The 72,089-nt window shown below is 36.3% G+C and overlaps 1 protein-coding gene and 2 pseudogenes across 4 annotated transcripts; 2 read left to right on the top strand and 1 right to left on the bottom strand.

Moving 5' to 3' along the window:
- Positions 1-25,382: 25,382 nt before the first annotated feature.
- LOC133822615 (small glutamine-rich tetratricopeptide repeat-containing protein 2) lies at positions 25,383-38,210 on the bottom strand. 4 transcript variants are annotated; one of them, XR_009887957.1, is made up of 6 exons: positions 37,577-38,210; positions 36,985-37,034; positions 36,597-36,684; positions 34,363-34,479; positions 33,077-33,213; positions 25,383-25,423 (listed from the first exon to the last, which is right to left on the bottom strand). XR_009887957.1 is itself a non-coding variant. In XM_062255009.1 (5 exons), exons 1-5 carry the CDS (start codon positions 38,024-38,026, stop codon positions 33,163-33,165), a joined length of 756 nt encoding a protein of 251 aa, XP_062110993.1. In that variant the 5' UTR covers positions 38,027-38,210; the 3' UTR covers positions 32,954-33,162. The 4 variants fall into 4 exon arrangements, 1 of the variants encoding a protein (XP_062110993.1); XR_009887956.1 differs by having other exon boundaries at positions 25,383-25,528; positions 37,577-38,209; XR_009887958.1 differs by lacking the exon at positions 25,383-25,423 and adding an exon at positions 31,164-32,147.
- LOC133821088 (uncharacterized) lies at positions 27,814-28,970 on the top strand (annotated as a pseudogene).
- Positions 38,211-42,654: 4,444 nt separating the features above from the next.
- LOC133821089 (uncharacterized) lies at positions 42,655-44,081 on the top strand (annotated as a pseudogene).
- Positions 44,082-72,089: the final 28,008 nt, after the last annotated feature.

Genomic DNA, 72,089 nt, shown 5'->3' on the forward strand with positions numbered 1-72,089 from the left:
TGCCATAATCCGCTACCGACCGGAAGAAGGGATGTAGTGGGATAGTCGCTCCTGCGTATATATGGTGCCTAGACCAGGCACAGTAAGGTCCGCCAGGCCTGTTAGCTCTCTGATGAGGGCGCGGACATATCACATTCACCCCGCTCAAGCCCAAGGCTCGGATGTGTTTGTCAAACATCCCAGGGTTAAGTTTTGTTGGCTTGGCGGTAAACCAAGAAGGTGTTTCTTCTCCTTCTTTCCTTGGTTTTTGGACAGCCAAACGCTGGATCTCGGTAGCGAATTTCTGGGTAATTTTTCTCCGAGGCTTATTTGGTTTTGGCGTCTGGCGGGGTGGTCTCGAAGAAGCCGCAGTTCGAACCTCACTGCGTTCCACCACTTTCTGTACCGCTCTACGGGCTACTTGAGGATCCTGGTCCTGCGGGAGTCTGTTGGACTTCTTTACCCTCATTGTCGACTATTCAGCTTGATGGAGGAACTGCTCTTCGTGAAGAAAATATAAAGCTGAACGGGGGAGGATCTTCTTAAAGTGGCGGAGGCGATCCTCAGGAGTGCGACTGTCAGGAGACTTTGACGAGGAGTCGCTGCTTTGAGGAGTGTCGCTCGATTGCGGGACGGACGTGTCAGAATTCATGTGGTTGTCACCTCCCCTATAGTCAAAGCGATTCATCTACAAAAAATAAAAATGGGGAGGTGAGTAACCATCCAAATATAATTCAACAGAGCAGTGTTTATTTTTCTACTTAGAAAAAATTTATCTAAGTAGTAAAAATATAGCATGCATGAGGAAAAAATAATTTTAGTGCTTAAAAGTGCCTAAGAGTGCCTAAAGTGCTATAGGTGATTAGAGTGCCAAGGAGATGACTGATCGGGTACATAGCGGCTACGGTGTGTCCGAGTGGCCCACGCTGTGTCCGGGCGGATGCCTTGGGGTGGTCGAGCGGATCCCGAGGCGTCCGAGGGCCTAATGCGCGCGTCCAAGGGGCTATGTCGAGGCATCTGAGTTGTTGGTGCTAAGACACCCGAGGAGCCATGAGGCATCCGAGCGAGTGCGTGCGTGGGGTGTCCGAGGAGCTGAGGCGAGGTGTCCGAGCGGAGGTGCCGAGTGTACGAGCGGATGCTAAGGTATCCGAGGGGCTACGCCAAGACGTCCGACCAGCTAGCGCGCGTCTGAGGCCCAGCACCGAGGCATCCGACCAGATGTGGGCTTGTCTGAGAGGCATCATCAGGCGTCCGAGGGGCCAGCGCATAGGCACCCGATCGGATGAGTTTTGGGTCCAAGTGGCTGTTGTAGGGTCCGATCGGACTAACGTTTTCAAAGTGTAAAGAGTAGTGGCCAGTTGGCCATACCCCAAACATACCCCAAAGATACCCGAACCTTAACCATAAACACATTCCAAAAAACCCTAAATCCCTAGGACATAAACACTATTTCTCATCCAAAACACACAACCACAAGATCAAAATGGGGAATTTGTAAAGTTTCAAATGTTCTAGAGACCATATTCATATCATTTATTGCCCATAAAACCATATATGTGATTTAGGTTGAAAAACTCATTTTTCTTTAAATTTCTATGAAATTGAAGGTAAAATTAAGTTACCCATAACCTAAATAACATCAAAACAGCCACAAAATACATTTCATTTCCAAAGATTCACACATAGATTCAAGGGGAAAATTTTCCAAGAGGGTTTCGGCCAACACCCATATTTTCATGAAGTTTTTGAAAAAAAAATAACAACACAAGTGAAGATGAAGGAGAAGACTTACCCAATCTTGAAGAGCCCTTGGATTTGCTTGGAGAAAGCTTGAAGAAGTAAGAGCTCCTCCTTGAAGATCCTTGCACTTTCAGCCAAGAGAAGAGAAGTTGTGGGTTTTGGCCAAAGGAAGGGAAAAGAGAAGATAAGAATTTTTTTTTTCTTGTGTGTGTGGAAATGTGGGAGTGTAAGGGTCTATTTAAAGGAAAAAAGTGGGAATTGCCACTTATTTTTGGACCCTTGGAATTCCTTAGATATTTTTTCTCCCCACGACTATGAGCAGTTAATTGCAGTGATCGTGGTCTGCTATAGAGTCGTGGTCTGTTGCATGGACGAGAAGATGAACAGTTGGATTTTTTTTTTTAATTATGCCGTCAGCTGTGGAGAAAAAAGTTTATTATGTGAGAGCATCATATAATAAACTTGGGGGGCAAATGTTATCCCCAAAATTTGAAAACAATGACGTGGCAATAGAAATGACAAATGGCAAGGAATGGTTGGGTGATCAAGCTTAGGAGTGACCCGGTAGACCAGTGAAGAATTTTGACTGGCCAGTCAAGTGTCATGACCGACCAGACATGACCTTGTCCGATCAGTCAAATGTTTGTCTGCCCAGGCATGGCCTTGTCCGATCAGTCACATGTTTATCTGCCCAGGCATGACCTTGGCCGACCGGTCATGACCATGTCCAACCAGTCATGACCATGTCCGACCAGCCAAGTGCATGTCCGACCTGCCAAGTGCATGTCTGCCCAGTCAGGTGCGTGTCCGCCCAGTGAAGGTTTGGCTGACCAGCCTGAATGTGATATGGATCGACTAGACAGAGCAGGGCTAAACAAGAGATCTCGGAAACGGCTTCAACAAGAATCGGTCTTGGCTTGTGCGAGAATCTCTCAAATTACCCCATAAATATAGTGTATCGTTATATTTTGAATATTATTGTAAATTCAATATAGTGAGAATAACAAAATATCCCGATTATGAGGAACATCATCTGTTACGATCCTGAGCCTATAAATACAAGGCTCATGGCATCATAAGGAGGAATTTTGGATTCGAATTCTAATTTTCTAGAGAGAGAGTACTTGTATCTTGAGAGAATTCTTGTATTCTGGGAATCTGCACTGAAGAAACTCAGTTGACTCAGGTTCATCTGATCTTGAGTGTAGATCTATAATCACAACTCTAAATGGATTAGGCTATTACCAATACATTGGGGCTGAACCACTATAAAAATCATCTGTGTCGTTTATTTCTCTTGAAGGTTTTTGTCGTTTTGACATCTACACGTCGTTGGCCAAAAACGCGGTCAACAAATTGCAAAAAGAAAATCATAATATAGAAATTAAAAAAATCATATTAAACTAAATCAAATACTTACTTGAAAAAGGATAATCACATTTAATAAAAATAAAAATAATTAGTATCAATCAAAACCTAACATATCAATAAAAAAAACTATGAACACTTGTCCTTTCCTCGTATTCTTTTTCTTCTTATTCATCTTCTTCAGATTTGGTCGAACTGGTGGGCGATCGACGACCTAAGCTTGCTCGGATCTGCAGGGGCACCACCATCTTGCTCAGATTTACAGGGGTGATGGGCGATATGCGACCTAGGGTTGCTTGAATCTACATATTGCTCAATCCATATTGCTCGGATCTGTTGGATCGAAGACGTTGGTTTGCTCGGATCTACTGATCGCCACCAAATTGAAGACATGGGCTTTCTCAGATTTGCAAGGGTGTGGCCGACATCGGAGAAGGCAAACGGAGGGCAACAAGTGTTTGGATCTGGGCTCGGTGCATGGGCTTTTTCTTAAGGTATTCTTCATATTTTTGTGTTTTGTATCAATTTTTTTATGGATTTTGTTCAGGTGTAAATTTGTGTATGAAATTCAATATGGATAAACTTTTGTTAGGAATTTCATATATGTTGATGAAGTTTTTTATCTTAAATTTGGATTCATCATGGATGAACTTAGGAACAAAATCCTAATTTTTTATATATTTAATTTGGGATATTTGAGATTAATTTGGTTAATGTTTTAAGTTTATGAATTAAATTTAGATTTTAATTTGATTTTTAATTAATCAAAATGTGTTTTTGTTATTGTGTAATTTTTTTTTATTTATATCAAATTATTTTTTGAATTTAAATATTTAATTAAGTAGTATAATTTTTAAATATTTTTTCATTTTAAAATTAATTTAAATTATCTTCTATTTCAAAATTATTTTAATTATTTAGCAAATTCATTAATTCAAAATCTTGGGGGCATTATGGTCATATTAAAAAGATGAAATTACATTTTATATGGAATTTTTAAAAGTGTGCAAAAATATGGCTTTTATTTAAAAAAAAAAAAAAAAAGTAATCTATGGCTTTTTTTTAAGAATTTTCACTTTTATGAGTTTATTTTCCCATATTTTTGTATAAAAGTTGGTTTATGCCATAGTTTTATTGTTTTATTATTTTGGAAGGGTATGTTTGTAATTTGATTATTATTTTTTTAGCTTATTTGTTTTTTATATTAATTTTTTTGTTGTTTTGATTTCTTTTTTATTTTTTTTAATATGAATTGTGTTTAAAATTATTTTTTATTTATTATAAACACTCTTTTTTTATTATTTTATGTTTCTTTTTTCAAATACTGGGTAAGGTAATCAGTTACTTGATTGACAGCTATGTAAAAAAAAATCCTAGACCTAGGTTAAATAACATGTACCAGGAGGGGTAACCAGTTATCCTGAGAGGAGTAACTTTCTGTCATAAGATGGGTAACTAGTTACTATAAGAGGGGTGACGGGTTACTCATATTAAACATGAAAAGAAACATCAAATTTGAAGGAAAAAGAGGAAGAATATTTCATTAAAAAACGAGAAGAAGTAACTATGGTTTTAGTAACATAGGTAAACAGTTACCATAAATAACACAAAAGTATACACACACATCAGAACGTGAAGGTAACCAGTTACACCCAGAAATATACACACAAAGAACGTGAAGGTAACTAGTTACTCCCAGAAATATACACACAAAGAACGGGAACGTAACCCGTTACCACAGATCTGAAGATAAAAAAAAAAAAAAAAACAGATCCACCCCCTTTCCCTTCTCTCCCATCTTCTTCATATAATTTTTTCTAGATTTGAATGTTCCCAGAGTAACTGTTACCCATTCACGTTTTCATATTTTTATTAGGTTTTTTTTTCAAATTTTGGTGTTCATATAAGGGTTACAGTAAAAAGAAAATGTTGAAAAAATTGATTTGAATTTTTTTACATATAGTATAAAAACTATAAAAAAAAATTACAATAATAAAAGATAATAAAAAAATAGTAAAATATGTGTGAAAAAAGGAAAAAAAAATTGAATTAAAAAATAATAAGTACAAAAAATGAAGAAAAATAAAGGAACAAAACTGAGGAAAAAAAACTAAAAAGATATGAAAAAAAAAACAAAAGAAATGATGAAGGAAAAAAACAGATAAATGAATAAAAATGAAAAGAAAAATAATAGGAAAATGGAAAGAAAAAAATATAAATGAAAAAATTGGTAGAAAAAATTAAAAAAAAAAGGGCGGGGGGGGGGGGGGGGGGGGGATGGAAGAAGAAAGAAAGAAAGAAAGAAAGCTCATATGTGTGAAAAAAGAAAAAAAAAATAGTAGGAGATAATGATAAATACAAAAATGAAGAAAAAATAGAAGGAAAAAAATGAAAAAAAAAAAGGAAAGAAAACTGAAAAAATATGAAAAAAAACAATACAAATGAAATGAAAAATAGATAAATGAATAAAAATGAAATGAAGAAAAAGAAGAATGGAAAGAAAAAAAAAAAAAGGAAAAAATTGGTAGAAAAAAAGAAGAAAAAGGAAAAGGAAAAAATGGAAGGAAAAATAAGTAAGGAAAAAAAGAAAGAAAAAATAATTAAAAAAATTGAAAAAAATAAAAAATTGAAAAAATAAAATAAAATTACCTTCAAAATCAAAGAAAACATAAATGTGATAGAAAGTGTAGCATTTTCATATTTTAGTTAGCTACTAATTGCGTTTTCATTACTTTAATTTTTTCTTTAATAAATTTTATCATACAAATTAAGAAAAATATAATTCCCATATTTTTGCACATTGATTGTATAAAATCCATATTTTTTAAAAATTCCAAATTAAAAATTAATTCGACCAAAATCGACTTTAGGGTACTATTTTTTTTTATCAATTTTACAAAACAAGGGGTCTGAATTGTCATTTAACAAAACATAGATGCCGATAGTGTACTCGGGAAAAACACAAGGGTCAAACTAGTATTTTATCATTTTAATATTACATATTTTTTTTATCATTCATTATCATTTTATTTTCTATTTTTTTATTGTACTTTTTTTTAAAAGTAAAAAAAATTTCAATTCAATTTTTTTTAGCGTTTTCTTTATGTGTTTCCTTTTTTCTTTTTCTTTTTCTTTTAGAACATGTTTTTTTTTTATGTTAGGTTAATTAACTGTGATATATTGCCTTTCACATTTTTTTTATATTATTTTTTCTAATTTTGGATATTCCCACCCGGGTAACCTGTTACCATATTATGGGTAATCAGTTGCATATAATATAAGTAGCTGGTTACCATGAGGATAACTTGTTCAAATTTTAGGGGTAATCACTTACTTATACTATAAATAGCCAATTACTCTTAGGATAACTTGTTATCATCTTAGGGGTAATCAGTTCCCTACATAATAAGTAACATGTTACTATCAAGGTAACTTGTTACTATCTTAAGAGTAACCAATTACCTATATTATCGTAGTCGGTTACTTCATACTTATATATGCTAGCTAGGGGTGTTCGCTGTGCAGACGATGCATTTTTTTGCTAATTTTTTGGACTGCACTGCATATGTGGTTTGAGCGATTTTTCAAACCGCAAACCACACTGCATAGATCTCAAACTGCATAAACCGCGCGATGTAGTGCGGTGCGATGTGAACGGTTTATACCTATCGCCAAATAATTTAACAATTAAACATTATAATTAATAAATATTAATAAGAAAGCTCATAACTAAAGAATGTTAAACAAAATAATAAGTATACAGCAAACTAATAAACTTTTAGCAAAACAATAAAATACAACAAATAAAAAATGTGATATAGAAATAAAAATTTTGATTAAGGAGGAATATATTTATGTTGAAGTAGAATATGTGTTAGCATCCTATGAAACATAATAATTTTTTTAGATATTGTGTATATTATACTATATATGTGTATTTAAGTTTAAATGTAGTAAAATTGAAAAAAAAAATATATAAAATAAAATATATAACAATATGGTGCGGTGCGCTTTGAACCATATTTATAAAATTCAAAACTGCACCGCACACATGGTTTGACAAAAGTATAAATCGCAACTGCATCGCGAAAGGTACAAAACCGCAAATTGTGGTGCAGTGTGGGCGATTTGATGAACACCCCTAATGCTAGCTATATAGCTAGATAACATCTCACAGGCTCATGCATGTTGTTAGCTAAGAACTCATCAACCGATCTCTCAACTTGAATGATATTGCACATATGCTAATAAAAACTCAAAATTTAACTCCTCAACAGAACATTCAAAAGAGTTCATTACATAATGCATAAATTGAATTATCATCGAGAGACCTCGGTATAATATTTTGATCAATTTGTGTATGTTTTATTTTAAGGTGTTATGCTTTATGAAAGGCTGATGATATTTAACTTTTTTCTCTTGCAAAAATTTTAACCGCCATTAGTTGGGAATTCAAGCAAGGCCCATAAGAAGCAATTTTGCTAAGCCCATTTTAGAATACAACGAAAAGGGTCTTTAGGGGCAACGAATGTCGCCCATAATAATACTCAAAGTCGTCGCTGATAGTCATTAGGGGTGACATGTCGTCGCTAACCTGTTGCTGCTAATATTTCGACGAGAATGTTGATTATTAGCGGCGACAAAGTAGTCGTCCCTAATAATAAATATTAGCACGACAGTTTTACTCCTAATAAATTGAACGTCACCCTTAATAATTGTGATTGCTGGATAAAATTTCGCCTCTAGTAATATAATATTAGCGGCAATTGATTAGTGGTGAAAAATACACATTTATTGATTTTAAATGTCTAAATAAATTAAGCTTTAATTATTATTTTCATTGAATTAATTTGATTTATTTATATATGAAAATATTTTATTATGATTTAATTTATTGTTATTTAGTAGGAATTAATTGGTATTTTGGGCACTAGCAAAAAGAAAGAGAAAAGAAAACAATTAAATCTGAAAATAAGATTGAAAAATGACAAAAGTAAAATCAAGAGGCCCAAGAGAAGCCCGCCTGCCTCTCTCCCTCTCTCCTATCACCTGCACCTGCCAGGTGTCGGCCCCTCAACGCGCCACGTATCCTCTAGTAGCCCGCGACCTGACTCGCTCCGCGCCGCACCTGCCTACCCGCGCCCAACCCCGCGTGCGACCCACCTCTGCGACCCGGACTCAAACCCGCGACCAACAACTACCCAGCACACTTCCTTCCTTCCCTTTGGCCCAACAACCCAGCCCACACGCCTAGGCCTCATTCTATTTCCTCTACAACCTAGCCCACCTGCCAGTCAAGTCAAATGACTTATTCTGCTCTTTTTTTATTGTCAAATTGAAATCCCACTATCTCTAATGCCCCAATTTTCTCATTCAACCTTCATGCACAACAAAGGCCAAATAGAACAATTATCACTAGAGTAAAAAATAATACTATTAATAATAAATATGACTTTAATATCATATTTTATTATTATTATTATTATTATTATTATTATTATTATATTTTGTAACCCCAAACTTTTCTTTATTTATTTTTAGTCATTTTCAAGCTCTATAAATATGAGCTATTTTTATTAGTTTGGGATGTAATTCTTAGAGTAAAGAAACTATAGCAAATGTTCCTCTCACTTTTCTTCTCATATTTCTTTATAGAATTTTTGTGAGAATGATGTGCATGATGGCCTAATCTTCCTTGGAAGGTTAGGGATGATCCTATATGCAAAGTGATGTTATTTATATTTTTGATTCAATATATATGTCTTTAAAGTTTATACATTTGGATAATTTATGTTCGTCTATCATCTTCTTCATCTTTATTTATTGTTGCTAATATTATATATAGAATTAGTCATATATTTTTTCTATGTATTTAAAGTTAGTATAAATAACATTGATGCTTAGTTTTATGTCAAATCTTTTATTGCATTATGGCCTAATGGTGTAGTGTCATTCTTAGATTTTTCATAAGATTAACATATTGCTTCCAAAGTAAGAACATATTTGCTCAAATATTTTTTTGTGAAACATGCATGCACTTTAATGTTAAATCCTTCAAATAAGTAGTTGGGATGTGAACTATTTGTTTGTGTAAATTTTATGAATCAAATATCTAAATAACTAAACAATGCACATGGGTGACTCTTGATGTCTTTCTATTCTCTAATCTTGGATTACATCTTATTTTTATTTGCTTTATTTTACAATCAAATTCTCAAACCAAAAATCATAAATCTATTTCCTTTTCATTATCTTTCACTAATTTTTTGTGTTTATTTTCCACTAATATCTTTTGCTCTTAGTTACCTTCTTGTGGAATCGACCGCCCGATCTTTACTACAACCACCGCTTAGTGGATGCACGTTTTGGGCGTTAAACAACGACTTTGATATTATTAGCGGCGAAAAATGTCGTCCCTAATATTTTTATATAATTAAATAAAATATTAAAATAAAATATTTAAAGAATATTTTTTAATTCATAATATCATAATTAAATATGCATAAAATTAATAATTTATTCAAATTACACAACTAACATAATATTATTCAAAATAAATATGCATACAATAATATATTAATTAAAAGTTATTGTTTAATACAATAATGTTACACCTAGATTTCGAGATAAGAAGTTATGACCCCGAAAACTGGGCTCGTCAGGTGTGAGCTCGAAATACATGCGGTCATCATATGGTCAAACCGTCGAACCTCTTTAAAGTAAACAACAACCTCGATGATGTGTAGCTTCAAGTATTCTCTGAGCTCGCAATGGCATGACACTTGAATATATTTTTCGCCGATTGCCTTCAGGAGAGATAGCTTGAGCTTGGGAAGTGCAAGCTCGGATGCGACAGCCTCGTCAGCATCTACTTGTCCCGAGCGTAGCACGAAGCTGGGTGGCGAGGTCGTGATTGACTCGTAGTCTCGACAGACTCAATGCCAATTCCTGATCTCGAAGATTTGATGAATCATCTTGGATAACCCATTACTTGTGAACATGTTTATTGTTGTGCAAATCCCAATATTTTAGGGATATCATTTAATCTGTTATCCGTTCCCGATCTTCATGGGACGTTTTTGTGTATGTAGGAGATAATGCATTAAGTATCATTATTTCAATTGATTTACAGAATATCTTCCCGAAATATGTGGGAATGAATTCTGCAACCTTCTCTATAAATAGAGAAGGAATCACCATTTGTAAGGGACCGGTTTTTTATTTCTTGAGGGAAAACTCTGGGCAACTCTTCTCTGAAAAATTTCCAGAAAACTCCCAAGTCTTAATAATATAGACTCATGGACTAGACAGAGTTAACTGCTGAACCATGTAAAAATCCTCTTGTTTTCCTCTTTATTCATTTGCTCCAGTATTTTATTGTTCAATTACTCTACTATTTAAGTTGCCGAAAAGCGGCGTCAATAGTTTGGTGCTTTCATTGAAAGCCATTAAACAGTACGTGCATGAGTCTGTTCAGTCAAAGAACCTCCCGAATCAACAATGGCAGCAAATGATCCCAATGTTCCTGAGGAGGAAATTTTAGATGAAGCTGACTACCCCCGATGCCCTGGAAAGCAACCCATGGTGAACTCGGACCCTGGTGAGAGGAATGGTTCTTCTGACTCTCGAGGACCACTAGCCCCCAGGGACGATGAGGACATGTACTACAATCCTAAGCGATATGTCCCGATAGTGGAGCTCGAAAATTGTAAACTGCGAAAGCAGTTGGCAGAGGCCAAGAAGCGCAATGAAGAGCTAGCCAGTCTAGTTGCGGAGGCGCAGGCGGCTCAGGCCCCACCTCTGCTAGAGGCCCAGGCTCCGCCTCCGCGGGATGTTCATGTTCCACCACGTAGGCCTCGAGGGCGGCCGCGCAAAAATGCTGCCACACGAAGAACGGAGCAACCTCTGCCTCCAGCAGAACAGCTTGCTCCGCCGAGGCCCCGAAGAAGTAACCGGGCTGGAGGTCCTGCCAACCCAACTACGGAGGCACCAACCAGAGTAGGGAATAACCGAGCCCCCACGAAGGCTCGGACCCAAAATCTTAGTAACGTGCAGAATGTTCCAGAGCCAGATTGAGCAAACTCAGGGCCTTCTAGTCCCCGTAATGGATGGCTACCACCATCACCAATACGGCGCCCACCATCGCCAATAAGGTATCCCTTACCAACTCGGAGGAACACACAACTGACCCATGGTGATAAGGAAAGGCAAGCTGGGCGAAGGCATGGAAATGGGGAGACTGCTAGGGAGCATAGGGGTCCCCAACCTACGAGAAGCCAAATGTCTCGGTCTCACACTATTGAGACGAGGCAACCGACAAGAAACTCATCTCGAAACAACCATGCAACAAGCCATGTCAGTGAAGGCTCGGGTGACACTAGATCAGTTAGTATATATGACCGGAACGTAGAAACACTGGGAATCAAAGAAATCACCCAGATTTACGAGAACATCTGAACCATAATCGCGGGAATGACAATCCCCCGAATTTGGACCTGAGAGACCATCTCAACGAGTGCAAGCACCCCGCGCTGAGGCAGGGAACTGGAGTTGTAATCAACAATAACCAGTTCTCGCTGCTCCAAGTCAGACCCCCTATAGATCCAGTCCAAGAAAGGATTGAACGGTTGGAAAGAGCATTCAAGCACTTACAAAATGAATGAGGTCGAGAATGGGACGAAGAGTTCGATGAAGAGCTCGAGCCCTTCGCCTCGCATATTTCTAGCACCCCGTTTCCTCAGGGATTCAGAATTCCTCATGTCCCACCATTTGATGGGAATTCAGATCCGTACAATCATTTAAGCACGTTCAACACAATCATGCGAGCTAGTAATGTGGGCTACAAGCTCAGATGCATGCTGTTCCCAGCCTTGCTCACGGGACCAGCAAAGAACTGGTTTGAGAAGTATAAGAGACATTCGATTGCTTCTTGGGATCAATTATCAAGAGATTTCAAGAAATAATTAAAGGCCATTGTCAGCATTAGGCCCGAGGCATCTGCCTTAACTAATGTCCGACAACAGCCGAATGAAACACTGAAAAGTTACCTCACGAGGTTTAATTTGGAAGTTGCCCGAGCTCGTGATGTCGATGACAGTGGCCATTTAATGGTTGTCCGAGCTGGAGTAATGCCTGGAAGTCCTCTCTGGGAGGATATGCAGAGGAAGCCCGTAAGGTCCTTAACCGAGTTCAATCGACGAGCTCAAAGGTTTGTTAATGTAGAAGAGGCGAGGTCAGCATTGAATATGACCTCTCAGCCCATAACTACAACAACAAACGTAAACTCTGCCTCGACTTCGGCGGATCCTACGACCTCAAAACCCCCTGGGGACAACCCTTCTAAAAGGAAGAAGAACGAAGGAAGAAATCTGGAGGCGGAAGGGGGAAAGAAGAAGAAAGGAGAAGGATATTTCTCTGTATACAAAGTGTATACCGAGCTCAACGAGTCTGGGGAGAATATCTTCCTGGCTAATGAAAACTAGGTCCCTTTCAGACGACCCGACCCCATGAGGAACCAAAAGACAAAAAGAGACTCCAACAAGTACTGCAGATTCCATAGAGATATCAGACATACAACCAATGAATGTAGGCAATTAAAAGATGAGATTGAAGGCTTGATCTCGAGAGGATATTTCAGGCAATATGTTAGGAACCAAAACCCCAATCAGGCTTCCACCAGCCATAGGACAGCAGCACCACCACCTGCCCAGAATAACAACTCCCGAGCAAGGGAGGACGAACGACCCCCTCTGATTGATGGAGAAGATGTCATAACCATTTTGGGGGGACCACATATTACAGGATCGGGCAGGAACACCCAGAAACGATATGTGAATGAGCTGAAAACTGGTGACGGGTCTCCCTACGAACCCGAACCCAGAGCTCCAAAACAGCAAAGGGTTGAATCTCAACCCATAACTTTTACTGAGGACGATGCGTCTCATGTAAAATTTCCTCACAATGACCCGCTGGTCATCACCCTTCAGCTCGCGAACAAGAGGGTACACCGAGTCCTAGTTGATAATGGGAGCTTAGTAAATATCCTCTATAAGGCCACCTTAGAAAAGATGGGACTCGCGCGTCGCGACCTAAAGGCCTGTGCAACGATGTTGTATGAACTTTTAGGAGAAGGGATTGCCTGTAGGGGATCCATTGATCTCCCCGTAACCTTAGGAGACTTCCCAGTCTCGACAACCAAGATGATGGAGTTTGTAGTAGTGGATCTTCCATCGGCCTACAACGTGCTGCTCGGGAGACCTACCCTAGTAGGGCTGGGGGCAGTTTCATCTGTAAGGCATCTGGCCATCAAGTTCCCGACTTCTAGTGGCATCAGGACTCTGAAAGGGGACCAGCTCACAGGACAGGAATGTTATAGAATTTCCATTAGAGGAAAGAAGCAGACAAGTGCCCAAGCACTTGTCGTAATTCAGAATAAGGATGGGACAGTCTTCGAAATAGACGAAGAGATCAATCCAAGAGTAAAAGAAAGGGCCAATCTCGAGCCGCTAGAAGAGCTCGAAGAAATCAAGCTCGAAGAGGTCGATCCCCCGAAAACTGTGAAGGTAGGGAAAAACCTGTCAGAAGAAACAAAGTAGCAATTAATCTGCTTCCTGAGGAAGAACCAGGATGTCTTCGCATGGTCACATTCAGAAATGGTGGGGATAAGCTCGGATGTGATAAGCCATGTCCTTAACATTGACAAGAGCTTCCCCCTGAAGCAGTAAAAATGAAGACTCCTGGACGACGACAGAAAGAAAGCCCTGAAGGAGGAGGTCGATAGGTTAAAGGCGAATCAATTCATACGAGACGCCTTCTACCCTGATTGGGTCGCCAACCTAGTGCTAGTTCCAAAACCTAATGGAACATCGTGGACTTGTATCGATTACTCGGACCTCAATAAAGCATGTCCTAAGGACTGCTTTCCCCTACCTCGGATCGACCAGCTCGTAGATGCCACAGCCGGGCATGGACTTATGTCATTCATGGATGCTTATTCTGGATATAACCAGATTTCCATGCATGCCCTGGAGCAAGAGCATACGAGTTTTGTGACAGATAAAGGACTGTACTGCTACAATGTCATGTCGTTCGGGCTCAAGAATGCTGGAGCCACATACCAACGGCTCGTAAACATGATGTTCTCCGAACATATAGGTAATAACATGGAAGTTTATGTTGATGATATGTTAGTTAAATCTAAACATAACAATAACCATGTGGACGACCTTGAAGAATGCTTCGCCGTGCGACGAAAGTACAACATGAAGCTCAACCCCCAGTAATGCTCTTTTGGAGTATCGTCGGGGAAGTTCCTGGGTTTCATTGTGAACGCACAGGGAATAGAGGCTAATCCTGACAAGATCCAAGCGTTAATTGACATGCCCTCACCTCGAAAGCATAAAGATGTCCAGAGTTTGACTAGAAGGATGGCGGCATTAAGTAGGTTTATCTCAAAATCTACAGACCGATGTCTTCCATTTTTCAACCTTTTGAGAGGGGGCAAAAAATTCGAGTGGACAGAGCAATGTGAGCTAGCATTTTAGGAGCTCAAGAAGCACCTCGCGGAGCCTCCTATCTTGTCGAAACCTATCACAAGAGAAATTTTGTACCTATATCTCGCTAAAACTGAGCACGCCATTAGCGCTGTGCTCGTCCGAGAAGACCAGAAGGTGCAAAAGCCAGTATACTATGTCAGCAAAAGGCTACTGGGGGCAGAATCAAGGTACTCCTTAATGGAGAAATTGGCTCTTAGCCTAATTCACTCGTCCCGAAAGCTCCGACCTTACTTTCAAGCACACCCCATCCATGTGCTGACTGACCAACCACTACGGCAAGTCTTATCAAAACCAGAAGCCTCGGGCCGATTATTAAAATGGGTTGTTGAGCTCGGACAATTTGAGATCACTTATCATCCAAGGACAACCATAAGAGGACAGGCCCTGGTAGACTTCATAGTGGAATGTACTGAAATGAGTGACGATGAAGTTTCAACCCTAGCCCGCGAGCTGTGGAAACTTTATGTCGATGGGTCTTCCAACGAAAATGGAACGGGGGCAGGAATCATATTGATCACACCAACTGGAAGCCGATTTCACTTCGCCTTGAGATTTGACTTCAAAGCATCTAACAACGAGGCTGAATACGAAGCTCTACTGGTAGGACTTCGAATATCCAAGGAACTCAAAGCTAAGGCGATTCATTGCTACAGTGACTCGCAGTTGGTGGTCAACTAAATTTTAGGGGAATACCAGGTTCGTGGGACAAAAATGGCTGTATATTTAGAAAAATCAAAAGTAGCTCTCGAACATTTCGAGTTCTACACAATAGAGCAGGTTCCCTGAGAACAAAATTCGAATGCAGACACCCTAGCTAGGCTCGCCACATCCACCGAGGTCAACAAGCTGAATGTTGTACCAATCGAGCATCTGTTGACACCCAGTATAAGCGAACCTGAACAGGGAGATGTCTGCATGATTAACTCCGAGCAAGCCTGGATGACCCCAATAGTTGAGTACCTTGAAACTGGCATTCTCCTGGCAAAATGGAACAAGGCTTGAAAACTGATGTATCAGATCGCCAGATACACTATTGTGGAAGGAAGGCTATATCGGAGAGGATACTCTATGCCACTACTCCGATGTGTGACTTCACCCAAGGCCAAGAAGATCCTAGAAGAGATACGTGAAGGATTATGTGGGGACCACACTGGGGGGCATAGCTTATCAAAGAAAATTATACACCAAGGATAATTTTGGCCCACTATCAAAGCATACTCATTTGATTTCGTCAAGAGATGCGATAAGTGTCAATGGTTCGCTACAATCCCATGAGCTCCACCTTCCGAGCTAACTATGATGACCTCCCCATGGCCATTTGCGGTATGGGGAATTGACCTCATAGGCTCATTGCCAACTGGAAAAGGCGGAGTTAAGTATGCAGTAGTCGCGGTAGATTACTTTACGAAGTGGACCGAGGCTGAACCCCTGGCAACAATTACCTCAAAGAAAGTCTTGGACTTTGTAGTAAAAAATATAATCTGCAGATATGGAATGCCAAGAAAGATAGTATCAGATAACAGTACTTAGTTCGACAGTGAACTGTTTACCAATTTTTGTGAGACAAATGGGATAATAAAGAGCTTCTCCTCTGTGGCACATCCCCAAGTGAATGGCCAAGTCGAAGCTGTGAATAAAATCCTGAAGAGTTCTATGAAGAAGAAATTGGAAGACGCTAAGGGAAAATGGCCTGAGGAGTTACCGCAAGTCTTGTGGGCATATCGAACCACAGCTCGTACTTCAACGGGACATACCCCTTTTTCTTTGGCATATGGATGCGAGGCTATGCTGCCAATCGAGGTCGAAATACCCACTATTTGTAGCCATGCCTTTGACCAAGCCTCGAACCAATCCCAGCTCGAAGTAAGTCTGGACCTGATTGAAGAAAGACGGGATGAGGCTCAGCTAAAAAATGCAGCATATCAGTAGTGAGCTACTCAATATTTCAATAAAAAGGTTCGGGACAGGAAATTCAGATTAGGAGACTTGGTGCTGAGGCATGTGTTCCTAGCCATGCGGGACCCAACCGTTGGCATGCTCGGGCCTAATTGGGAAGGACCTTATCAAATCGAATAAGTTATCCGACCTGGCATCTACAAATTGGCAAGATTAAATGGGGAATTGGTACCACGAGCATGGAATGGCGAACATCTACGACCTTACTATCAATAGTGTAGGAATGATGTCACTTGTAACTATGCTTGTTTATCTTTACTATGCTTCTGTTAATAAATTGTTCAATTATGAATAAAGTTCATTTTCGTTTCAATATGCTATATTTTTTGCAAACTCTCTTAATTTAATAACCTATGGTCACATTCATAGGATATTAAAGGGGCATTAGTGGTATATATACCGTGAGCTTGAAAAAAATAAAAAATAGCATACACAAAAAGAATAAAAGTGTTTGGATATAACCAAATATGCGAGCTAAGGTAATTTGGACATAACAAGATTATTAAAAGTAAAGTGTTTTGATGTAACCAAATGTGCGAGCTAAAATAACCAGATTATTAAAAGTAAAGTATTTGGATATAACCGAATGCACGAGCTAAAATAATTTGGACATTAAAAATAAAGTGTTTGGATATAACCAAATGCGCAAGCCAAGGTAATTTGGATATAACCAAATGCGCGATCTAAATATAACTAGATCAAAAATATATAAGTGTATGGATTACGAACCAAAAACACGACCTAAATAGGTTTGGATCAAATCGGCTAAAACTAATCGACAAAAAGATGGGATATAGATAAATCCACCTCAAATTAAGTCGAGATCGAGGCTAGAATATCTTGCAAAAGGATAGTTTCGACCTCATAACCTTGGGGAGCTACCCGAGGATGAGAAAAAGTAACTAGAAAAGCAGGATATAACCAAACTACCCACCTTACACGCCATATAAGTATTTTCGAGTGCATGGTAAAAGTAAGTTCCGACCTTGACAAGTAATGAGATCGGACACGGATACATCGAGTAAACTGTGCATGAATGTATTGAAACTCGAGCTTAAATCCACCACGTGTTTGTATGAATAAAAAAACAGAGGCAAACCTTTAATATAAATTGCTTAAAATATTTTGGTTTAAGAGATGTAAAGAAAAAATATTAAAGTAAAGTCAAATATGGTATTGTAAATATCATAAGAAAATAGCTCTTTTGCGAGCTATAAATTGTCTTAACCCCAAGAGCATAAAAAACAAAAGATAAAAAATATTACAAAGGTCTCAAAGGGACGCAGCCTAGGATTGAGATTTAGGAGGAAGGAGCGCCCTCCTTAGCCTTCTCAGCATCCTCCTTAGCCTTATTAGCATCCTCCCGAGCAGCCTCCTCCGTGTCGAGCCGAGCTTGCCATTTAGCCACAAGTTCTTCCTCAAAAGAGCCTAGGAAGCTGGTGTCGAGATCGACGTTACTAGCCCAGATCCTGTACATGGCTAGGTCAACCGTCTGATCCTTCTTCTCCTTGAACTCTTTGAGAAGACGAGCCTTTTTGCCCTCCATTATCTCGAAGGTGGTATTTTTCTCCTCCTCAAGCTTGGCATTGATCTTCTCATGCTCCTCGAGCCTGGCATTCAGCTTCTAAAGCTTTGTTATCCTAGCCTTCATCTACTCGGCTTCAGCCTCCATCTCTGATTTTGAGGCCTTAAACTCGTCAGCGAGCTTGAGTTGAAGATTCTTCGACTCTTGGGCATAGGACATGCTCGAGTGGACCTCATTGTTTAGCTTGTAATTTAGCTGAGCAAAGGCAGTAAGGGACTAGCACACAAACAAATCGAGTTAGAACATACACTAAGCACAATTACAACAAATAATAAGGTGAGAGAGGTTATCGCAGTGGCGAGCTTGACACTCTTGTCATAAAGAGTGTTGCAGTCCCGAGCATTGACCAAAAAATACCACTAGGGAACCTCGAAGCCACTGATGCTCTGGCCCACCCGAGACAAGACGTCTGAGCCAAGTGTGGCTCCATGAGTCCCAGCAGCATTATCAACAAAATACTCATCAACATGAGTAGAAATCGACAACAGACATCCTTTGGAGGTCGCGGGCTTCTTCAGAGGTGGGCCAAGCGTTGGGTGGACCATGATGGCAGGAGGCAAAGGGGGGACACCTGTGACGGAAGCTTCGACCTGGGGAGTCGGATCCAAGGCTGGGCTCGCAACAGTGGGAGCTAGGGGAGGAGGAATCTTCTCAGTCCTCTTAGGGACCTTAGCAGGCCGATCTGACTTTTGCGAGGCTTTCGGGCGCTTACTCCTCTTGGCCCCCTCGCCACTGGCGAGCACGGTATCGAGATCAGAGTCCATAGTACCTGCACAATCAAATCACATTAGAAAATGATCTCAATGGAATAATGCAGACAATTGAAGGAATAAAGGACAAGTGACGAAAAACCTAACTGGAACTCTCCCCCGAGCTCGTGCTCGGCGACCACGTAATTCCCCCATCTTCGAAAGAGGCATGGGGAGTCCCTTCCCTATATGTGGAAGTTAACCTTGAAAGGTCCCTATAATCATTTGTCCCCTATTGTACGGCTATTCCATCCCAAACTTCATTTAAACTATACATTGTGTCATACTTCCCTAGCCAGCTATCGAACCTATGGACCCTATCGTCTACCCAAGACCATACATAAAAATTTCCCCTATCATCTGGGCATAAGATCAAGGTATCAGGCTTATGCTTAAGTAGCGAAGGAGACCATAAAACTGAGCTAAGGATGACCGTACCTCTATCACTCGAGCTCGAAGCCTCATCATTGGCCTCGTTCCCCGAGCACGGACTCTTGCGATGGCGAGCTGGGGATCGTGCCTTAGAGCTTTGCCTCAGAAGAAGGCTGTCGGTTGGGAGAGGCACAAACTCCCACTTGGTGTACTTCTTGTAGGCTCTATCGTCTGTGGACTGATCCTTCTCCAGAAGACCACATGCTCGAAGTTTATCTTCATGGAGAAGATAAGACAGGGAGTGTCTACCGTAAGGGAGTTGGAGCAAGGTTTCCTTGTGCTCCTTCATCTCATCCGTGGGAGTGGGCGGTGATAGTTGGCTGAAGAATTGAATGTTATGAGTGGTCCGAGCTTAAACAAAAATTTGAGCATGAAAAGAAAAGGATCGTATACTTACGGATTCACCTGAAAGAGTAATATTTGGAGGGGGCTAGGCCGTTCGTCCAAAAGAAGGCCAGCTTGAAGTTGGGGGGATGGTTCGGTAGGTCCTCAAAGATCTTCTTCTCCCAGGGATAGCTCGAGAGGTAATAAAAGCCATCTCCTCCCCGAGCTCGATAGGGGTTGCTTTTCAAACAAAAGAGATACAAAATCTCTTTTGGTGAAGGTCCTTCCCACCTTAACTCGTGGTAAAGTGACCTCAGGGCTAACAAAACCCTGTATGAGTTGGTGTTGAGTTGGAAGGGAGCGAGCTCGACAAAATCCAAAAAGTCCTTAAAAAAGGACTTCAAGGGAAATAAGGCCCCTGCCCTCATATGTTCGTGGCTCCAAGCCGCGAACTTTATCTTGTTGTCAGGATTTCCATCTCCTGGGGCGCGGCAGCTGCGCTCGGTGGAGGACGAAGCTCGACATCTTAACGAGCCTGATAATCCAAGGCCATGGCGTGCTAGGATGTTGGATATCTGCCCCAATGAGGAGACCGAGCTCCAATAATGCTCGGCCTCAAAAAATTATCCCCTCGAGGTGGGAATAGTGGTTGGCTGCGAGGTAGATGGGGGATTTGATGGTTCTTTCATCAGTGAAAATTTGAGATCACCCAGTTTGAATGCGACCGCCACTTTAAGAGTAGGGTCGAGGGGGATTGGTCTGGGCTCGGGGTCCGGGTCTGGATAGATCGCGACCCTAAGTTTTTTCCTCTTTTTCTCCTTGACCTCGTCGATTTGGCGTCGAAAGTGAGGTTGGGTGTCTTCTTGCTCACACCTTAGTTCGTGCTCCCGAATCAAGCGCTGATTCCGAGTAAAAAGTGACTTTGGGCTCGGAGTTGCCGGTGAGTAAGGAATCGCGAGTTTTGACTCCCACCACTTTTCCAAGTTCTGCAGCTAGCAAGAGAGAAAAAGGGTGAGGGCCAGATGAACAAGAGATTAAGAATGAAAATCAAAACGGTCTAAGCTCGAAGGATCGAGACTATGGAACAAGCTCGATCAAAAGAACGAGATCAGGCTTGGAGCGTGTATTCCACGTAAAGGGGGAAAGGTGGATTTATTTTTGAGAATCCCAGATTTTTAGGGAAAAAAGTTGGCGGTTACTCAAAAAGTGATATTTTTGGGAAACGTGCAATTTGAAACCCTAATCTTATACCCAGATTCTTGGTCTACACGATATGATATTCGAAATTAAGATAACCCAGTAAAAGAGCGGAATTTTGCATCATTCATGCAAAGTCTGGGTTTGGAAAATCCATAACACTAGATGAGCCTAAAAACTACACGGTATTGACTAAAGCATTCTAGTACAAAACTAGTAAATGTGCCTAAGTGCAACAACATAAACATGCATGGAAAAAAAAAAGTATATACACGAACATATGGGGTCAAGAATAGGTACTTACACAATGTAGATGGTGGGAACAGAGAAATGGATGACCGAAGGAGAGGTTGCAAAAACGATCTCACGGAGCCGAACAGGCCAAAGGTGTTTTGTTTTCTTGGTCTGGAGAACATGCAAAAACTGGGCAAATCAGGTTCTGGTTTTCTTTTTTCTTCTCTTCTCTCTGAAAACTCGAAAACATAAAGTTGAAATGAGGAAGACGGTGGTGTATTTATAGGCCCAAAGGATGCCAAACGGAGAAATGATCTAGACCATTGGCCAATTTCGATATCTGATCGAACGGTCAGGGACAAATAGAAGGGTGGCGCCATAAAGTTGGTAGGTGGACGAACGTGCGCATGGTGTAAAAGACACTCAAGTACTCTGACCATCCAATACCTGGCTGACGCGTGTCTTCACTCGAGTACAATTGATGGTACAGTTTCCAAGAAGGGCAGTTCAAAAGTTTCCTTCCCATGAGATTCGAACTGATACTTTTGAGGGGGCAAAATGTTACACCCAGATTTTGAGATAAGAAGTTATGACCCCAAAAACTGGGCTCGTCAGGTGTGAGCTCGAAATACATGCGGTCATCATATGGTCAAACCGTCGAACCTCTTTAAAGTAAACAACGACCTCGAGGATGTGTAGCTTCAAGTATTCTCTGAGCTCACAATGGCATGACACTTGAATATATTTTTCGTTGATTGCCTTCAGGCGAGATAGCTCGAGCTTGGGAAGTGCAAGCTCGGATGCGACAACCTCGTCAGCATCTACTTGTCCCGAGCGTAGCGCGAAGTTAGGTGGAGAGGTCGTGATTGACTCGTAGTCTCGCCAGACTCAATGCCAATTGCTGATCTCGAAGATTTGATGAATCATCTGAGATAACCCATTACGTGTGAACATGTTTATTGTTGTGCAAATCCCAATATTTTAGGGATATCATTTAATCTGTTATCCATTCCCATCTTCATGGGACGTTTCCGTGTATGTAGGAGATAATGCATTAAGTATCATTATTTCAATTGATTTACAGAATATCTTCCCGAAATATGTGGGAGTGAATTCTGCAACCTTCTCTATAAAGAGAGAAGGAATCACCATTCGTAAGGGACCGATTTCTGATTTCTTGAGGGAATACTCTGGGCAACTCTTCTCTGAAAAGCTTCCAGAAAACTCCCAAGTCTTAATAATATAGACTCGTGGACTAGGTAGAGTTAACTATTGGACCACGTAAAAATCCTCTTGTTTTCCTCTTTATTCATTTGCTCCAATATTTTATTGTTTAATTGCTCTACTATTTAAGTTGACGAAAAGCGGCGTCAACAAATAATATATAAAACATCTCAACCCTCTGCGTCCTCCGTATCATCTCCTTCTTCTGGTGCCTGCGGTGGCATCGACCATGGATGATGTGGAGGTAACGATGATCCTCCAGGTCCATACATGTGTGGATAAGAACAAGGGGGAGGTTGAGACAATAGTCCACTCAAACGAGGAGGTGGGGGTTGGGACGAAGGTCCACTCATATGAGGATGATAAGCCTGAGGGTATGGAGGCATTTTCCATTGATACATATATGGCTAGGCCGAAAGTTGAGATGCCAATTGGCCCTTGTATTTTTTTGAATACGCAATTGGGCTTTGTGCTTTGTTAAATGACAATTCAAACTCTGTTTTACAAAATTAATCAAAATAGTACCCTAAACCTGATTTTGGTCAAATAATTTTCAAATATAAGATCGATTCTTAGGTCATTGGCGATGCGATGGGTTCAAATAAGTAGAGAAAGTGGTCGAGTGGCTGAGAAGGAAATATTATATTTGAAAATATTTTGACTGAAATGAGGTCTAAATGTTGAGATTGGCCAAATATAATGGTTAAGATGTTTACAAGTTGAGGTGCAAAACACTTAACGGTTATAACTTAAGTTGAAGTGAAAACATGAGATTGTGTAGAAGGCATCTAAAAGTGACTTTTATGGGTCTAAAGTGATACAATGAGGTATCCAAACATTCCCAAAATGCTTGAGAGCATTTGGAGGTGTTTTGAGACAAGTCTTGGAGTGCCAAATCAGATGCATCGGCGAGGAGGCGACATGTCGCCTAGGATTTCAAAACCCTAGTCGAGATAGACCAGACGACGAGTCGCCTGGGCTGTTATGGGTGTCCGTACGGTTTACGTAAAATGCTCTAATCCTATCGATTAGACTAATATGAGTTATTAGAGTTATAAAGTATTGATCACACTTTTCAACTCTCTCTCTAACCTCTTTTTCTCTCTAGCTCTCAAAGACCAAAATTTCTCCAAGAAACTCATCAAGCTTTGCTTGACTTGCATGAGTTTTAACGCTTGTTAAATCCCAAATCTCATTCTACTTAGTTGAAACTTCAAGCAATAAAAGAAGACTTTGAATATAGATTTTGGACAACAATATTCTTATTGTGTATAAGACTTAGAAGTTCTCCAAGTTTGAAGATTCAAGTTGCTATAAATCAAATGTTGTATCTATCTAACCCTAACTTTGTTTTGTGCTACTCTATTGTGTTTTCATTGTTAGTATTGATGATTAAATATTTCTAGGTTCATCTTATCATCATTTAGTTTCTTATATTCAAGATTGACATTCATATTATGAACATGTTTATTTGATTATCAAGATTTGTATTCAAACTTTGAATAAGGTTCTTGCTTAACATTTAGGGTTTCAAATATTGAACTATTCCCATTATTAATTGTTGATTTGCAAAGTATAAAGTCATATATTTCCAACACTAAAGTTCTATTTTGATATATTTTGTAAAGCATAGGGTCTGAATTGTCATTTAGCAAAAGACAGGGGCTGATCACGTATTTGAGAAAAACACTGGAGCCAGACAGTAAAAGTGATATTGACGCAAAAATACCTAAGTTGTTATGATTCAAGCACTTAAATACATAAATTTATTTTTTCTTACAATAAAAATACCTAACATCAACAATTTGGTACTCCGTAGGTACCTCACTTTAAATGTTGTTGTGGCAGTAATTAAACTAATTTTCTATTAAAAAGTTATTCAAAATCAAATTTAAAACTATAAAAAATGAAAAAAAAATTATATATTTAAAAATCATTTTAAAAATAAATCTACTTAAAATTAACTTAAACTTTGAAAATAAAAACTTAAATTATAATTCTTTAAAATTATTTGTTATAGACAAGTTTTAAACTTTGAAAACCGAAGGTTTCTTCAATTAGTTGTTATTTATTAGAGACAAAAGTTTATAGCTTTTCTAATAGAGTGCAAAATTGGTAATGCATTTCTAAAATATAGTTCATTTAAAAATAAAAAAAAATTGTTCCAATGGTGTTGTACCAAATTTAGCTCACAATATAACATGATGCATATTTTGCATCATCATAAATGCTACATTTTTTATTTACTTTTATGTCATTTTTATTATTTTAGTATTATTTTTAATAATCACCATTAAATGCTAAACTATTTACCTTTTTATTTTATTATTATCTTTAACTATCAACAATAAAATATAAATGAAAATTATTACTTTTTGTATATTTTCAATAAATATCAAATGAGAATTAATGAAATATTGATTTTTGTATCAACTTTTACAATTGTATATTAGAGCATAGTACTAAAAATTGTACCAAATATACCACATATTGATTTTTGGTATTAAATATTGCACAATATTTATATCTTCCATCTTAGTCAATATAAACATTTTAGGCAAGGTTTAGGCAAATAAGGTTAATTGAAGATGAGAGGGAAAAATACTTATAAAGTCATGCACATTCACGTAAGACGTAACCACCAATTACCATTAGGTGATTTACTGATTTTTATGTGCAATATCTTATGGCTTACCAAAACATTAGAAATTTTGCATATACAACTAGGAATAATAATTGGTTTGACACTTAAATTGCACACACTATTCATACACAATAATGTGTAATTAAACTTAATCACACAATTAAAAGTGATATACTCACCACTTAAAATTTTCTATAGTTAAAATTTAAAATGTGTAAACAATATATACAAACACCACTTAAAATTTTCTATTGTTAAAATTTAATACATATAACCCATTTGGGAAAACTGCAGCAACTTCTTGATTGATCGTCTCTGACCAAATATAACCCATTTGCAATTTACTGCAGTTTTCCCAGCTCATTTTTTCAGTTATTATGTACGTACAACCAGAAGCCAGTGAAGATTACATAAATTCTCCTCCCAATAATATTTCCTGTTCAAATAATACAAGGCATTAAATGTATATAGTGTTTGGTGAAGAGTGTATTTACTGAGAGTTATCTGTCTTCCGCCATCTCCATCCGCAACGCCATATTTGCTGTTGCACAAATATGATAAAATTTCAGCATCTTATTTTTTCTCATTCCAATTACAACACCAAAAGTTACACCAAAAAATATATTCTTCATTATTATATTACATAATTGAATACTTTTTATTATTTTACTAAAACCATCACAATTATTATATCAAACTAATTATTTTAATAAGATGAAATTATTAATAATTTGACAAAAATATTAGTGTATTTACTGAGAGTTATCTGTCTTCGGCCATCTCCATCCGCAACGCCATATTTGCTGTTGCACAAATATGATAAAATTTTAGCATCTTATTTTTTCTCATTCCAACCACAACACCAAAAGTTACACCAAAAAATATATTCTTCATTATTATATTACATAATTGAATACTTTTTATTATTTTACTAAAACCATCACAATTATTATATCAAACTAATTATTTTAATAAGATGAAATTATTAATAATTTGACAAAAATATTTAAACTCCACTAATTTAAAAAAAAAAACATATTAAATTTACTGAAATACATATTACATTACTAGAGGTAAGAAAAAAACCGTTACATTTAATTAACTCTTAAATAACACGTAGATAGATTGATTAAATTTAACTAATTCTCGGAGTTACCATGCCCGTCCCACAAGTATTCAATTAATGCATTTCGAAGTTTAATATGAGCTTCTTTATCCCTAATTTTTTTATGTCGAGCAAGGAATTCTTGAAACTGAGTATCATCATCACCTAGCATCTCCACTTCTAGACTTTGCACGTCGACTCGTTCTTCAATTGTTGCATTAACATCACGTTCATCTTCTATTATCATAATAATACAAGAAGTCATTATATCATGTAACACTCTCTTGTTCCATAAGCACGCTGGTCCTGCCACGATTGCAAATCTTTGACTGCAATACTCCAAATGCGCGTTCTACATGCTTCTTGTTTCATTGCAAAAAAAAAATTTCTTACCACGTGGATCGTGAATGCTTTGAACAAGAGTAGACCATTTTGGATATATACCATCAGCTAAATAATAACTCATATTATATTCTTTACCTTTGATAAAATAATTAGCGGGTGGAGCAATACCTTCAGCAAGATTAGCAAAAAGATGGGATGCCTCCAGCATGCCATATCCAAAGGTCATAGTCAGCTACAGCTTCAAGAATAATGGTTGGGGATCCACTACGACCGGCATATTGTCCTCCCCAAGCCGTTGGACAATTTTTCCATTTCCAATGCATACAATCTAAACTACCCAGCATTCCTGGAAAACCCCGGCGTTCACCAATGTGGAGTAGTCTTGCCACATCATCAACGTTAGGTGATCGTAGATAGCGAGCTCCAAACACCTCGACAAATCACTTCAGACTTTCTAAAACTGTAGATTCTCCAATTTTTATGTACTCATCGGTAGCATCTGCCGGTATACCATATGCTAACATTCGAAATACAGCTGTTACCTTTTGCAGGCGGACAACCCAAGTTTACCGAGTTCGTCCCTTCGTTGGACGAAATAATTGTCATGCCTTTGTATAGCATCAAATATATGAAAGAATAAAGGACGACCCATTTGAAATCTTCGTCGAAACATCGAATCATTAAACCGGGGATTTTCTACTAAATAGTCATTGAAGAGATTGCGATCAGCAATTTCCCGGTCACGGTTGATAACTATATGACCAGGAATTGAGCCCCGGTGTGACCCATCATTATTGAGGTGTTGAGTGATGCAAAAATTGTTGTTTGCAGTAATTTGACATACCACTTGATTTTCTAGATCATCATCTGAAGATGATGATAAATAAGATGAACTGCCATAATAAGAATTCATCTTTTATCAAAGCTAATTTGTGTATTATGGTCTGCATGATATCCATATTTTATAGTGTACATAATCTTATCTTTAATTTTTCAAAATTTAAAGATAAGAATCTTGACGAATTGATTTAGACCGTGGATTACTTTGACTATGATCTCAACCGTTGCATTTGAAGATAGGATATCTTATCTCTTGGCAGTGTGTTGTCAAATCATATTTTAAAATTTAAAGATAAGAATCTTGACGAATTGATTTGGACTGTGGATTACTTTGACTATGATCTCAACCGTTGCATTTGAAGATATGATATCTTATCTCTTGGCAGTGTGTTGTCAAATTAGATCTTTATCCAATTTTTACATCCCTATATAAGTGCATATTACTCTTTGAAGAAGGCCACACACCTTCAACATATTTCTTAAACACTTGTATTTTGCTCCAAAATGACTTCAATTCGTACTGCGTCATACTCGATTGAGGAAGATATGAATTTATGCCATGTGTATCAAGATCCTATCATAGGCAGATACCAATCAAAAGAGAAGTTTTGGTCAAGAGTTGAAGCGGAGTATCACTCGTCTGAAAAGTTTCTTCTTCGACCTAGACCTGTAAGATCTTTGCAAATTCGAATGACGACCATTCTTACCGCAGTTGGAAAATTAAGGGGATGCGTTAACCAAATTCAAAATAAAAATCCCAGTGGTGCTTCACAAGAAAATATTGTGAGTATATATTAGCATACTTTATTTATAGTCACTAACTTTTTTTCACTTCATTCTCTTATTTATATTTGAACAGTTAAATCAAGCAAATATGTTATTAGCACAAGATCCAAAATACAATGGAGGATTCAAATTTGATCATGTGTGGCCGATCCTTAAAGATATTGAGAAATTTACAAATGACAACACTAGTGCACCAATTAGAATATCGTAATTTTACTTCGCCCCAATCATATTCTCATGGTGTCCAGTCATCGACATCAGCATCCACTGGTATGAATTCATTTGATCTTAATGTGAATGACGATGAAATTACTACTAATTTAAGTAAATGACCTATCGGTGTGAAAAAGGCAAAAGAAAAACAAAAAAGTGATGACCAATTTAAAAAATTAATGGAGCAAAATCAAAAGCTTGTCGAAGTTATAGAAAAGGGTAACTCATAAAGGAATGAAATTCGACGACAGAAGGTTGAATTGGCTAAAATGAAATAAGAGAATAAAATACTATTTACGGATTTGAATTCTATATCCGATCCAGAATTTCGCCAGTTTATTCAAAATGAAAAGAGACAAATTTACAAAAGAAGAGCACAAACATCTAAATATGGTGAACAAAGAGAAGGTTCTCAATATCAAGGATCCCAATATCGAGCATCTCAGAATGAAGGATCTCGATTTAATGAAGCTCACGGAGAATGAGCTACAGATGAAGGCCAAGGATCTGAGACGAACCTCCCAGGAAATTTTAATCAATACTTTGATTATCTTGACGAAACGAAAAATGATTTCCCAAATTATTATCGTAGCTTCTTTTTTTTAAGATCTATGTCATTGCTTCCGATTTATGTTTGGTGTATTTCATTTTACCTTTACAATGTATGTTTTTTTTTTAATGAATGTATGTTTAAATTTGCAATGTTTTAATTGTATTTTGTGAAGTATTTCTTTAATTATATGTCAATGTTAATTATTATTTTTTATGAGTGTATTATAAAAATTAACTAAAATTGTGTAAAAAATATATATAATTATGATATATCTAAATTGTAATTAAAAACTTCCAAAAAATAATTAATCTAAGCATTTACAATTTAACTTAATCAAAATAAATTAATTTTAAACTTAAATAATATATATATATAAGATTATTTAAAAAAAAAAGACATATGCCATAGCCACAGTACCCCAGCATCAGCATATATGCTGGGGTACTGTAGCTACATCATGTCTTTTTTTTTTTTTAATAATCTTATATATATATATTATTTAAGTTTAAAATTAATTTATTTTGATTAAGTTAAATTGTAAATGCTTAGATTAATTATTTTTTGGAAGTTTTTAATTACAATTTAGATATATCATAATTATATATATTTTTTACACAATTTTAGTTAATTTTTATAATACACTCATAAAAAATAATAATTAACATTGACATATAATTAAAGAAATACTTAACAAAATACAATTAAAACATTACAAATTTAAGCTTACATTCATTAAAAAAAACATACATTATAAAGGTAAAATGAAATACACCAAACATAAATCGAAAGCAATGACATAGATCTTAAAAAAAAAATTACAATAATAATTTAATAATTTGGGAAATCATTTTTCGTTCCGTCAAGGTAATCAAAGTATTGACTAAAATTTCCTGGGAGGTTCGTCTCAGATCCTTGGCCTTCATCTGTAGCTCCTTCTCCGTGAGTTTCATTAAATCGAGATCCTTCATTCTGAGTGCTCGATATTGGGATCCTTGATATTGAGAACCTTCTCTTTGTTCACCATATTTAGATGTTTGTGCTCTTCTTTTGTAAATTTGTCTCTTTTCATTTTGAATAAATTGGCGAAATTCTGAATCGGATATAGAATTCAAATCCGTAAATAGTATTTTATTCTCTTATTTCATTTTAGCAAATTCAACCTTCTGTCGTCGAATTTCATTCCTTTCTGAGTTACCATTTTCTATAACTTCGACAAGCTTTAGATTTTGCTCCATTAATTTTTTAAATTGGTCATCACTTTTTTGTTTTTCTTTTTCCTTTTTCACACCGATAGGTCGTTTACTTAAATTAGTAGTAATTTCATCGTCATTCACATTAAGATCAAATGAATTCATACCAATGGATGCTGATGCCGATGACTGGACACCATGAGAATATGATTGGGGCGAAGTAAAATTACGATCTTCTTCTTGGATTCTAATTGGTGCACTAGTGTTGTCATTTGTAAATTTCTCAATATCTTTAAGGATCGGCCACACATGATCAAATTTGAATCCTTTGTTGTATTTTGGATCTTGTGCTAATAACATATTCGCTTGATTTAACTGTTCAAATATAAATAAGAGAATGAAGTGAATAAAAATTGAAAAAAAGTTAGTGACTATAAATAAAGTATACTAATATATACTCGCAATATCTTCTTGTGAAGCACCACTGGGATTTTTATTTTGAATTTGGTTAACACATCCCCTTAATTTTCCAACCGCGGCAAGAATAGTCGTCATTCGAGTTTGCAAAGATCTTACAGGTCTAGGTCGAAGAATAAACTTTTCAGACGAGTGATACTCCGCTTCAACTCTTGACCAAAACTTCTCTTTTGATTGGTATCTGCCTATGACAAGATCTTGAGACATGTCAAGATACACATGGCATAAATTCATATCTTCCTCAATCGAGTATGACGCAGTACGAATTGAAGTCATTTTGGAGCAAAATATAAGTGTTTCAGAAATATGTTGAAGGTGTGTGGTCTTCTTCAAAGAGTAATATGCACTTATATATGGATGTAAAAATTGGATAAAGATCTGATTTGACAACACACTGTCAAGAGATTAGATAAGATAAGATATCATATCTTCGAATGCAACGGTTGAGATCATAGTCAAAGTAATCCACGGTCCAAATCAATTCGTCAAGATTCTTATCTTTAAATTTTAAAATTTGATTTGACAACACACTGCCAAGAGATAAGATAAGATAAGATATCATATCTTCAAATGCAACGGTTGAGATCATAGTCAAAGTAATCCACGGTCCAAATCAATTCGTCAAGATTCTTATCTTTAAATTTTAAAATCTGATTTGACAACACACTGCCAAGAGATACGATATTCTATCTTCAAATGCAACGGTTGAGATCATAGTCAAAGTAATCTATGGTCTAAATCAATTCGTCAATATTCTTATCTTTAAATTTTGAAAAATTAAAGATAAGATTATGTACACTATAAAATATGGATATCATGCAGACCATAATACACACACAAATTAGCTTTGATAAAAGATGAATTCTTATTATGGCAGTTCATCTTATTTATCATCATCTTCAGATGATGATTATTATGATGATCTAGAAAATCAAGTGGTATGTCAAATTACTGCAAACAACAATTTTTGCATCACTCAACACCTCAATAACGATGGGTCACGCCGGGGCTCAATTCCTGGTCATATAGTTATCAACCGTGACTAGGAAAATGTTGATCGCAATCTCTTCAATGACTATTTTGTAGAAAATCCCCGATTTAATGATTCGATGTGTCGACGAAGATTTCGAATGGGTCGTCCTTTATTCTTTCGTATATTTGATGCTATTCAAAGGCATGACAATTACTTCGTCCAACGAAGGGACGGACTCGGTAAACTTGGGTTGTCCGACTTGCAAAAGGTAACAGCTGTATTTCGAATGTTAGCATCTGGTGTACTGCAGATGCTACCGAGGAGTACATAAAAATTGGAGAATCTACAGTTTTAGAAAGTTTGAAGCGATTTTGCCGAGGTGTTTGGAGCTCGCTATCTACGATCACCTAACGTTGATGATGTTGCAAGACTACTCCACATTGGTGAACGCTGGGGTTTTCCAGGAATGCTGGGTAGTTTAGATTGTATGCATTGGAAATGGAAAAAATTTCCAACAGCTGGTTGTAGTGGATCCCCAACCATTATTCTTGAAGCTGTAGCTGACTATGACCTTTGGATATAGCATGCATATTTTGGTCTGCCGGGATAATAATGATATTAATGTGCTGGAGGCATCCCATCTTTTTGCTAATCTTGCTGAAGGTATTGCTCCACCCGCTAATTATGTCATCAAAGGTAAAGAATATAATATGGGTTATTATTTAGCTGATGGTATATATCCAAAATGGTCTACTCTTGTTCAAAGCATTCACGATCCACGTGGTAAGAAAAAAAAGTTTTTTGCAATGAAACAAGAAGCATGTAGAAAAGATGTAGAACGCGCATTTGGAGTATTGCAGTCAAGATTTGCAATCGTGGCAGGACCAGCGCGCTTATGGAACAAGAGTGTTACATGATATAATGACTTCTTATATTATTATGATAATAGAAGATGAACGTGATGTTAATGCAACAATTGAAGAACGAGTCGACGTGCAAAGTCCAAAAGTAGAGATGCTAGGTGATGATGATACTCGGTTTCAAGAATTCCTTGCTCGACATAAAAAAATTAGGGATAAAGAAGCTCATATTGAACTTCGAAATGCATTAATTGAACACTTATGGGACGAGCATGGTAACTTCGAGAATTAGTTAAATTTAATCAATCTATCTACGTGTTATTTAAGAGTTAATTAAATGTAACGGTTTTTTTCTTACCTCTAGTAATGTAATATGTATTTCAGTAAATTTAATGATTTTTTTTTTAAATTAGTGGAGTTTAAATAATTTAAATACTTTTGTCAAATTATTAATAATTTCATCTTATTAAAATAATTAGTTTGATATAATAATTGTGATGGTTTTAGTAAAATAATATAATAATAAAAAGTATTCAATTATGTAAAAGAATAATAATATAATAATGAAAAATATATTTTTTGGTGTAACTTTTGGTGTTGTGGTTGGAATGGGAAAAAATAAGATGCTGAAATTTTATCATATTTGGTGATAGTGCAACGACAAATATGGTGTTGTGGTTGGAGATGGCCTAAGACTATCAAAAAATGCAAATTTTCTTGAGATGGCTCTACAAGACAGAGACCAACCTGGATTTTAAGTAGAAGATGTTTGGAGTGTTGGTCTTCATATTTTTGTTGTTGTCAAAGGTGTCACTTCACTTGCATTGAAAATACTAAGGCATATTTACAGAAGCGACTTTCTCCTGAAGATTTGCAATACGAGCCTGCATGCATATAAATAGGTAAAGAAAATCCAGTCAATTAAAAGAATATATTTCACAAATGAGGAGAACCAACTCTACATAGATTAATAAATAAACAAAAAAGAATATATGGAATAATAGGAGGTCTAATAAAGATACAAAACAAGCAAGAATCATAATTGGCCTGAAGGACCAAAAGCATATTACACGGAAAATAATGATAATGACGTATTCAGGAATTATTTAGATTATGTTATCTAGTTATCCTTAACTGTATAACTAGTAATTGAAAAGGAAAGGAAGAGACTGAAGAATTTAAGACCGACAACTAAGCAATTAGGGGGCAAAAAAGTGGATCACCTCCACAAAAACTCATGCTCTAACTAACAGCAACACCTCCTCAAACATGCCAAGTTAGCTTCTTCTAAAACACTCTGGTAGTATCTTTCTTTTTGAAACAGACTATCAATCACTCTAATTTTTATAACTTCTTTTTTCTCACTTTATTTACTGGTCTAAGTAGTTCAGAAGTATTATATATTAAATTAGGCATCTATATTAGAATATATTAAATTAGGCATCTATAGTAGAATATAGGTTAAACCCAAAAGGACTTCTAATACTAAATCTAGAAAGCCTAAAATAATCCTAAGAAATTTATGATTTTCTAGCATATTTCTGCAGAAAATAAAAATAAAGAAGCAAGTAGCAAACAATCGGTAGTAAGAAAAATCAAGAGAATAAAATTATCAGAATATATGATTTTTTTAAAACAAAACCTTAACTAGTATTAATATAAGAAGTAGTACAAGTAAACATTAGAAAAAGAGTTAATGATATCAGAATATTTGATATCAATGATGAAAGAAAAATAAAATTTAATTAATTATTATGTCAAATAGGGTTTTATCTTCAACCTAGGTACTAGAGAATTAGAAAGACATGGAAAAGTTTAGAGCAAAAGAATTAATACTTTAGACATGGAAATATCAAGCTCAATTCAAGTATATGCCTTTATACTTTTACTTTCTGTATTTTCAGAAGCCATAGTTTACACATTGCTAATCTAGTCCTTAGTCTACCACATTCACATTAATTCAATACAGATAAAACTCGAAATAAAATTTACAGTGAACAAACATTTTCTTAGACCTAGATATTAAATAGTACCTTGAATGATTTCGAACGACGAATAGATGGGTCAATCTCTAGAGCTGTTAAATATGACTTCTCTGCTGTATCGAATCGATTCATGGCCAGGAATGCATCACCTTGGCAAATGTAGGCCTGCAAAATGCAGATTACAGATATATATACTTACAACATGAGATAAATTATAAGCTTGATGGAGCATAACTACATTAAGGAGATATAACGATGTTATTATTGAAAACTAATATCCATTTGGTAACCACCTATACAGTGACAATTTTTATGAATGTTCTCTACAAGAATAGAAACAAAAGTTCAATTCAATATGTATATGCAGGACAGTTAAAGAAACAAGAAATATGACCCACGGTACCAACATGTGTGCAACAATGTGATTAGACTTTTCCTCATAAATTAATAAATAGGGCCTTATGTGAAAATCAAGTTTTGGGACTCACTAAAGGTTAATTGGTAAATCAAAATCAGTCAAAGGTACCGAGGTTAGGTGTTTGGAAGGTTAATTGTTGTCATGATATGATATGATCTTGCACTACTGCAGCCTGCAGGACTCTTACTATAGCCTGTAATCACTTCATGTATATGAAAAGAAGGATAGAATGAACATCTTATGTGTCACCTAACTGGTCCTCATAGGAGGGGATGATTGGCTTTCCCCACAGGGAGGCTGGAAAACCAAAGCTTAATTAGATTCTCTCAAAATAACACTATACTTTTTCATTAAGAATCGTGCAAGGTTCAACTTTTTTTTCCCTTACAGCAAAGCAGGCGATGTTTTCTCCATTTCAAATTACACTTCAAAAATAATTCTTTATATGATAAAACATTTTCTTATGAAATAATTTCCCAGTGAGAGGACTTGCAGCTTGGACAATGATATTATCTTTCTAGTTTTTGTCTCTTTACCATTCAGTCCAAGGTTTTAAAAGGCGAAATCGCGAGGCGAGGCGTTTTCTCTTAGTACCGCGAGGCGTAAGCCTCGAGGCGCAACGAGGCGTACGCCTCAACTATAAGAACAAATAAAATTTTAAAAATATAATAAAATTCATAAAATATCCTAAAATTCATGAAATTTCATAAAATTCATAGAATTCATAACAAAGAACACATAAGTCCATATCAAAGTCATAAAAGTACTAGTTATATAAGTCTTAAAATCATATAGATAAAATGCATTAATCGATAGATGCTGCTGTGAGATGATGGTAGAGAAGAAAAGTGTGAGGGAGAGAGCATAAAATGAGTGAGGAGAGAAGTTCTTGCGTGAAAAGGAGAGAAATGAAGAGTGTGAGGGAGAGTTGAGATGAGATGATGCTGCTGTGAGATGATGGAGAGAGGGGAGAAATTAGGGGAGATGCTGCTGTGAGATGATGGAAGAGAAGAAAAGAGGGGATTGCCGTGAGAAGGTTAGGAAGAAATTAGGGTTTTGTTTAACTTAAAATCTGATAAAATAAGCCCAAACTTTAAGCCCATTTAGTTAAAAGAAAAGCCCAAAACACTATTTTAAGAAAGCCCCATGTGTGAGGCAATAAAACAGCCAAAAAATGCAGAAACATGAGGCATACGCCTCAGTCCGCCTCAGCCCGCCTCGCCTCAGAATCGTCCGCCTCACTCATGTGAGGCGTGCGCCTCACTGCCACTCTATGAGGCGGCGCCTTAGAGGCGTTTTTTTACCGCCTCGCCTCAAGGCGCACCTCGAGGTGTACGCCTCAACCGTTTTTTAAAACCATGATTCAGTCAGCTCACTTTGATATTAAATTGTATCTTGTAAGATAATGGAACTCTGAAAAGCATTTCAAAAGAAATCTAAGAAGCAAAAATTGGATAAAAAAATGATTTGTATGATTACTTGGGAAAAATACAAGTAAAGATGGAAAACTCCATTAAAACAGACAAAAACAAAAATAAAAAAGATACAAAGTTCTTTTCCATGCTGAGAAAGGAATATGTACAAAGTTCTTATTAGTTAAACATAATCGTCAGAATGCCTAAAACAGATTAAGAACTCTGAAAGTAACAAGTACGACAATTCAGAATGTTTAAAACATGCTTCCAAGTTCAACAATTTAGGTGTCTAGCCATGTTTCCAGAATCCAGATATAACCAGAAGCATACTACCTCGAGAGTTTCAAGATCAGTTGAAGAGGGACTACTGAACTTAGAACATATAGTTATTATCATTTAGAATCCATATGGACAATATATCTTTAGCAAAAATACATAATCTGGCTTACCTCGACATACTGAGGAGTAAACACCAAAGCCTCTTTAGCATCTGCAAGGGCTTCATGATATTTATCCATTGCCAACCTTGTACGAGACCTGAATGTTATGATGGCAAGAGGTCCTCATAAAGATTCCAGGACCGAACTTATTTTCTTTTGCACATGAAGAAACTAAAAGAGGTGATAAGCAGGAATCATGAAACTTACATATACATGTCCTATTGGCTCTTCATATCAATTAAATATACAGACAAGCACTAGTACATATATAGTAAGCATTGTTGAATCTATTGAAACAATTACTAGGCTTTACTTGAAAAAAAAAAAAACACAGCCACACATGCACATGAATGAACGTAGACACAAATCTAAGCCAATAGACAGTGTAATTACAAACCTGTCTTTGTATATGATATTCATACCTCCCATTGGTTTTAACTCTATAGCCTGCACAAATAACACACATCAACATCATATCCCTCGTAGTGATTGAAGACACCTACCATTACCAAATAGCATCTGGTCAAACAAAGTAACTCCAATTCCAGCGTACTAATGTAAAGTTCAAAGGTATTACTCATAACATCACATCTTGCACTTATGACAGAATCACATAACACTCTAAACCCCAATTTGTTCCTTGAATGTGTTATTTTCCAGGTTCATCAAACATGTGTGCATATGCTATGTAATTTGGTTGGCTAACAAGTCGTCATATTATATGAACATATGAACAAACCATGTTATGGGGTCTTTCCTACATTGGGCTCGTCATCATATCACATATAATTTGTTTGTCGTAACATGTGCATGCCATTTTTCATAGTCTTTGACGTAAAAATAGAACTGTCCCCAAGAAAAACATCAAAATCTACAAGAATATTCTCACACTTTACCCAAAACAGAGGCTACATATGTTATCAATACAATTACATATCCCATCACAGAAAATATACATATATCTTATATAAAAAAACAAAGCAATTTACCTGAGAAAGTAGCAACTCGGCCTGGGAAAAATTGCCCTTATCAAACTCGATCTCCGCTTTCTTCCTCAATGCAAGGGCTTCGAGGCTCTTCTTGGCGGCGTCAGCGTCCCATGAAGCTCCGCAGAGAGCGGCTAGAACCTCAGCCGAGCGAGCTGCGGTACCACAATGGCTGACCACGACGGCGCTGGGCAATGCAACGAGGTTTGGACCGGCGCCGCAGCGGCTTAAGCATCCGCATGACTTGACGGTGACGGTGGGCGGAGCGATACCGGTGAGGGTTTCTAGGGTTAGAAGGGAACCCTGTCTTCGGCAAGTTCGGTTGGTACAGACCCGGATTTCTTCGAGCTGTGAGATAAAACAACAACGACGGTGAAGACGACGTCGTTTGGGAAAACAAGTAGCAGTTGGTTTTGAGAATGACAGGGTTCTGTTTGGTAACAGCACCTCCATTTCTTCCTTGTTGGGCCGCTTTGGAAATTGGAACGGACTCGGACTCTTCGGTGACCGATTTAACTCACTGACTCACACTTAGAGGTTTCAGCAGGGAACAAACAAACCACGGACTAATGAATGTCGTAGGGAAAAATAAAGTTTTACTGTTGCAATGTGATAACTCGGAAATAGGTCAAAAAATAAAAGTAGGATTTGATTGTGCAAGAAAATGTTAAATATATATTATATATAATTTATGATTTTAATATAATTATGCATGGTTCTTCTCTCAAGTTCTTATCAATTTAGATGGGTTTAAAATTATGAGGTTTTCTGTTGAAAGAAATTCCTCATCTCTTATTTTTTTCTATATCTTTCACATTTAAGTCGACCAAAAAAAAAATTATCTTTTAAATATTTTTAAAAGTAGTTGTTCACTCATTTCGCCATACTTTATAAGTTATTTTAAAATATAAAGTATTTTTTGTTAGGAAGTTGAAAATTTAATGGCTCGAATTTGGTAGGGTTTTAAAACTACAAATTCTTTAATTCATAAGAAAAATTATAAATTTAGGTGCACGTCTAAATTTAATAGTTGCACGGACACTTGTTCTTTCCAATATTTTAATCAAATTTCTTAGCCAAACAAACTTGACATATCCTTGAATACTCTAACTCTTTGCTTAAAAAAATACTTAAACATCGTTACTTCTCCCTAGACTCATTTGTGCACTCTCATCTTGGTCACAATCCTAGTATCACATGGATGAGCATAACACGAGAAAATTAATTACTCTTGCCTGGTTTTAGATGGAAGATTGGCAATGACATTGATATTTTTTGCTTTTGACATCCATGGCTGCCAGACACGACCCAAGCATTTTTGGGGCCCTGAGCAAAAATTAAAAATGAGACATTTTTTAAAGAAAAAAAAAATGGAGCATTTTTCTAAAGAATTTTGTAGGCGGCTTTGAGTCTATGTCTGTGTCTTGTTCGGGCCCCCTTAAGCCATCTCCAACCAACGGCAAAGATCACTGGCATATATGCTGAATTGCTACAGTACTCCAGCATATATGCTGAGGTATTGTAGCTATGGCATATGTATTTTTTTTTTTTAATAATCTTATATATATTATTTAAGTTTAAAATTAATTTATTTTGATTAAGTTAAATTATAAATGCTTAAATTAATATTTTTTTTAATTTTTTTTTTTTGAAGTTTTTAATTACAATTTAGATATATCATAATTATATATATTTTTTACACAATTTTAGTTAATTTTTATAATACACTCATAAAAAATAATTATTAACATTGACATATAATTAAAGAAATACTTAACAAAATACAATTAAAACATTACAAATTTAAACATACATTCATTAAAAAAAACATACATTATAAAGGTAAAATAAAATACACAAAACATAAATCGGAAGCAATGACATAGATCTTAAAAAAAATAAACTACGATAATAATTTAATAATTTGGGAAATCATTTTTCGTTCCGTCAAGATAATCAAAGTATTGACTAAAATTTCCTGGGAGGTTCGTCTCAGATCCTTGGCCTTCATCTGTAGCTCCTTCTCCGTGAGCTTTATTAAATCAGATCCTTCATTCTGAGATGCTTGATATTAGGATCCTTGATATTGAGAACCTTCTCTTTGTTCACCATATTTAGATGTTTGTGCTCTTCTTTTGTAAATTTGTCTCTTTTCATTTTGAATAAACTGGCGAAATTCTAGATCGAATATAGAATTCAAATCCGTAAATAGTATTTTATTCTCTTCTTTCATTTTAGCCAATTCAACCTTCTGTCGTCGAATTTCATTCCTTTCTGAGTTACCATTTTCAATAACTTCGACAAGCTTTTGATTTTGTTCCATTAATTTTTTAAATTGGTCATTACTTTTTTGTTTTTCTTTTGTTTTTTTCACACCGATAGGTCGTTTACTTAAATTAGTAGTAATTTTATCGTCATTCACATTAAGATCAAATGAATTCATACCAGTGGATGCTGATGCCGATGACTGGACACCATGAGAATATGATTGGGGCGAAGTAAAATTACGATCTTCTTATTGGATTCTAATTGGTGCACTAGTGTTGTCATTTGTAAATTTCTCAATATCTTTAAGGATCGGCCACACATGATCAAATTTGAATCCTCTGTTGTATTTTGGATCTTGTGCTAATAACATCTTCGCTTGAGTTAACTGTTCAAATATAAATAAGAGAATGAAGTGAATAAAAATTGAAAAAAATTTAGTGACTATAAATAAAGTATACTAATATATACTCACAATATCTTCTTGTGAAGCACCACTAGGATTTTTATTTTGAATTTGTAAATCCTATAATTGGCATTTTTATAGAAATATATTTTTTCTTAAAAGATAAATTGGTTGATTTAGTTGTTTCCTTTTTTTTTATAATATTCAGAAATGTTTGTTTCCCTTTATTATAATTTTCAGAATTGTTTGGTTTCCTTTATTGAAATTTTCGGAAATCCACTTTCCTTTTGTGTGAATTTTGGACAATAATGTGCTTCCTTATTTAGCCTATATTGTCTCATTTTGTTTATAAAGGAAACAAAGTATATTGCAAATATTCGGTACTTAAGCAAAGTTGTTTTTGGATTATTTGCTGATATATTTTCGTGCAGCTCAAGGATTGCAATCAGGAAACTGGTTCTTAATGTCATTAATTGTTGTTTCCTTTTTGAGCTTGTTTTTGATCCGACACAGGTCTGAGCTGTCCCCATCGATATCGCATCTGTCGGATCAGCATTTTCTAAAAAAGGCAACTCTTCATCAATCAAGAATAACTACTGTGATTCTTGCCTTTATTAGAATAATTATTTCTCTGCCTTTGTGAGCACGAAAAAGACTCTATAAATAGGGCTCTAAAGGCAGTGAGAAAAGTGAACTCTTTTGTGCATTATTCGTGAGTTTTATTGTAATATTTGTGAGAGTTCCTCTTTGTATTCAAGATCATAAGTATTCATGTGATCTTGTAGAATTATGTGTGTTTAGTTTTTAGTGGTGAGTTTATACCATGTTCATGAGTGAATACACATTATAATTTGAACACAACGTTTATAGTCTTCGAGGAAGAGTTTTACAAGCCTTACGTCGGGAGGATGCAAGCACTCGCTGGCCATTGAAAGGAGTTCAAGTGGTTGAGCGTTTCAATCAAGATCAGATTAGTGAAGAGAAGTACAACAAGTTGCGGCAAATCTCAAGAGGGAGTCTTGTTTTGTTTAAATCAATGTTTTTGTACTTGTGATTCTTTATTAATTGGTTTTATTCTCTGGGCGTGGCCCCAAGGAGTAGGTTATCCGTAAGGGTTTCTGAACCTTGTAAAAATTTGATGTGTTCTTTATTCTTTTGCACTGTCTTTTTATTGTGTTCAGTTTCTATCGTGACAAGTTTGGTTTCTGTCCCGACAAAACTGTATTATGTGTAAACAGTTAATTACCATTCCGCACTTTAATTAATTCACTTGGTTTAATTAATTTGGTAATTACTAAAAACGGAATTTCAGAATTTGGTTAACGCATCCCCTTAATTTTCCAACCGCGGTAAGAATGGTCTTCATTCGAGTTTGCAAAGATCTTACAGGTCTAGGTCGAAGAAGAAACTTTTCAGACAAGTGATACTCCGCTTCAACTCTTGACCAAAACTTCTTTTGATTGGTATCTGCCTATGACAGGATCTTGGGACACGTCAAGATACACATGGCATAAATTCATATCTTCCTCAATCGAGTATGACGCAGTACGAATTGAAGTCATTTTGGAGTAAAATATAAGTGTTTTAGAAATATGTTGAAGGTGAGTGGTCTTCTTCAAAGAGTAATATGCACTTATATAGAGATGTAAAAATTGGATAAAGATCTGATTTGACAACACACTGCCAAGAGATAAGATAAGATATCCTATCTTCAAATGCAACGGTTGAGATCATAGTCAAAGTAATCCACGGTCCAAATCAATTCGTCAAGATTCTTATCTTTAAATTTTAAAATTTGATTTGACAACACACTGCCAAGAGATAAGATAAGATAAGATATCATATCTTCAAATGCAACGGTTGAGATCATAGTCAAAGTAATCCACGGTCCAAATCAATTCGTCAAGATTCTTATCTTTAAATTTTAAAATCTGATTTGACAACACACTGCCAAGAGATAAGATAAGATAAGATATCATATCTTCAAATGCAACTGTTGAGATCATAGTCAAAGTAATCCACGGTCCAAATCAATTCGTCAAGATTCTTATCTTTAAATTTTAAAATCTGATTTGACAACACATTGCCAAGAGATAAGATAAGATAACATATCTTATCTTCAAATGCAACAGTTGAGATCATAGTCAAAGTAATCCACGGTCCAAATCAATTCGTCAAGATTCTTATCTTTAAATTTTAAAATATGATTTGACAACACACTGCCAAGAGATAAGATATTCTATCTTCAAATGCAACGGTTGAGATCATAGTCAAAGTAATCCACGGTCTAAATCAATTCGTCAAGATTCTTATCTTTAAATTTTGAAAAATTAAAGATAAGATTATGTACACTATAAAATATGGATATCATGCCGACCATAATACACACACAAATTAGCTTTGATAAAAGATGAATTCTTATTATGGCAGTTCATCTTATTTATCATCATCTTCTTCATCTTCAGATGATGATTATTATGATGATCTAGAAAATCAAGTGGTATGTCAAATTACTGCAAACAACAATTTTTGCATCACTCAACACCTCAATAACGATGGGTCACGCCGGGGCTCAATTCCTGGTCATATAGTTATCAACCGTGACCGGGAAAATCCTGATCGTAATCTCTTCAATGACTATTTTGCAGAAAATCCCCGGTTTAATGATTCGATGTTTCGACGAAGATTTCGAATGGGTCGTCCTTTATTCTTTCGTATATTTGATGCTATACAAAGGCATGACAATTACTTCGTCCAACGAAGGGACGGACTCGGTAAACTTGGGTTGTCCGGCTTGCAAAAGGTAACAGTTGTATTTCGAATGTTAGCATATGGTGTACCGGCAGATGCTACCGATGAGTACATAAAAATTGGAGAATCTACAGTTTTAGAAGTTTGAAGCGATTTTGTCGTGCTGTTGTCGAGGTGTTTGGAGCTCGCTATCTACGATCACCTACCGTTGATTATGTTGCAAGGCTACTCAACATTGGTGAACGCCGAGGTTTTCCAGGAATGCTGGGTAGTTTAGATTGTATGCATTGGAAATGGAAAAATTGTCCAACGGCTTGGGGAGGACAATATGCCGGTCGTAGTGGATCCCCAACCATTATTCTTGAAGCTGTAGCTGACTATGACCTTTGGATATGGCATGCATATTTTGGTCTACCGGGATCTAATAATGATATTAATGTGCTGGAGGCATCCCATCTTTTTGCTAATCTTGCTGAAGGTATTGCTCCACCCGCTAATTATGTCATCAAAGGTAAAGAATATAATATGGGTTATTATTTAGCTGATGGTATATATCCAAAATGGTCTAATCTTGTTCAAAGCATTCACGATCCACGTGGTAAGAAAAAAAAGTTTTTTGCAATGAAACAAGAAGCATGTAGAAAAGATGTAGAATGCGCATTTGGAGTATTGCAGTCAAGATTTGCAATCGTGGCAGGACCAGCGCACTTATGGAACAAGAGAGTGTTACATGATATAATGACTTCTTGTATTATTATGCATAATATGATAATAGAAGATGAACGTGATGTTAATGCAACAATTGAAGAGCGAGTCGACGTGCAAAGTCCAGAAGTGGAGATGCTAGGTGATGATGATACTCGGTTTCAAGAATTCCTTTCTTGACATAAAAAAATTAGGGATAAAGAAGCTCATACTGAACTTCGAAATGCATTAATTGAACACTTATGGGACAAGCATGGTAACTCCGAGAATTAGTTAAATTCAATCAATCTATCTACGTGTTATTTAAGAGTTAATTAAATGTAACAGTTTTTTTCTTACCTCTAGTAATGTAATATGTATTTCAGTAAATTTAATATGATTTTTTTTTTAAATTAGTGGAGTTGAAATAATTTAAATATTTTTGTCAAATTATTAATAATTTCATCTTATTAAAATAATTAGTTTGATATAATAATTGTGATGGTTTTAGTAAAATAATATAATAATAAAAAGTATTCAATTATGTAAAAGAATAATAATATAATAATTAAGAATATATTTTTTGGTGTAACTTTTGGTGTTGTGGTTGGAATGGGAAAAAATAAGATGCTGAAATTTTATCATATTTAGTGATGGTGCAACGACAAATATGGTGTTGTGGTTGGAGATGGCCTTAGGCCCGCACTGTTGTCACTCATCCTTTACCTCTTTGTATTGTTAATCATGATTTTGTTCATCTTATAAGCCGAGCTTTTCAGTCAAATATAATTGATAAGAGCAGTGCTATACGTCCCCCTTGAAATATTAGCCCGATCCAGGTTTCATTTTTTTATTGGCTTGGCATGTTTTCCATGTGGCATATTAACAGTTGTGCAGCGAGAATTTTAACTTTTTCTACTAACTGATCAAACATATATGCATAAGGGCCCACCTATATTATTATTGTTATTTTTTTTTTAAATTCCTCTCTTTTTTTTATCTGTTCTCTCTCTTTGCCTGCCATGGCTCCACCGCCAGTGGCCTCCCCTCAGCATACGCACGACACCAGAAGACTCCCCTCGTCATCTTGAGCAGAACCCCAGAGTCCTATCCATCGTGATGTTGCCGAGCTCGTGCATGGTCGCTTCGAGAAATAGCCGACATTCAACCTCCTCCGTCGTCGGCCACGGAACGTCGTTTAGGGAGGTGATCATCTGGGTTAGATTCCCCTCACGAAGTAGAACGAAGCACAATTGTCGATTTGATTTAGGAGCAGCTGGAAGCCGCTGCACAACGTGTAAAACACAAGATCTACTCTGAAGGCTATTGACATGGTTTTTTTTTATTATTATTGATGGTGATGGAGATAGTGTTCTCCGGTGTAAATTATGCATCTCGTGCTTGTGTTCTTCAGCACAAACGACGCATGCCTTCTTTACATCAACTTCTTTATTTGGATGCTCTTATTTGGTTTGGCTCTGATTTGGAATTATTTTGCTCTGTTTTGACTATTAAATTATATGTATATATATGTGAATCTATGTCTCGAAAAGATAATCCTAAGAGACCATGTTTCTGGTATACCCATCAACTACTTCACATCAATTGGACTTAGAAGCATCATTGGATTATTTGAAGACCGATGAACATGTGTTTGCCTTTTGGCCGTTGCCATTTATCTGTATACCCATAAATGAGAGTCATGATACCATTGAAGATGAAGATCTAAAGTAAAATAAAGATGACATATGGATACTGAAAATATAATTACATTTATATGAACAAAGAAAATAAAAAATCATATTCTACTTACACGGTAAGCCTTTCTTTTGTTTAGCAAAATAGAGAAAAAAAATGAAAAGTTACTATTTTTTTTTTATAAAAGAGAAGTCTCTTTTTGGGGAAGGGAAAAGTAAATAGAGGGTTTTATAAATATATAAAAAAAGTAAATAGAGTGTCAGTTTCATTTTTTATTTACTTTTTTTTTTATATATGTCATAAATATTGATGGTGACTATTTTTTATAAAAAGTTTTTAAAAGTGACGATCCATGTAAGAAGCCAGATGGCTCGGGATGAAATTCTATCGGGATCTTTAGCATTTCTCAATCGATAACCCTCGACTTATAAGTCAAGCCTTTCAATCAGATATATCAAATAACCCTCGACTTATAAGCCTAGCTTTTCAATCAAGCATAACATACAAGCAATCGTTACTTAACACTGGCATAAACAGTGTAATTAACATGTTTAATAAAACATTCTAAGCATGGTTATAACCATGTACTATAACCAAGAACCCCTAAACACAGACCTGGTGCAGTATTCTTATCTCAGGTCCCGAGTAAATAGTGTATGACGACCCTGAGTACGATCCTTTCCTCCTAAGCCTAATGATTCACCATAGTCACAACCATAACAAGAAATAATTATCAGGAACCAAACTAATAAACTTAGATAATTGAGTTACCTTTGCTAGAATTCGAATCCCTAGCTAGTACTCCTAGCTTTAACAACCCCCAACTTGCTTCAAATCTCCTTAAAAATTCAAATTCTCTTTCAAAATCTCAAAGCTTAGAGAGAGAGAGAGAGTGTTATGTTTTGTGTTTTTTCCCTATTTTCCTTCCTCCTAAGTTGATAAACTCAGCTGAAATAGCTTAAGGGTCCAAAAGACCAAAATTCCCCTAAGGCAAAACTTCCATCTCGAAGCTCACTAAGGGAAAAATTGTCATTTTACTCTCTCATCTCACATTACACTTAAAATTACCAATTAATTTCGCCAAACCCGGAATATCACTATTTCCCCCAAAATACAACTCATACTCTAGTGAGTCCCGGTAACTCACCAAATTACCGAAATACTATTTGGCTCACCCCGAGCAGGGTATAAATCCTCCGTTGTGACTAAACTGCTATCTTGCTCAAAAGGATCGACTCTTGCCGAATATCTCAAATATATCCACATAATAATGTGCTCTTAATCATATAATCACAATTATACCATCAACGGGTCAAAATTACAAATATTCCATTTTAAATAAAAGCAGGCCTGTTTCACACATTTAATATACTTAAACATGCATAATCAGTCATATAATAATATAACCTATGCAGTTCACATAATCACATAAATATCAAATTAATTCACATATAAACACATAATATTCCAATAATGCCCTCTTGGGCACCTAATCAAGGCACTAAGCCTCATTAGGAATTTTGAGACATTACAACATCACTCCTGACACGCATAGTATGGGCTTTTCTACTTCCATAGTAGGGAAACGTGTCCACCTACACACTCGAGTGTGGGACACGTGTCTATTTATTACAGGTGTATGTTCGGGTTTCGAGTACTGTGACAGTTGTCTTGTCAACATTTTGTCGTTGTTTGGTTCATTTAATCTTAGCCCTTCGATCTCGAACTGCTTTGATCGTGTGGCTCTGGTTCTTTCCCGAGTCTTACGTATATATAGGGGTACAGAACTTGATTTTCACCACCTTTTCAATTCAAACTTTCTTCTCCCTGAAAACCCTTCGAGTTTCCCAATCTACTCCAATGATTTCTCCTAAGAGGTCATTGCACTTTCAACATCCACATTCTTCCAAGCTCTAATCAACAACCGATTTGTAAGTGTACATGTCTTTTTTTTTAAAACTTATTTTACACGTTTTTATACGAGTTTGTGTAGTTTTTATCTTTTCTCTTTCTATTTTGGTTTTGTGAATGGCTTTGTTTGAGTATGGTACAGCGAAATAGATAGATCATCTATAAAACCCCAAATGATAGAACAAATGGCATAAAACATGTAAGTTTCTGGGCCTTTTTTGGGTTTTGGGATTGTTTGGATAACAAATTTAGTCCAAAATTTTAGGGATTTTTGGTCTTGAAACTAGGTAGCTTAAGAGGCACAGTTCCTGGGCGTTTTTGCATTAAAACCGCCTTTCAAAACCAGTGTTCTGACACGCGATTTCTGAGGTGACAATACTTCCTGAGATTAGGGCGCATGAATTAGGGGCACGCGTGGATACACGTTTCAGAGCTTTAATTACGCCTTTAGCTTGTAGAAGCTTTAGTTCAAGTGATGTAGCTTTCAATCTTTATGTCGAGCTCTCCCATGATCTTGTCCTAGGTTGCATCCTTAGGTCGACTCTAACAGTCGCTTTGTACCCAAGTGCTATCCCAAAAATTTGCACATATGACGTGGCATCGCACTGTGGACACATGGCATCCAACAATCGGTACAGGCTGGTCAGAGTACACTTGACAAATGAATAACAGTCACTGCTCGGTACACTTTCCAGGAGAGTAGCTGGTCTGTATGACGAACAGACATACCTGCACGGACGAAGACAGTTACACTCGCCCTGCGTCTAACAGCCCTAAAAACTCAATCAAAGCTCCTGAAGAATAGGACAACAACCACTTGCGAGAATGTAGGGATATTTCTCCATCAGTTATGCTCAGGCGCAACCCTCGAACGAGAGGGATAGTATAAACACAAATCATCCACCACAATGGAGGGGGTTCATGAAAGTAGCCTACAAACCAGCACTAGAAACATACCGAGCAGCCTAGCTTGATACTTAGCAGCGATTCTGCCATTCTGTATTGTCTTTTACACCTAGAAGTCTACCTGTATTCTCTGGTTATCTTGTGTAAACCCTTAAGATCAATACAAATCTAAGAGGAAGTAAGCCATTACCAATTCTTGGGGTCGAACCTCTATAATTCTAGTTTTGTTTGCCATTTATTGCTCATAGTTATTAGGTTTTTGGCTTATTTATGGTTTATTGGTTGTCTAATTGAAAGCTCTCTAATTAATTAATTTGACTCTGCATTAGTTGACCAAAAAGGCAGTGAACATTTTGGTGCTTTCATTTACTTCTTTTGTTGAGTGCCCAAGACAATCACAGTCGAATTCCATTGCTGTAAGGATGGTAGTCTCAACCAGAAAGTCAAGCCAAGAGCCTCTAGAGCCCGAGGCTGAAACCTCTCACCTGTTGGGGTTTTATGCCCTAATTAAAACCCAATTTCTTTGTAATATCATTTTATTATCAATAAAAGAATAGAAATCATTTTTGACTTGGTCATTCACTTTGCTTACATGGTTTATTTTCATGATTATTTGTTTAATATAAACTTCTATTAAATCCCAAGCATATAGCTAATCGTATTTATAGTGATGTAATCACAGTGGAATATAAATATGATTATGTGTTCAAACATAAGTTAGTCCTAAGATTAGTCAGTGCATAGGATTTACACTGACTTGCCAATCTACGATATGATCTACTTACACATTGTAGTGTTATGTTCTTTCCAGAACATTAGCAAAGTAGATAAGATCAGATGTATTTGTTACACCAGACTGGACTGATATTGACAGTAGATAGGATAAGTAAACATACAGTTATTATCTATTCTAGTCATATCATATAGTTGACCATAGGTCAATTCAATCTTAATTCTGAGTGGTTAGTATTCTAACTGGTTGTGTTATTTAAGTTCTTTGACTTGTTCGTTACCAGCTTACCCTATGGACTAGCCCATACTTACATCTTGGGAACTCGAAAGTATAATTGAGTGGAAATGTTAATCATAAATATGAACATCTATAGCTTCTGATGAAGAAGTAAAATGTTGGTTTCCTTTTAGTTTGGTTCAAGGTGCTAAATGATAAAGATCTCATTTCAATAATTAATATTACTTTACTGAGATATCATTTACAAGGAACTAAGTGTTTTAAAGATAAAATACAATGAGGGGTAAAATAATATTTTAGTCCCATCTCATTATAGACCATCTATAGAGGATTGAGTGATAATTATGGTTGTAAAAATGGATAAGTAATAACGTATCTATATTGCTTATAGAGCGTTCTATGAATTTAAGAGTGCAATTCTGAGTCTTTAGTGGAGTCGCGAGGAATTAATAAGTTAGTAAATTTATTTGTTAAATTTATGATAAATTATTGGAGCTTGATTTCACAGGCCCATGGTCCTCACTGTACCTTCGATAAAATGATCTAACAGTCTCAACTAATTGATTTAATTATCAATTAGAATTATCAAAGTTGACCAGGTCAATTTTTGTAACGCCCTGGTTACCCCAGAACCGTTACGGTGAACGGTGAACTGGAAATTTGACTCGCTACCCGAGTCCTTTGGTTAAAAACGTGCTCTAAGTGTTATTAACAGGCTGAGGTGGAAAACCAATAAAAAGGAAATGATATATTTTATTTAATACATAAAACTGTACATGGGCCCATAAAAACATTTACAAGTTATTTACAACTCAAAAGGTCACTACTTTTTCAAATTTATAAACCCGCCGACCTAAGCGGCAAAAATAGGGTAAACCCCCTAGTTCCTCTGAGAACTCGTTGGCCGTGGTGGTCAAGCAGCCGCATATGTACACATCACCACCTAAGCTCTCCACTCAAGGCTAAGTGAGCTTTTCTTTCCCTTTACCTGCACCACATAGCACCCATGAGCCAAGACCCAGCAAGAAAACACAATATAACATGATATAATATCAACAATGATCATAATAATCATTTAGGACTTTCAGTCCAAAATAGAGGAGTGGCAATTGGAAAAGTCACTAAGGTGGGTTCAGTTCCCATTAGCCATGTGACGATAGGGTCATTGGGGCTTTAAAGATAAGTGATCATTTCACTAGCTTAAACAGGTTAGGTGCATGATGACTAGTCATCAACATAACCTACCTCATGACCATAGAGTCATAACCATGGAACACCATTCCCTAGCCATGTGACAAGCAGTCACCTAGGCCTTTGGCCCTGGCTCTGAGTAACTAGTCCTAGACTAGCCAAGCGCTTATAAGTTTCATCGACCTTAAGGTCGGTCAAGCATTAATGCCTTAGAGTCATTCAACACTGATATCGATTAGATCTAATCTTCATTCGGCCCTGCGTTCAGGACACTTATGCCATTTCTAACTCTTAGGTCAGTGATACGCGACCAGTGTCGTCCCTGACTAATCAGTGCCATACACACGTAAACAACATTCGCTAGCATTTAATATGCAATCATTGTCCACATTTATCAACCAACATGCCTCAATAACAATCATGCATGTCATATATATACAAGGTGCAGTTTTCTTACCTCCGGTTCGAGCGAGAAATATAATAAGAACGACTCCTGAGAATGATCGACCTTTGACTCCTTAGCGGTTACCTAATCATAACAAATTATAACCTCTATTAATGAAAATCAAAAATTAAAGGGTCTTAACCTAAACCCCACTCTCGGGACCTCGAAACATGCCCACACGGTGAGTAGATTCGATCTCGGGCCTCAAGGATTGAATCCCCGAGCCAAAAACCCTTAAAAACACTCAAAACGGGATTATGAAGGAATAGAGTAGCGCTACAGCGCTGCTCAATAGTGCCCTAGCGCTATACTCAGAACCCCCAAACCGCCCAAATGCATCCTGTGTAGTGCTATAGCGCCCTTTGATGGGCACTGTAGCGCTACCCCCAGACTGATGCTCCCCTGAAACCTTCTTCTTCGACTCCTTCAATTCTAACTCGATTCCAATGCTTCCAAAACTCATTTTTGGTGCCAAATGAACCCAAAAACCATCCTTACATACCCCAAGCATCATAACCACAAGAACTCTAGCCAAAACTCCCAACAAAACCAATCATTCAACCTCGAAATCACAACTGAAAACCAGAACTAAAACAGGGCAAAACAGGGATTTTAATGGCTAGAAACTTACCTCAAGCTCAGATTATGATGCTCTTCAATGGAGGAACACACTCCCAAACTCCCAAGGCTTACTTCCCAGGCTTGAATCCTCAAAAATTGCTTAAAAATCACAAAGAAAATTGAAGGAGAAAAGGTACAGGAAAGCTCTTGAACTATACTCTATTTTCTCTTCTTTTCTACAGCCATAAATGGCTTAAGTCTATCCTAGGGGTAAAAAGACCAAAATACCCCTAGGTCTAATAAGGGTTTTTAAAGGCTCCCAAGGGCAAAATTGGTATTTCCCACCTATCTCGTTAATCATAATTAACGCTCTCCAATTCCCGCTATTCTCGATAATCTCAAACACCAACAATTCATATCCCGTTAGCCTTTAATTCCCGGCAATGCTCTAATCATTAAAATCACCCCGAGACTCATCTCGAGCCCTGAACTTAAACCTGTTATGACTAGACCGCTAATTAATATTCCAAGATCGTCTCATGCCGAATAGCTCAAACAAACCCACATTATAATGTGGTCTCAACAATATATCACCGACATGCATACAAATATACAATTACGCCCTCAACAGGCCAAATTACCAAAACATCCTTGTAATGAAATGTGGACCCACATGCATGCATATACCATCATATTATAATATAATTCACATAAACATGCATATAATCAATTAATGACATAATTAAATAGTTATGGCCCTCTCGGCCTACTAATCCAGCCATTAAACCGCATTAGGGAATCTGGGGCATTATAATTTTGGATAGTTTCACAGAGTTATACAATTTAGAGAAGAAAAGAGATTTTAGGGCAGATTTATTAATTAAGATAAATTGGTGTCTAAATTAATAAATAAGTTTAAATCAAGGTTCAAATTATAAATAATTAATTTGATACAGGATTTAAATAATTATTTAATTAATTAATCAATAGAAAATAATTATTATAAGCCCACTGATTTTAAGTCCAATGGGTTTATAATTAAGGGTAGGTAACCATTTGGTACCCTGTGTTTTTGCAAAGTATCATTTTGGTACCCTCTGTTTTCAATAATGTTCATATGGTACCCTGTATTTTAAAATCGTACATATTTGGTACCCTAAACTCAAATTTAATTAATAAAATTTTACCAATTTAATCAAACTGCTGTCAATTATGTAAATTCCAAATTTAAATTTAATTACTTAATTACATATAACTGATGACAGTTTGATCATATTGACAAAATTTTATCTATCAAATCTGAGTCTAGGGTATCAAATATATATAATTTTAAAATACAGGGTACCATATGAGCATTATTGAAAACAGATGGTACCAAAATGATACTTTGTAAAAACATAGGGTACCAAATTAGTAAATTCCCTATAATTAAATGAAAAATTTCACAGGCCTAAACTCTATGAGAATTTCTAACTAATGACTGATATTATCTATAATTTTATTTTATTTTTTAATTAAAATAAATGACCTAATTGAACCTATAAAAGGAATGCTAAGTGAGAGTTGAAATCAAATTCTGAAAGACGATGTGACAGACGGTCAAAGTGGTGAATCTGAGTAGATCAGAATATCTGTTCTTGATGCTCTAGGTTTCAGAATCTCTCTACAGCATAAGTCTTTTTCTAAGCCTCAATATTATTCTCTAATATTCTTCTTCTCTTTTGATTCATCTCATGTGTTGAGAATTGCCCACTATAGTTTAGGTGATTCTAAGGATACTTTGGAAGGCTGTGAAGAAAATTGAAGATTGGTTCAGTTTCTTGGTGATACTCTACGACATAAAGGATTCAAGGGTTAGAGAAACTAAAGGAAGGACTGATACATTCTGCTGCGTATAATGTAAGTGTTATTATCATTATCTCTGTTTAAATTCAACTATAGAAATATGTTCTAGGTTGTCTTATATTAATTTGTTTAATATAAGATTTACATGAAAAAAGCAAGATCTTGTATAAGTTTTCCCAACATCACCAAGTTCCATCGATGAGCAATTTGAATGGGCAACAAGGTGATTTGCCGCCTAGGAACCCATCTGGTGTTAAGGGCAAACCGCTAGGCCCACTACACCAGGACGAATAGCTGCTTCCTCTTCTGGAATCACCCATACAGGAATGCCAGGAGGAGTCGCTTCAAGGGGTACTGACAAGCCAGGACCAAGAGCTGGAGGTCCTGGACGGTATGAGCCCCACGTAGATATTGAAGCACTTGACCCCGAAATTGAGCAGATAAGGGAGGTCATGGGTTAGATGCAATATCATCTTGCCACCATGAACCAGAGGCGAGCTACTGCTTAAGAGGCCCTTAATGAGGCTTTCGAAAAAGAAAGGAGATATTTCCAAGAATGGATGGATCGACATTCCCAGGAGGTGCAGGTCTGTCAGGAAGACATGGAGTGCTGAACTAGAGAGGCTGCTGAATCCATTTGCAATTATATACAACAACAACAAACTCAGGGTGTGGGGACTACAGTTGGAACAACTGCCCACAACCAACAACGTCCTCCTGTATTTGGTTTCGTTGATGGAGTCATAAATGGACCAGAGGCTCAACCTCAGAATGGGAATCAGGGTCCAACCAGGAGTCACAGATCTGGTCGGGACGCCTAAGCCAACAACAATAGGCGACCCTTACCAGCTGATGAACAAGTCCTTCCAAGGCGCTGCATGGGACAAGACCAAGCAGGAAACATTCGGCTGAGATCTTAGGGCAGTGGCCTTGACAAAAATCCTGGTGCTGTGGGACGGGATGGCAACCCTCGAGCACCAGCACCAAATAGGAGTGGTGTGACGTCCCTAAGGTAGGGTATGTCTGCCACTTACTCGTAATACCAGGGTTTACGAGTACGTTAAGCACTTGACCAAACAAATTAAAAATAATGATACTATGAAATACAGAAAAATTTAAAACTTTTATATAATCTTATTAATAGAAATTATTACACGTATGAATACTTTAAATTTAAATATAGAACTAAGAAAAATCCTAAACCACTATTGCATTGCTACTGAGTCTGTGCTCCACAAGTTGCCCAACATCTAAAGCCACACCTGGAAAAATGTTGGAAAATAACATAATAAGCTAACGCTCAGTAATTAAATCTCATGCATACACATACGCATGAATGTTGTAAGTTTGAAGTGCACATATACTCACATGCTGACTTATAATACTTATGCATTTCATTTATTGATCATGCACTTTCAAACTTTACTTTTATGTTTTTTTCTCTTTTCACTTTCACATTTTTATGGGCCCATTATCTTTTGTGCACACTGTTCGATTAAGACAATGCTTGCAAGGCTTGTCAAACATATAATATAAAATCCCATGGGTTCTCCTCTAGCTAGCCATCATCGCAGCTGGCTCATCATATTACTCATTTCATTGTTGCCATAGCTGCCATACTTATTACACATATAAATGGAGGAGAAAGACGGAAACATGACAACATATCTGAATGGTCAACTATGACCTAGCCCACATTAGTTGGCTGCCACTATAAGCCTTATAGACCTCCGTCTTCTTTATTGAACTTACTTAATTGCTTCCTCGAAATAGTGGCACCCTTTTAAAACATCTTATTATCACTTTGCTTAAGCCTTGTTGTCATTAAAATGTTCAACTTTACATAAGACTTTTCAAGGCATTTCATAACTTTTCTCATATTCTTATGTATGGTCTTATATCACATAATAATGTATCACATAATTGTACATGCCATGCATACATGCTGATGCTGAAATGCCAATGTTCATGTTCGTGATTCATGTTTGATGATATTAAATCAAGGCACTGCATCACATAGCTGAGAACATCTTTAGTCGTAATATATGAAGCTTTGGGTTGATGGCGCTGTTATACCTTAACGTAAAGCTATGGCTCAGGTCTAAGGTTTCCAGCCTAAAAACCTAAAGGCTTCATATACCATAACAGGTAACAAAATCATGAGCATAGAAGGTAATCCACATATTCACCAACATGAGAACGCATACTTGTACATAACTCAGATCAAACTTAACCAATTAAGACAACTTTCACATATCACAAAATTCATCTATTATATGTCATACAATCCATTATGGTATTCATACCACACATAACTCATATAACCATTCATCACATACTCATCATATGCATCATCATCCCATACTTAACACATCAGACATACACAATCAATGTAGTCATGCATATCACACTTAAGCACAAAATGTGAAATTTACTTACCTTAGGTCCTCAGCTTATTTTAAAACTGCTCACCAAGAGTCAATCAATCCAATCCATACAAATCCTATTCAAGGTACATCTTTTATTAAATTCAATCAAAATCGTAAATATACACTATTGATAGTGTATATTAACAATAACAGAAACCATATAAATGATAATAATAATCATTATCATTATACTATGACAGAAGTGGAAATGGAAGATTTCGAGAAGTGGTTATCTCTTGGGTTAGCTAATGAGCTTAAGAGTATTGGTTCTTTTTAAATGTGGACCAAAAAACAAGAAGGCAAGGGCATAATTTTTTTGAAGATTGATAGGGTCTTAAAAAACGAGGCTTGGCTGGACAGTTTTTTGCATACTAAGTGCATTATCCAATGGGAGACTATCTCTGACCATTGTTATTGTATGGTTATGAATATAGAGGTAGGTAATCTTGGCATCAAACCTTTTAGATTCTTTAACTGCTGGACGAACCATAAAAATTTCAAGAACATGGTTTTAGCAGACTAGAGGAGGCTTATTTCAGGAGAGGGGCTGGATAGTATTGTCAGGAAATTATTGAGACTTAAACATGTCCTTAGGAAATTTAATAGGAAGTAAATTGGAGATATTGAGAAGGGGTATTTGGCATCTAAGGAAGAATACCAGATATCTTAGTTCTCTTTACAAGCTAATTCTACAGAGAATAAGTTACAGAAAGATGAAAGGGTAGCTAGAAAATACGTTTCCTATCATTCTAAGCTTTATGATGGGTTTTTGAGACAAAAAATCAAAGTGACTTGGTTACAATTTGGAGATGAGAATACTTCTTATTTTCATGCTACAATGAAGAAAAGAAGGGAGTAAAACATGATTGCTAGCTATATTACTGCAGAGGGTACAATTATTGATGACTATAAGCAAGTGGTTAATCACTTTGTGGACCATTTAAGAGGCTTCATGGGCAGACTGATTTCTGCTATTTCTATGTTCCAGTTTGAGTGCATTTGTTTTGGGAGAGTTTCTAGACTTGGACAAGCAGGTTTTTCTTATTAAGCCTTTCACTAAAAAAGATGTTAAGCAAGCGACTTTTGGAATTCATGAGATCAAAAGTCCAGGTCCAGATGGATATGCGTCGGGTTTTTTCAAGGCTATGTTGGCTGAAATTGGAGATGAATTAGTTGTTGCAGTGCTGGATTTCTTTGATACGGGCAGCATACCAGCCAGTTTGAATAAAACAACAATTTCCCTGGTCCCCAAGGTTGAAAATCCCACTAGTGCAATGGATTTTCGTCCTATTGCCTATTGCAGCACTATCTACAATTGCATATCCAAGATGCTATGTTCTAGACTTTCAGATGTGCTCCCTTTCCTAGTACATAGTAATCAAGGGGCTTTTATCAAAAGGAGAAATGTTGGTCATACAATTCTTATATCTCAGGATCTCCTTATGAGTTACAATAGGAAGAATGCTTCAGCTAGGTGCGTTATGAAAATTGATTTGAGTAAGGCTTATGATACAATTGATTGGTATTTTTTAGGAAATTTGCTAAAAGCTATATGTTTTCCTGAGAAATTTATAAACTGGATTCTAATCTATTTGAGAGGCACTAGTTATCCTTTGATGATGAATGGCAGTATGCAAGGTATTTCAATGGAGAAAAAGGGTTGAGGCAGGGAGATCCTATTTCTCCTCTCCTCTTTGTCTTGATAATGATTATTTGACCAGGTTACTTATACAAGCTTCTCAGAAAACAAAGTTCAGATTCCATCCTATGTGCAAAAGTTTGGGATTAGTTAATCTGTGCTTTGTTGGTGACCTTGTCATTTTTTGTAAGGGTACAGTGGGGGCTACACAGGTCATTCAAGATGCATTCTCATCCTTTTGTGCTATTACTGGGTTGATGGCTAATAAACCAAAGTCACAAATCTTCTTTGGATGGGTTAAAGAAGATGTGAAAATCAGAATTCTTGAGATAGTTGGTTTTGCTGAAGGTAGTTTTCCTTTAAAATATTTGGGAGTTCAACTTTGTCCTACTAAATGTAGATCCTCGGACTGTGGTCCTAAAATTAGTAAGGTCAAGAAGAATTTACACACTTGGGCTAGTAGACATCTGTCATTTGCAGGTAGGGTGCAGCTAATCCACTCAGTTTTGCTTGGTATTCGTAGCTACTGGATGAGCATATTTCTTTTGCCTAAGAGCATTATTAAAAAGATTGATAAGCTTTGTAGGGACTTCCTTTGGGGTGTCAAGGATAACAGCAGCAAGTTACACTTTACTTCGTGGGATAAAGTCTGTCTTCCCAAGCAGTATGGAGGGGTTGGATTTAGGGAAAGGACTAAGTGGAACAAATCTATGCTAGCTAAATATATTTGGGCCATCTCATCTAAACAAGATATTTTGCAGGTCAAATGGATACAAATTATCTATCTGAAGGAGCAAGATTTTAGGTATTATACTCTTAAAGGGATACTAGCTGGTATTGGAAGAAACTAATCAAATTACGAGATTGTGTTTCTCAGTCAAGTATTACTGATGCTGCGAGTTCTGGCAAGTTCAGAGTTGGCACATTGTATAATTCTTTCTTATCTGTGATTTGGGTTGAGTATGTTAGAATGGTCTGGTGTAGGTTATCTGTCCCTAAACACAGGTTCTTCTTGTGGAAAGCTATACATGAACATCTATTGACTGGGGATAAGCTGTCAAAGATAAATATGCCTCTTGGCTCTCTACTCTGTCCAATCAGCGAATTAACTGAGGAAAGTCACGAGCACTTGTTCTTTGGTTGCCCATTTTCTTTGAAGGTGATTAACAGGGTTAGTACTTGGCTTGGAGCTACTATATGGCCTCTTAAATTTGATGATTGGAGAAGATGGTTATGTACCTGGCAGCCTGGATTAATTTCTGATATCACAATAGTAGTAGTACATCTACAGTGTATAGTATTTGAGTGAACATGAATTTATGTTACTTTGAACAAAGATCTTATACTGTCAGTTGTATAGATGATATGATAAAAAATGTTATTAAGACTAGAATAGGGTTGATAACTGATAGGAAATACACTAAGAGAAATGAGCAGATTATGGAGTTTATTAAATCATTGTAAATAGAGGTTTTTTCGTGCTCGGTGAGAACCTAGTTTGTTTGCTTCTTTGTTTGGAAAGAAATCCTTTTCCTTTGATAAAAAAAAATTATTATCATCATAATGATAATGTTAGGAAAATATGTATTTGTCTCAATGGAAATGGTAAGAAAATTACAACTCTATGCAAAATATTACAATAGACAATGATTGATTAAATAAAGTGTTACAACTCTGTAACTGAAAATACAAATGAACAAAAGAAGAAGAAGAATAAGAGAATAGTGAAATACATCTCTAAGCAAAAGATTACAAATAAAGTAAAGTGTTTGAAACAAAAGAAAAGAAAAGATTACAACTCTTAAACAAGAAATACAAGTAACTAGAGAAGAAGAATATAAAGATGAAAAACAATAGAATGAAAGAAAGGAACAAGAAACAAAAGATAAATAACTCTCACTCACACTACCAAAGTGAAGAGTGTTGGGGATCACCAACTTGAACAAAGTTTGAAACCTTTGTCCAAAAGCTTATTTCCCCCTAACTCAAGCACTAGGGATCTCTCACTGATTATAGAAAATGCTTTCTGGAATAATCAAGCCTCAAGGTGTTTCTAGCCAAGTGCTCTAATGGATAGAAAAGTTGTGTCTTTCAAGTGAGCAATAGGCTCCTATTTATAGAGTTTAGAGACACCCTTTGAATTTCAAATTCCACCAACCTCCATGGCTGTTACCAATGATTAATTGGATTTTTATGGAATTAAAAATGAGATTTGTGAGTTATTTGGGTTTTTGGAACCGTTCATCAAAAATTGGAAAAACTGAAAATTTGGTCAGAAATATGCCTGTGGCCGCGGCCACCAACTTCCTGTGGCCGCAGCCACTGACCATTTTCAGCACACATTTTTGTGTTGTTTTTCCAAACGGTTCCAAACCCTCCCAATTGATTTTGTAACCCCCAAAACACATTATTGGGGTTAAAATCATATCTCTAACAGCCATTTCACATATGGCTTTATGAAATTCATCTCAATATTGTGTAACACCAAATTTACACAATAAAGAGTAATATTTGGAAGTTACAAATTTGTAGTTGAATTTGTAACACCAAATATGTTACATATTTGGATATTTCTCATATATCTAAATATTGTAACTCTCTATTATATGTTACAATATGTGACACTTTTTTTCACATTTATTTAATCTAAAACATTATATTATAATATAATATAATATTACATTATATTATAAAATAATATAACATTCCCCCACTAGATTAAATAGTTATCTTATTGTAACACTTATTTAATCAATCATTATATTTTAAAATATAACATATCCCCCACTTGATTAAATAAGAACTCTCTCTTATAGGAGTCATTGCATTAGTGCATAAAGTAAATTGTTTTTCAACTTGAACTTTACTATAGTGTAATTATCACAAAATTTGTCGAAAATTTGGTTGCACTAGGCATTGAACCATCTTTTCATGATAACAAATCGGTGAGACCTCTATGTCTCGCTTTGCATCGTTAATGGCCATGTGCAGTTTCCATTCATGGACGTTCTTGATAATACTCTCAATTCTCATGAGAGGCGGCATCACCCCTAGGTCCATATAGGTAGAATTCTTACAGTATTTTGTTACCAAAAATACTTGTCTTCACAAGACTGAATTCTATTAAAAAACCTTCCAGCTTTAACCCTTAATTTGGTAACTCACAAGTACTCAACATCTCAGATGGGACTTGTTTTGAGTACAACTAATATTCACTTGATTGACTTGTTGTTACCAATTGAACCTAACACTAGTTAAATAACTAGTGTTAAGATATGTTACCATCAATCGTGAATCTCTTTAGGGAGTTTAAGTGTTAGGAGTGTGTCCTAAAAGCATGTAAAGACATTTGTTTTTTCTGTGAATATTTAAATATGATAGTTTATTATTATTGTCATATTTAGATTGTTATATTATTGTTTGAATAATTTTGTAAATATCAGAAAAATTCCATATTCATTATTGAGGATGTGATCTTGTATTAGTACGAGAGAATTAAGATCACATGAATGAATAAAAATAGTCAACAACGACAAATTAAAGTTATGGAATTCTTTAATTGGAGTTGTAAGTACGGTTTACTGAGTATCATAATGATACAAATAATCTAGATTCAGATTATTGATGTGGTAAGACATCTCGGTAAATGTGCTTTATATAATATGATTATATATGACATGGACCTATATGAATTAAAGTCTTTATCCAAAAACCATTTAACAATAAAGACTTGTAATTCATATCATAACTGATGATCATTTATAGATCAACCTAAATCCCGAGTGTTCATGAACTCCTGTTCATGTTTATTAAATCTTTTGATTCATTCGTTAAGGTCTCTTCAAAGAATGAGGCTAATGACTTTTGTTTTGGAGATTTAATATCATGGATGGCTGGGAACATGTATCAACAATACGGAATCTAATCTTTCCTAACGGATCGTACATTAGTTCCCTTAAGGGTTAATTCTGGAATTGAATGATTTTGAGCTCAAATCTATAATTAGGTTATAGATTAATTATTCACTAGTGAATTAATGGTACTTAAGGAATAAGAAGTAAATTAGAAAGGTTAAATGGTAATTCTCCCATTCTGATTTATGAACTAATTAATTAGAGGGTTGAACTATTGTAAGATGGTTATATTAATAGACGACTTAAGAAAAAGATTTCTGTAAAAGTATATCTATAACATAAAGAGTGCATTCTGAATTTATAGTGGAGTAATATCAGAATTAATAAATTAACTATTATAATTAAAGAGTTTAATTATTTAGTTTCAATTTATTGGAGCTTAATGTTATAGGTCCATGGTCCCCGAAATGGCTCAAACAATCACTGTCAAAGGCAAATACAAAAAATGGGCAAAAAGGACTTATGTGATAAGTAAAATATTTTTCTATGTATCAAACATAATTATTGTTTAATTATGTGTAATTAATTAATTATTTGATTTAACAAAAATATAATTAATTTTGAATTAATTTATTTTTGGGATTTTTGGTATTTAAATAATAATAAAAATTGGAAAAAATCACATGCCTGCACAGGCATGTGGTACACGTGTGGCACAGTGCACAGGCACTGTGCTACACGCATAAGAGATGGACTTAGTCTCTTGATTCCACAATTTTATTTATTTAAATATTTAATAAATAATGAGATATTTTAATATGATTAAAATATTATTATTTAAACAAAAATCTGATAACTGATAAGTTATTTTGAATTTGTTTAAAATAACAAATATTTTAATATATTGGATATTATTAAATATTGGATATCAGTTTTCACATAACGTAACTTTTCAGGGATAGAAAAATATCTAGGATTCTCTCAGAGAAAAGAGAACAGTGACAAATACAAAGGTCATTGTTCTTCACAAAACCTAGGTCCAAACTTTATCAGATCTCATGTGTTGAGAACATCTGATAAATAGTTATTGCCTATTATTTGTATAGCGAGCCCACACTCGTTCTTTGTGTGCCTGAGAACATTTTGGAAGATCTTGGTGTGAGATCTCAAGGATTCTGCCATACGAAAAGATAGCAGCAAGGAAGGACCTGAGGTAATTTTTCTATTCTTGTCCTTGATTCAATATATATATGAGTGTGAAGAAGTAGATTTAGAAATCTTATGGGATTAATCTGACAATTTGATTGTTGTTTCGCTACGCATAATCTCTGATTTGATCAATAAAAACCAACATTAAGTTCCATCCCTCGAGATGATGTAGCCACTAAATCCCTTGTTAGTGTCTTAGTGAAAGGATCCGCCAGATTTTCACTTGTTCTCACATAGGATATTGAGATGACTCTTCTTTGAATCAATTCTCTTACATATCCATGTCTTAGACTAATATGTCTAGACTTCCCATTATACACTCCATTGTATGCTCTGGCCAATGTCGCTTGGCTATCACAATGTATCGATATAATGGATACATTCTCTTTGATTAGGGGTATCTCTATCAACAGATCCCTTAACCATTCGGCCTCTTTGCTGGTAGCAGCTAGAGCTATAAACTCTACTTCCATAGTGGAATGAGATATACAGGTTTTTTTCTTGGAACCCCAAGAAATTGCACCTCCACCAAGTGTAAATACCCAACCAGTTGTGGAAAAATTGTCCCCAAGATTGGATATCCAGCTTGCATCTATATATCCTTCTAAGATTGAAGGAAATTTGGAGTAGTGAAGGCTTAATCCTTTGGTTTTCTTGAGATAACCTAAGACTCTTCCAATCGCCTTCCAGTGATCCACACTTGGATTACTTGTAAACCTACTAAGTTTACTCACCGCAAATGCTATATCAGGTCTAGTACATTGAGTAGCGTACATTAGACTCCCTATAGCACTAGCGTACTCCAATTGAGCCACCGCTCTTCATTTATTCTTCTCTAGTTTTACACTATGATCGAATGGAGTATTGACATCTTTAACCTTGAGATGGTTAAATTTGTTCAATACTTTCTCAACATAGTGGGCTTGCCCTAACGCAAAACCCTCACTATGTTTCTTTACTTTGATACTAAGTATGGTGTCAACTTCTCCAAGATCTTTCATCTTGAAGGTTGATGATAGAAACCTCTTCGTTTCTTCTATCCCTTTCATGCTATCACTTAGAATAAGCATGTCATCCACATATAAGCAAACAGTGATCACATATCCCTTACAAGTTTTGGAATACAAACATTTGTCTCCATTGTCATGTCTAAACCCATTAGACATGATGGCCTGATCAAATTTCTCATGCCATTGCTTAGGAGCTTGTTTCAATCCATATAAGGATTTTACAAGTCTACATACTTTATGTTCATATTTTGGTAGGACAAACCCTTCAGGTTGTTCCATATAGACCTCCTCATTGAGGTCACCATTAAGGAATGCCGTTTTGACATCCATTTGATGAACATACAAGTTGCGTATAGAAGCTAAAGCGAACAAAATTCTTATAGAAGTTGTTCTTGCAATAGACGCATATGTATCGAAATAATTGATACCCTCTTTTTGCCTAAACCCTTTAGCTACTAATCTAGCTTTAATGGTTTGAATAGTGCCGTTAGTGTGGTATTTTCTCCTAAATACCCACTTACACCTAATTGGCTTAGACCCCGGTGGGAGGTCTACCAATTCCCAAGTGTTATTGGAAAGAATGGAATCCATCTCATCATTGATGGCTTATTTCCAAAATGCACTATCTCTTGATTGCATAGCTTCTCTATAAGTCTTAGGATCATCTTCAACGAGAAGTACAATAGGAATTTTCCTAATGACTTCCACTCTATTTCCTTCTACCATGTAGAATGAAATTTGTTGAGAATCTATCTCATCCACTACTAGATTTTTCTCATTTTTAAGCCTTTGACTTCTTCTAAGTTCAAAGGGTTGCTTTACATTCTTTTGAGAATTCTCCTCTTGAGAATTAATTTTGGATGTAGAAGCTTGGGAATTGTTCTCATGTAACAAATTCTCCTTTAGAGATGTTGAAGCTTGAGAATTGTTGTCACATAACATGTTCTTAAAGAATTCAACTTCTCTAGATTCAATCACAATATTAGACTCTATGTCTAATAGCCTATAAGCTTTACTATTGTTGGCATAACCAACAAAAGCAAACTTTATGGCTCTTGAACCTAACTTTTTTCTATTAGGTTCGTTTTTCTTGCAATATGCAAGACACCCCCACACTTTGAAGTACCCTATGTTGGGTTTTCTTCCTTTCCATAACTCATATGAAGATATCTCATTTTTCTTCATCGGTATTCGATTAAGAATGTGACAAGCGGTTAAAAGTGCTTCACCCCATAAGTTGAAGTTTAACTTAGAAAACACCAACATAGAATTTATCATCTCTAGATAAGTCCTATTTTTCCTTTCGGCAACACCATTGTGTTGTGGTGTATAAGGTGCGCTGCACTCGTGAATTATACCATTTTCTTCACAAAATGTATTGAATTTATTAGAGAAGTACTCTCCTCCTCTATCACTTCTTAGCACCTTAATCTTTTTATTTAGTTGATTTTCAACTTCTAATTTATACAATTTAAAAGTATCAAAAGTTTCATCTTTATGCTTTAAAAGAAACACATAAGTATATCTACTAAAATCATCTATAAAAGTAAGAAAATACCTTTCACCACCTCTAGTTAAAACACCATTTAATTCACAAAGATCACTATGGATTAAATCTAGTAAATTAGATGATCTTTCTACACTAGGAAATGGTTTCTTAATCATTTTTGCCTTAACACATGTTTCACATTTACCATAGTTTTTAATATTGCATGCAATCATACCACATTTTACTACTCTTTTCATGGTAGAAAAACCTATATGCGATAGTCTAAGATGCCACAAAAATAAAGAATCATACTCAACAATATAGGCGGAATTAGCATTTTTATTGATAACATTGAAAGTTACATCATTGGTGCACAATTTAACCATTCCCTCACAAGAGTACCCTTTTCCCAAGAATACATTTGATTTGGTAAGTATAAGTTTACCGGACTCAAAAACGGCTTTAATGCCGGGCTTGCCAAGCAAATCACCACTTACCAAGTTTCTACTCATTTCGGGAACATAAAGTACATTCACTAATCTAACTTTCTTGTTGGAGGTGAAAAAGACTTCAATGGTACCTTTGCCAAGTACCTTGGATTTGCCCTCATTTCCCATTTGAATCTCATGGTTGCCCTTGACTCTTCAAAGGTCTTGAACAATGATTTGTCATAGGTGACATAGACGGTGGTACATGTATCATACCACCACCCTTTCACCTTGCCTTGGACCACATTCACCTCACTAAGGGTAGCAACTATGTTTTCCTCTTGAGTTGCATTCACCTTAGGTCCTTGTTGGTCTTTTCTATGCCTACACTCTCTAGCATAGTGACCATTTTTTCCACACACAAAGCAAGGACATTTCTCGCTCTTAAACTTGTTTGGGTTGGTTTTTGGACCCAAGGATTTCTCGTTACCCTTTCTCCCTTTGTTTTTGGGATGTTTTGGTTGTGACACCACATTTTCTTTGGAAGTCTCTCCATTAGACCCCTCCACAAGTTTATCTCTACATATCGATTCCTCCTCGATTCGAATATGTTTTTGGATTTCCTCCAAAAATAATCCTCATTTTTTATGAAGGATTCTTTTCCTATAGCTCTTCCAAGTTGGTGGTAATTTAGCCACTATAGCACCAACTTGAAAGGCAGGAAGCTCATCTTTAATACTTTGATTTTGTTAACAATTATTTGCAATTCATGAATTTGAGGAAGAATAGGTTTATTACCAAAAAAATTGAAATCAAAGTATTGAGATATCAAAAAAAATTTGGTACCTTCCTCTTCTGCCTTGAACTTTGGCTCAAGTGCATCGCATATCTCCTTGGCCGATTTGGTCTTGGTGTAGAGGTCATATAGCCTATCGGAAAGGGCATTGAGGATATGATCCCTACAAAGAAGATTGTCCTCCTCCCTCTTCCTTCTTTTCTCCACCTCCTCGGGAGTGTCCTTTTTGGATGGCGTTGGGAGAGGTTCTAGAGTGGATTCTAGAATGTTGGCGATTTTGAGAGTGGTAAAAAGGAATCTCACCTTGTCTTGCCACCTAGTGAAATTGGACCCATCAAACCTATCCAACCTCACTAGGTCTTGATTCATTATCTTGATGGTTTCACCTTTCATTGAAACAAACAACGATATGCTTTTGAATGTTAGGAAAATATGTATTTGTCTCAATGGAAATTGTAAGAAAATTACAACTCTATGCAAAATATTACAATAGACAAGGATTGATTAAATAAAGTGTTACAACTCTGTAATTGAAAATACAAATGAACAAAAGAAGAAGAAGAATAAGAGAATAGTGAGATACAACTTTAAGCAAAAGATTACAAATAAAGTAAAGTGTTTGAAACAAAAGAAAAGAAAAGATTACAACTCTTAAACAAGAAATACAAGTAAATAAAGAAGAAGAATATAAAGATGAAAAGCAATAGAATGAAAGAAAGGAACAAGAAACAAAAGATAAACAACTCTCACTCACACTACCAAAGTGAAGAGTGTTGGGGATCACCAACTTGAACAAGGTTTGAAACCTTTGTCCAAAAGCTTATTTCCCCTAACTCAAGCACTAAGGGATCTCTCACTGATTATAGGAAATGCTTTCTGGAATGATCAAGCCTTAAGGTGTTTCTAGCCAAGTGCTCTAATGGATAGAAAAGTTGTGTCTTTCAAGTGAGTAATAGGCTCCTATTTATAGAGTTTAGAGACACCCTTTGAATTTCAAATTCCACCAACCCCCATGGCTGTACCAATGATTAATTGGATTTTTATGGAATTAAAAATGAGATTTGGGAGTTATTTGAGTTTTTGGAACCGTTTATCAAAAATTGGAAAAACTGAAAATTTGGTCAGAAATATGCCTGTGGCCGCGGCTAGGGACATCAGTGGCCGTGACCATTGCTCTCTGTCCCACAGGCCGCGGCCACCAACTTCCTGTGGCTGCGGCCACTGACCATTTTCAGCACACATTTTTGTGTTGTTTTTCCAAACGGTTCCAATCCCTCCCAATTGATTTTGTAACTTTCAAAACACATTATTGGAGTTAAAATCATATCTCTAACAGCCATTTCACATATGACTTCATAAAATTTATCTCAATATTGTGTAACACCAAATTTACACAATAAAGGGTAATATTTGGAAGTTACAAATTTGTAGCTGAATTTGTAAGACCAAATATGTTACATAATTGGATATTTCCCTTATATCTAAATATTGTAACTCTCTATTATATGTTACAATATGTGATACTTTTTGTCACATTTATTTAATCTAAAAAATTATAATATAATATAATATAATATTACATTATATTATAAAATAATATAACAGATAATACTCTTCATACATCATAATCCTCTTTACAAAACACTACTTTAAAACTTGCTCATAATATAATGTACTTTAAATGATACATTAATAATAATAATAATTATAATAATAATAATTTTCGTTTATAAGAAACTTATTTCAATATTAAAAGAATTTTAAACATATTGATAATATTAATAACAAAATATCTGAATAACAATATGTATGTAAATGTATATATTCCAATAACCATTTTATAAAAGAAAACATATTTTTAACATAAAATTGTAATAATGGATATAATGATAATAATATAAATATAAATATTTATATTACTGTTAATCGGCCATAAAATCGATCATATTGATAAAATAAATATAATTTCTATTAAATTTAATGTTCTTACAAATATCAATAATTGTATGAAAACAATATTTTATATTATCTTAGTATACAAATATTAACCAAAATATTAATACACCATAATAACTTTTAAATAATAGTTTAACCACAATCATACTTTACATATAAAAATTATATTCTTGATTTACCAAACAAAATAATAAAAATAAATTATTCATAATAATTTCAATTAAATATCTCTTTTTAAAATATATTAAGTGTCTATTATTTTCTAGAAAATTTGGACAGCACAACAGCTATAAAATGAACAATCCCAAAATCAAAACTTATATAAAAAAATACATGTAATCCCAGATAGCCAGTATAATTATAGAAAATATTCAGTGCTTCTAATTAATCACAATTAAACCACAATATATTGCTCAAAGAAATTATACCACAATGATCGGGGTTTCAAAACAAGCTAAACAATGATTTATGAAGCTCAAAATGAACTTCGAAACCTCGAAACTAAGTTTTGACCGTTAGTCTACGATGGATCGCGGTGCCCGTGGTGGACCTGCCACCCAACTATAGTAGACGTGGGAACAATTTATTGGCTTTTGAGGCCCACAACACAAGGAACACGATGGTGGTGACAGATCAGCTAACAGATGCTCGAGGTGGCTAGATTGCAACTTTGAAGTCGCCTAGTGGTTGAACTTAAATCGACCGGTTGAGGTGCTTAACCAGCAAGTGAGTTCTAGATTCTCGCATGTTCGATAGTTCGGAGGATTTTGCGCATTTTGGTCAGGCACGTGTCTATATGTGGCGGCCAGAAAGTGGTCGTTCGTCATCGACAACAGTAGCACACAAAGAAGAAAAAGAGAGAAAGAATATGGAAGAGAAGGAGAGAGAAAAATAAAAATTTTGAGGAGAGAGAGAGGCTACGGGAAAATAAGGCTGAAGCTTTTTTTTTTCATATTACATTTGGACCCAAAATATCAAAATTCTTTTCAAATAAGCCCTTTAGCAAAACTTTCTTAATTTTATAAAAATCCCCAATTAAAATTAGATGGCATTTGGGTCTAATACTTGACTACTCAAGTTTCTCTTTCTTTCTTTAATCTCGTTAATAACATAAAATCATGTTTTAAACACTATTTTTCCATTACTATTTCTTAAATTTGTAAACTTGTACATTTTATGTATTGAAACTCTGATTTATAATAAAAATGTATTAGGAAAATATTGGGTGTTACAAGTGGTTAGCCCTAAAACTACCAGCAACAACTTGGTCGGTACAGACAACACCAAGAATACCGACCAAGATCTCGAAGAGAGGAGCCGGAAGTTAGTAGTGCATACAGACCCCATTATGTTGATGGGTATGACCATGATGAGGCAGCGAGCCAAGTTCGCCAGCAAAATAATCAAGGCCAACAGAATAACTATGGCCAGAGAGGGAACCAGCCCGAATGATCATTTGTCCCTCAAGGGCAGGATATCCCGAACAACCAACCACCATAAGGTAGAGAGTTTCAGGGAGTACCTCCAGTACCAGGCCGAGCAGACAGCCAGAATGTAGGGGGTAGGCCTCGGCCAAACTTCATTTTCAACCTAATGGGTCCCATGGGAGGTGAAGACCTTCGAGATGCTCTTAATCGTAGCAGGGAAAATCAGGATTCGAACAACATAGCTCCATCTGAGCCTGTTCGAGACCTGAGAATGGATGAGGTCTGCAATGCAGTATAGCCCTAGGCAGCTGCACACCCTAACATCCAGGCCCAGCTGGATTTGTTAACTCGACTGGTGAGGGACTTGATAGCCCCTAAGTTAACAAATATTGAAATGAAGAGGCAGAGAGGTTCCCCATTTTCAGAACGTATTAATCAGCTGCCTATACCTGTCAAATTCAAGATGCCGACATGGAAGATGTACACTGGGCGGGAAGACCTAGTATCCCACTTTCACAACTTCTAACTGCAAACTGATCTCTAGGGGGTCCGGGATGATGCAAAGTGTAGGATCTTCTCGGCCACCCTATCAGAAATCGCATGGCAGTGGTTCTTCAAACTACAACCAGAGTTATTTACATCAAGGGATGGATTTTTATGCATATTCTATTCCCAATTTTCTTCGGCAATGCCCCTTCCGGCCTACCTGAATGACCTGGTGGACACAAAACAAAGAGATAATGAACATTTAAAGGACTACATTCAACGTTTTATGCAGGAGGCAACCAGAATGAAATCCCTCAGTGATGATGGTAAATTGATAGCCATCAATTCGGGAGTCAAAGTAAAAAGTCTGTTTTGGAGCAGTTTGAAAAGAAAGTCTGCGTGTACCACCCAGGAGTTGCTTGATCGGGTAGAGGAATTCATCAAGCTTGAGGAAGCTGAATGGAAGGTGGATAATCCAACTTAGATAGCTACCGAGCAGGGGAAAACAGATGCTGGGAATACCACTAACCTTGCAAAGGGAGGTAAGAATGGGGCTAAGAACGACAAACGCGGTAATGGGGCTGGAAGTAGCGGTAACCAGAATGACTTTAAGAAGCCTAAAACTACCGAGTAGCCCAAACCATGAGAATATGTTCCTAAGTTTACTACTTACTCCATCCTGCTGGTGCCCCATGCAGATGTTTTCAATGCCACCCAGGCTATGGTGCTGTACAAGAAACCTCCAACAATGAGGAAGGATGTTAACAGACGAGATATGACTAAATTCTGTTGGTTTCACAATGACTATGGTCATGAAACCAATGAATGGAACCATCTAAAGGAGGAAATAGAATTCCTCATTCGGTAGAATAATGCCCATCTGAAGAGGTATGTGCAGCCGACCCCCGACCAACATCTTCAACATCCTTCTCAACAATAGTCTCAATAGTATCAAAGCAATCAACCTCTCCTACCACCACCAGTTGTTGGTCGGCTAGATATGATCTGTGGTGAACTGCATTTGGCCGAAAACTTTGGCAAAGCTTGAGAAAGATACGCTCGCTCCCTTAGGCACGAGTAGGAGGAAAATGTACTGGCTGTTCAGGAGCGAACTCCCAAACAGCCTCACTATGAGTGTGAGCCCATCACATTCAGCGAGGAAGACACAAGTCATATACATCATCTACATAATGATCCTTTGGTTGTAGAAGTGTAGACTTCCAACATGATCGTAGCCCGGACGATGATTGACCATGGGTCGTCTGCCAACATTTTGTTCAAGAGTACCCTGGAGAGGATGAATTTAAGCATCAGAGATCTGGAACCATGCGAGCAGCTGCTGTATGGGTTTACAGGGAATGGCATGGCCCCATCAGGAAGTATAAGGCTGCCCTTGACAGTAGGGACGACACCTAAGAGCAACACTGTAATGGCTTTGTTCGTAGTAATCGACATCCCTTCTCCATACAATGCCATGATAGGCCGACCAACCTCGTATGACCTTCGAGCAGTTACTTTGGTCTTCCATCTGCTCGTCAAGTTCCCAACCTGGGCAGGTATAGGATGTCTCAAGGGGAGCCAACTGGTGGCCAGAGAATGTTATAATTCATCAGTAAAAAAGGCAGGGAAGACAGTCTGTACCGCACAGCCTGCATGGCCCAACCACCAGAAATAGGATGCAGCCCAAAACAAGGACGATGAGGATATAGACCCTCATCTTGGGGATATTGATATAGGGATGGGTCCAATTGAAGAATTAGAAGAAGTCTCGCTTGACCTAGAGCACCCGACCAGGGTTGTCAAGGTAGGGAAAGGGTTGTCCGGGAACATAAGATCCGCCTTGATCCACTTCTTGTGGGACAACCAAGATGTATTCGCTTGGTCCCATGAGGATTTGGTGGGGATCTGCCCTACCATTATAAGCCAAGCCCTCAACATCGATAGCGAACACTTCAAGCCCGTACAACAGAAAATGAGGTTACTAGATCAAACGAGGGCAAATGCATTGAAGGAGGAGGTGGAGAAGCTTCAATATAAAAATTTCATTAGGGAAGACTTCTACCCAGTATAGGTGTCCAATCCCGTACTAGTACCAAATCCTAATAACAAGTGGAGGGTGTGCATAGATTTCACAGATTTAAATAAAGCATACCAAAAGAC

The sequence above is a fragment of the Humulus lupulus genome, chromosome 3, assembly GCF_963169125.1.
Source record: "Humulus lupulus chromosome 3, drHumLupu1.1, whole genome shotgun sequence".
In the NCBI taxonomy this organism is placed as follows: Eukaryota; Viridiplantae; Streptophyta; class Magnoliopsida; order Rosales; family Cannabaceae; genus Humulus; species Humulus lupulus.

Bases quoted from the DNA above. Each gene is read 5' to 3' on its own strand.
- LOC133822615 (XM_062255009.1), bottom strand. From the start codon at position 38,026: ATGGAGGTGCTGTTACCAAACAGAACCCTGTCATTCTCAAAACCAACT. The intron at 36,685-36,984 runs GTTTGTAATTAC...CATAACATTCAG, and splicing joins AATATCATATACAAAGACAG to GTCTCGTACAAGGTTGGCAA. The intron at 33,214-34,362 runs GTACTATTTAAT...ATATGCATGCAG, and splicing joins GTCGTTCGAAATCATTCAAG to GCTCGTATTGCAAATCTTCA.